At 39.9% G+C, this 72,089-nt stretch overlaps 1 protein-coding gene across 1 annotated transcript; it reads right to left on the bottom strand.

Moving 5' to 3' along the window:
• Positions 1-29,261: 29,261 nt before the first annotated feature.
• On the bottom strand, positions 29,262-69,480 carry tox3 (TOX high mobility group box family member 3). Its single transcript, XM_051380151.1, has 7 exons — positions 68,631-69,480; positions 47,001-47,069; positions 39,087-39,338; positions 32,538-32,801; positions 32,188-32,418; positions 31,899-31,979; positions 29,262-31,702 (listed from the first exon to the last, which is right to left on the bottom strand). Exons 1-7 carry the CDS (start codon positions 68,730-68,732, stop codon positions 30,836-30,838), a joined length of 1,866 nt encoding a protein of 621 aa, XP_051236111.1. The 5' UTR covers positions 68,733-69,480; the 3' UTR covers positions 29,262-30,835.
• Positions 69,481-72,089: the final 2,609 nt, after the last annotated feature.

Raw genomic sequence — 72,089 nt, 5'->3', positions numbered from 1 at the left:
GCCCCGTCCTGAGAGATTGGAGCTGCAGAATAAAGAAGGCATCTGTACTCTTCCAGGTCAGTCATGCCCTGTTTGAGAAGGTTGGAATTTGAGATCCAAGGATAAACATCAGCTCCCCAGAGAGAACGGTTACTCATGTTTGAATACTGCACAGGGAAAATGAATCTCTCCACAAGCAAAACAACCATGAAGAACACTTTCATAGGCTCTTCTGGGAAAGTTAATTCTTAACCTGAGGCTTCAGGCTACACAGGAACTGTGTTTGGCTCATCCTGAGCCAGTTGTTTAACACACATGAAAAATGGAGAAATGTGGAGAAAATTAAGAGAAACGACAATGCAAATGAAAAACAGAAAGTGTTACATTTTCCAATTTTACTTTTGTTAACAGAAATCACCGGAGTTAGACTAGAATAAGCAATTTCTGAACAAACGTCTAAAATACAATTTTGATGTGCTGCATGCAGAATTTTTTAATCCTGCACATTTTCTATTCATTTTGATCACCCATCTCTTTTTCCTGGGGAGAAAATAATGTCTCCATGGGCAGAAGCAAGAGTAAACAGCTGTGCCTTTGTATTGTGAGTGGTTACAGGTAATCAACAATGCATCCACTTACCCAATACTCCTCACAGAGGGGATTGTTTTCAGCTGCACTCAGTGATTGAAAGCATTAGTGACGAATGGCAAACTGCTTAGATGGTTCACAGACTTTCACTGTGGCCATGACCACAGTGTGATCAGTGAAAGAAATGTTTTAGTATTTCCTTATCTTTCTCATATTTGAGTAATGCGGATTTGAAATTGCATGCCCACAGAAGGATGTTGTTTACATTGTAAATTGCAGGGATACAATGTTTTGTGCTAATACAGTCACAGGCCTTGCAATGAGAAATATTTTTTTAGTGAACCCCAGGTGTGTGTTTATCTGTATCTGGAGAATAGAAACTCTTTTAGGCTCCTGATAAAAGACTAGGGTGGGGACTCATGCTGCTCAGATGCCGACCAAAGTTATTATAGTTTTGTATTTTATACTTTATATTTTAGTTTTTATTTTAATGTAATTTTTAGTTTCTGTTTTCAGTGTAGTTTATTTTGAGTTAGTTTAAAGAGTGGGTTTGCTCATTCTCATCTTTGATTTATTAAATTTTATTGATTCACATTGGTATTACAATACAATTACACTTTGGTAAGTCAACTGATTCACAATTTATAGTCATATAGACATTCCAGTCTGTTTTTTGATATGTTTTTGGGTCTTTTTTTGCCCTTATTTGGGACAGATGAAGATTAATAGGGAATAGGGCAGATATAGACCACATGCAGCAGAGGACCACAGGTTGGGGCACGCCCTGTACCAGTTGAGCTACTGGGGTGTCCCAGAGAGTAAATAAACATATGGACATATGCCTCCTCATGCTTATTGTGTTGACAAATTTGATCAAATTGGCAATAGTCAATTTAATATTAGTTGAAATTTCAGTTTGTTTTAAGACTATTTTCATTTTTATTTTTTTCAATTAAGTAAAATGTTTTTTTTCCACACCTAGTTTTAGTTTTTAGTTTAGTTTTAATTAAAGTTCCAGTGTGTAACATGTAGGAGGATCTATTGTCAGAAATGGAATATGATATTGATATGTATGTTTTCATTACCTGAATGTAGGAATCGTTTGTTTTTGTTACCTTAGAATGAGCTGTTTTTATCTACCGCAATGTTGAACTGCCATCTTTCTACAGTAGTCCAGAAGGGACAAACCAAACACTGGCTGTATATAGGGCATTTTATGTCTTTGTGAGTTTCACAGCCACCTCAACCATCCCCAACTCCATTCTCAGTCCCAGGTTATTAAATACAGACATGAGTGGGGTTCAGTTAGTTGCAATCTGAAACTTCACCACTAGATGCCACTAAATCCTACACACAGGACCTTTCACTGTAATAACCTTGATGCAGAGACCAGGAGGTAAAATGTGATGCAGTTACAGAAGGTACACCTTTCATTTGACTTAAGAGAAATCTCCGACTTTATCATCCCTCCCCCCGACATACAGTCACACCTGTTTTCAAAGTCAATGTTATCAGACCAGAGGCCATCCAACCAAATCACACAGACAAAGCTCAGCTGTTGTGACTTGGTAACATTTCTTGTTTGAAATAGATTCTTTCTGTTCAAGTAAATCACACACTGAAGGGCTGACATTAAATTGCCTGGCAGTGGCTTCAGGGCATCACTTCCAAGCTTCATCTCCATAAAAATATGCAGTTGCATACTTTTCTGGAGAAAATTAATGCACGAGGGAAAATAATCCTGCTTTTTATATATCACCAAATGATATTTTTACTGCTAATGAGCAATTTGGCATGGAGACAATGCTGTATTGTTACTGTTAGTCCGCTGAGATGCTGCACAGCGGTATGGCTGTGGCTCTGTGGTGAACAAGGTCAAACAGAAGTGCAGTACAAAAATGAGACTGCAAGTTTTAATGAGAGTTTCCTCGACCCCTTGAATACGTTTAAAAAAATCTTTTATATATTCAAAAGTCCAGGTTGTCAATGAGATGGTGAATAATAACAGATGAAGTTGTAGCAATGTTGCTGATAATCAGCTCTCACATTTTTTTAGCTGTGCAGATGGCGTGGTGTGAAAAAAAATGAATGCATTAATTGCTTGTAAAAGTCCAAACGCACCAAGAATTAAGCATTTCAAACTTGTGAAACTCCTTCTCAGCATTCATCTTGGACTGATGATGAAAATGTAGTTTCTAGTTTTTAATCTGTTTCTGCAAAAAGTAACATAGTGGAAAGCAGGTATTTCTTTTTACTTTATTATAAAGATTTCTTCTGATGCTCTTGTTCAGTTAATGCAGCTCTAGCATAGAGTTAGATTTTAGTTTTAATTGAGAGTTCTCCAACAGTTGTGTCCTCATTTTTGAAAAAGTCACATCATGACTCACATTCTCTGTGGACATTCAAAACAAAGGTCCTCGGTTCTTAAAAAAAAAAGTTATTGTAGTTGTTGTAGTCTTGTGCACTGACATGCACAGACACATGCGAAGTAAGAAAAAAAGAAAAGCAAAAGAGCTTTGAATCACCACTGCCTCTTTGTCTCCAGGGTACTGAGCTCAGTCATGTAAGCAACCTCGTCTTGTTTGGCTTCACTAACAGCTGCCATCAAGACAGCATAGAAAACTGATTGTGGCAGATAAACGTCTATTGAATTATGTACAATGTATGACGCCTGTTACATTGTTCCAGGGCAGGTGAAAAGATGGTCTGACGAAATGAAACTTATTTGAAAAAAAAACAGCCATTTTGTCTCTCTGTGTGTAAGTTTCGGACTAATTACTGCCTAATAGAAGCTGCAAGGAACAGGCATGTGCCAAAGGAACTAATTTGATTGTAAGCAAACCAATTATAACCTAATTACCCAGCTTACCTTGCCTAAATTAGAGCGCAGTGGGTTTGCGGTGGGTGAAATGATCATGCTTAGCTGGGTTTTACTCAAGGCATGTGTTTATTAACACAAATGAGCTGAGGGCTATTTTGATAAAAGTTAGAGATAAGGGCTCTTTTACAGCTTCCAGCTCATACAAATTGTTTTTCTCCTGGACACAGCACTTAATGAAATCTGCTCTTCTGATGTTTTAACCAGAGTGAATGTTTGGGTAACAAACTCTATCACACCTTAACCTGGCATTAATGATCCAGTGTGGAGGATTTAGTGACCTCTAGCGGTGTAGTTGCATCCTTCGCTTCACCCTCCCCTCTCAAGTACGAAGGAAAAACTATGGTGGCTGTGAAACACAGAGCCAGTGTTTGCTTTGTCCCTTCTGGGTTACTGTAGACACATGTCGGTTGGACATAGCAGACTCTATGGAAGGCCACCTCTGTAGATAAAAAAGGCTCATTGTAAGGTAATAAAAACAAAACTATTCTTATTTTCAGGTGATTATACAATAATGGAAACATAGTCCCATTATATAAAGGGATTGTAAATAATACAATAGGGCTTAACCGTGACAGAAACAAAATCAGGATACAAAATAAAAGCAATAACAATCATAAGCACAACAACTGGCATCACCATTCAGCTTCTGTAATTCTTATCTCTCTTAAGTAGTTTGTAGGTCTGACCAGTCAGCAGTGGACAGCCTGCAGCAGTGTGTCCCAGAGCTGGCTCCAGTTGTGTTGAGTTACGTTGGATTAGAATCAGAGATGACAGCCAGGACAAGTATGAGGCAGATGGTTCTTAACATGGCATCAGTTACAAGTCTTACAGGGAAAACCTTTCATCCTTTTGTTTGCCTTTCGCCCAACGCTTTCAGAGATCAAATCATTAGAATCCCATTCTTCACAGACGCCATCAGTCAACTGCATTGTCAAAGTGGCAATGGGTTTCTTGTCTTTTAATGGTTTGTTTTGTGGCATGCTGGTTAACAGACCTTATCCTTACATCAGGGTCAAATGGTTAACACTAATGCTTAATTATAACATACTGTTTTGTAAAACCACTCATCTCTTCTGTGTATCTACCTTTATCTGTAAAATCCAGATGTTTTAGTGTTCTGTTAAACAAGGACTGAAAAAAATCCAGGTGTAATTTTTGAGCTGTCAGTCATGTTCTCAGAACCATGGATTACTGTTCCAAAGGGAGACTCATAATGATTAACACTGAGTCCATAATGTTTGGTCTGTGAAAAGGTAAAAAATCACAGAGTGTCTTTTTAAAAGCAGAGAGACAACAGAGAGAGAAAACCTGTTTATCACACTGAACAGAGATCTGCTGGTTCACAAACAGCTGCCTAAATGATGTTGAAAATACCCCAAGAGTGCAGCTGCAGCCTCAAGCTCAGACTGTTCCTCATCAGGGTAGGAATGAATCTGCTACTTCTGTTCACTCTAAACATGCTGAGAAACACATGTCAATTCAATGTTGTCATTTAAAGGGGAAAGAACAGTTTCACTGCTCCTTAGCACAAGATGGTCATATTGTAATATGTTATCATACAAAATCTGAAGGTACAGTTAATGGTGTATTATTAGCTTAGTCACTGACAGGAAAATAAGCTTACACAGTTTATAAGATGTATCCTTTCCATAGACACATGTCAAGCCATACCTCTTTTGTGGGACAGTTTATATAGTTTATACTTAAATAAAATGACTTCCACCATTTCAGACTCCTGTTGTCTGTTTCCTCCAAGTTCACTGTCAAAATGCTATTGGTCAATGGTGTGATTTCACATGTAAAAGTTGAACTCAATGCAGTGAATTTCTCTCTCCCCTGATCCTAGCAATTAACTTGGAATGGAAAGATTTTGCTGCAAAATTTTGCAATTTTAATAACTGGTTTGACCAGGCCTCAAGACATGACAGGTATGACCTTTGTAACTTAATGCAAACATATGTGATCAAGACTGTCATGTGTGGAAACAAGAGACAACAACAACAACAGAAAAACATTATGGCTTAGACAAGTGAACAAACTACCAGTGTTGTTGTGTTTTCTGCTGAGGACGGTCTTGTCCATGCACAGCTGGCCATTAAATGTCCTAAGTGCAAGTAACATTGCTGTCATACTACTGCCGCATGACGCCAAAGTGAGGACTTTTTAAATTCTACATTATGTGGGTTTAGGATGGATTGTAAATGTTAAATGTATGTGTTCTTTTAGATGGATTGACACCAGCCATTTGCTTGATTTTTCCAACAAAAAAATGGCAAAAAAACAAGACCAAGAAACTAACTTAATTGCTTTTAATGTTTAGCTTAGTCCTATGTGTTTTTAGTGTTTTTACTATTTTATGTTGTTTTTATGTTAAGTGTCTTTGAGTATCCAGAAAAGCGCTTACAAATAAAATGTATTATTATTATTATTATTATTATTATTATTATTATTATTATAAACTCCTCACTAGTGGCCTCTAGAGGTTGTGCTGCTCTATGGGCGCTATGTACAGGCTAAAGTTGTTTCAAGTAACTGACCATCCTGACCTGCTGTCATTACCATTTTTAAAACAGTCTCTATAGAGCAAGAAAAGATTCTCAGGTGGCCAGTGTGCACAACCTGGGGGCCAGTTGGGGCATTGCATAAGTACATTCATTGTAGTGAATGGAAATCTACTAAATAGATTCAGTTAAAATAAAACAGACACTTTTAGGTCCTTCCTCTCCAGCCATGGGTGTCAGATGGTGCAAAAGCACTCTCCTCTGGCTTTAATCTCCAAATCTCATAAAAAGCTGCAGAAATGGAAAACATATTGTCTGGCATAACTCTAAAAACGAGGACTGGTAAAATGAGAACCACAGAAATGTTTTAGGCTCTTGGCCATATATACAGTAGTCCTCACACACATTTATTCTCCTAGATACCATTGGGCCATGTTTCTAAATAAAACTATAGTGATTTGACTCTTTGGACTCATCTAAATCAGACCCTACACATGAAGACAATATACTGTATTTACGTAGTTCTATCTTAACCCACATGTTAATAACTGAGCAGCGTTTCATATGAAATGAAACAATGGAACCTCTCTAACAAACTGTTTCCAATCCAGCTGAGCTGCTTTTTTAGTACCCTGCTTAGTTCAGAACATAATAGGCCCAAGCAAAAGATGGCTAGTATTGCTGTAGGTCTCGTTTACAGGTAAAAATGATTTCAAACACTCAAATGATAATGATCGAATATTAGTGCCTAAAACGTGTCGGTACTCACCAGTACTGAGTACCCCGAATACCCTTATTTGCGTACTGCCACCTACTGGTGAGTCTAGGTATGCAAGCTCTCACTGTCGATTGTTTGTGTTTTTGCCACTGGCATTCTCCCCTACTCTGCATCTGATTGGCTAGTGTTTGTTGCCTTTGTTGGTTTGGTTGGTTAGGTTTAGCCATGACGAGTGAAGTGGTGAGGGTTTGAAAACAATGTCAGGGTCAGAGCCAATCAGAGGCAGAGATGGGGTGGGTCTTCCCATAAACTGGTGGGGTAAAAAAACACCTAACTGCATCTGTAGTACACATAGATTCACTAAATGCTTCACTCAAGAGGACTTTCTGCTCGCTTTTGTTCCTAAAACTGTGTTGAAACAATTAGAGAGTAAAAAAAAAAAGCCTGCATTGCAGACCAAAGTCAGTGACACAGAAGTTGTGTGCTTGTAAACACTGTCGTATCATATAATGTCACCTGGGACATCAATTTTCAATGCTTTAAAAAGCTCTCTCTTTGTTCCAAAGCAATTTGCTGTATCTCCAGTTTGTTTCACTACCTGGGAGAACAGGAGGAAAGTCATTTTTGCCGCCTTTCAAGAACTACTTTGCATTTAGAAATTCCCAGATGATTGGAAGGTGCTGAGATCTCCCATCGTCTGGTATTGTAGGACTACTTTTAAATCCCCTCTGATGATCATTCAGTAGTGTTCTGCAAGCTCAAGGATGGCAAAGAAAAGACACAAAATCTGCACCTCTTCTGTGGCTAATGCTAATTTAATAATGATTCTTACTCGCTAAAGTCAAGCTGCAGACGTTAAGTGAGAATGTGCACATACTACTGGCCCATTTTTGGGTGAACTAAATATGCAACAGTTGTTTTATATGTCACTGTGTATAACACAGGGCGTTTATCCTTTCCTGGACAGGCTGCTTTAAAAAACAAATGGGGCATAAATTAAGAGTATACCCACTTCTCCAGGCACCACTCCACCACTGCTTAACGCTGAGAAAACAGTCCTGAAAATGTTAAAATGGATATAAAATTGCCAAAGAGTTATGATTATGTTGTGGTAAGGGTTAGAGTTGTGCTGAATTAGGCACCTTTTTTGGCTACTGAAAGTTCAGAACATAGCAAAGGCACATAAAAATGTCATATTATCACTGAACAGTTGATGATTAGTTTAAATAAGAGGCTTGACTTTAGCTGTAGCAACTACCCTGATCTGTGTTGATGTGGTTTGTTTGTAGCCAAAAAGCAAAAACAAAACAGCAAGTGACTCATCTTGATTCATATAAGACAGCATTGCTGGTAAGCTACTGTAAAAAACAAAACAAAAAAACATGTCCAACAGCATATTCAGAAAAATATACAGGCAAAGACATCAGAGGTAAAATATGAAAACAAATCGTGATGAAATCAGTGCTTCTTATTATTAATTCAAAAGTGAAATGCTTTATTTTATCTCAGACTGAATCATCCTCAACAGTAACACTTGGTTGGCCTTTACTTTTGCAAACTAATATATTATTTCACAAAATCCTACTGTGCACAGCTACAGCTCAGTTCAAACACAAAGATAGGTTCAAATGGTCTTAAACCCTCCCTTTCAGGACACTGGTGTCAAACAATGACAGACCATGCTCCCGATCTCCAAATCTTGTGTAAATAGCTTTGCACTGACAAAGATGTTTTTTGGCACCACCTTAAACAAGACACATGGCAATATCATGAATGGAGCAGAGCAGACATTTCTCTAATTGGCATGCTGTTGTATAAGAAATAATTGGCTCATTTTAGTCAGTTGAGTGATGACTGGAAAATTTGCCCTTAAAGAGTATCCATTCTGTTCTTTGGGGACTAATCTGAGAAGCATTCATATTTATTGTCTGTGCTCAGATAGACATGGATTTCCTTGTCTCACGCGTCAAGGGTATGAAAGGAAGGGATGATTAATGATGCAAGTTTCTCTTTTAAGTGCCATTATGGGGCGTCATTCACCACTGCTATAACCTCGAGCACTGCAGATCTTTATTCAGTCCAAGCTGCCTCTGTTAAAAAGACAAAATTCAATCACTTTCCCCTCACTAGTGAAAGAGACAGGCTAGAAACAACACGGCTGTGTTTTGAAAGCAGGTGAATTCTGGCATTTGAAAGGGTTTAAAGGCATTAAAAAAATGTGGAAACAGAATGCTCTTTGGGTAGCTTTGCATTCAGTAGAGTTATCAGTTCTCATTTTTGGTATTTGTAATGAGAATTTATAATGAGAAATGTTATTGTCTGTTTTGGATGTATCTGAAAGATGTCAAATGTGAAGCAGTGCTTGCTTTGTAAGATCCTAGTGCATTTTTGCGATAATAAATTATATAAAGCTTTCTCCCTTACTGTTCTCCCATAGCACACAGTTTCCTTTTGTCAACTTGCCCTACAGCACTTTCTCACACAATAAATAATGGTCTCCAATATAACAGCTCTGCTACTGTAAATCAGTAGAGTTACTAATTTTAAGAGTTGTATCTCCACACAAGCACATATGCTGCAAATTACTGTACATTCATTTGGTACTATTTTTCATTAGCGATCATGTTTTGAGAAAATGTCTCGGGGTAACATAATTACTAATGTAAAACAACCCTGAGTGTGCATGTTGAAACCTAGTTTTGTCTTGGGTAGGGTCACAGGTTCACTTTTGCCCAACACCCAATACGACATAGGGGATTTTGTTTCATGGCTCTGCCTTTAACATGTGCAAAAAATGGGCTGGTTGCCTAAAACCCTGCAACACACACATACAGTACAAATATAATACATCTCTGTACATGTACACTATCTCTGTGTAGAACAGAATTACCAGTGAGCAGAGGGTTCAGTGGCCTTCTGTTTATCTGCTCTAAAACTGGTATGTTGGAGCTTCGATCCCAGCTGAGATATACTGTATAGTTTCTGTGCTTGGCACTAAATGTCAAGAAATGGCTTTTGAGGTTATGCCTTTTGACAGGCTAAAGATAAAGTACAATTCTGCGCCACACAATTATTGTTCTGGCTGAAACAAAAGATAAAGTACAGATTGATAAACCTCTGTGGCAGTGCTGTTACCATAGAGGCTTATTAATCTGCCCTTTATCTTTTGCAGTGTTTGAACTTGGTTGTAGTGGTTGCTTGGTGTAGAACGATCTTATAACTAAAGCATTTCATTTTATTTACTCAACATATCTTCGGGACCGTGCACAGTTAAGATAGGCAGACAAGCAATCGGTTGATCCGATGGTCAAAGCAAGATGTCCTGGAATTGCTGGTCAGAATATTCACCAAATCAGTGTGGATATTTATGTCCTCCAGGGGATAATTTTGCATCTTTTCTGTAACCACTCTAACCACTAAGAACCACTTTCAGGTAAAACATCCTGTAAGAAATGTAAAGGCTGGCTTTCCATTTAAAAATTGTTGTGGATATCCATGGTCAAGGGACCAAATCCTAATGATTGTAGGGACTTTTTCTATAGTAAGACCATTGGGCCAAAGGTTTTACTTGACCAAATGTAATGGGCAGGTTGTTTTAATAATTTCTAAGGCCATTAATTCCCCAGAGGTTAAAACCTTTTAATTTTTCACTCACTGTAATGGTATAGCAGACTCTTTGTCTACCACTTAATAATGCCTCCAGACTTTTAATGCTTGCAGAACATATATTTGACTGTATCCTACATACAGTAAGGATGTAAACTATCTAATTATTTAGCAGTTACTGTATTATTACTATGCTATCTAATGGTGGGGTTGCTGCAGCTTTAAGCTGTTTCAAACTGTTAAAGAGCATCAACTCTGCTCCTAAAATCTTAACAAACATGGTCCGGTTGCCAGGCAACAGACAAATGTATCAATGGATTTAAGCATACCCAGACACACTATTATAAATGGAGGGACTTGTTTGGCATGACATCAGCTCAGTCACGACGGTTCCCAGTGCTATATCCTTAAGTTCTTTTCTTAAGCAGAGCAGGCAGAGCAAAATGTATTGCAAATAGGGTGTTATGTAGTGCGCTCATCTCTCTGTTTACACCTCAGGCAACACAACATTTGCTTTTAGTATGCTACTGCAGTAAACATGTTCACTCGCTCAGTCCTATACACATTAATAGACGTATAAGTTAACATAAGGTACTGGAATAATTTGAGCATGCAGGTACGGGTCTAGCAACTCAGTGACCTATGCGGAAGAATGGTCAGAACACTTTTGTCCTCTGAAGTTATGTACTATGCTTTCATTAAGTGCTTCTGTTCCTTTCTTCACTTGTCCCAGTAAATCTAATTTGACCAGCTGTGATTGTTACAGAGACTCATGAAAAAGTCAGAGACAGGGTCAGGACCCAATGAAAATGATTTGTACTGGCATTTCCCACTCCAGACACAATTTAACATCTAAATAACACACTGATACACTCTGTACAAAAAAGTACAAGATCGAGTTCATTCTGCCTTTCATGCAGCGGAACCTTTAGTTAGGGGTCCTCAGCGAATGTCTGGCCAAGTCTGGTTATATATATGAGATTTTAAACGTGAATATAGCAGCAATGAACTATTTCCTCTCTAAAGATATAGTCAAGCAATGGTCTCCTGAGCACAGAATGACATCACACTCCCTTTCTCGCCCAGACATGAGTCCATGAGGAGAGCAACTGAAACAGCATCTATGTCGATGAATTAAGCATTTATTTCAACCATACCAAAGTTGGTGATTGTTGGAACAGTGGAAAAACTAACAAAGACGGAGATTATTTTGTTTCTGTCCAATTTCAATAGCTGCAATGTTACGGTGTGTGCAAGGTGAATGTACCATTATTGTCAATATCGATATTGTGGCTGTTTCTGGTTAAACACAAGGTCTGTCTCTGTAGTAATCCTTTCTATAATGTTGTCAGACACAATCTGAGCCTGTTAGTGGCAAAAACAAGCTCTTCTAGTAGACGTATTTCGACGGGGACATTTGTCTGCAGCGATTAGCTAACGTTACATGGCAGCCATTGTAGCCTGTGTTACAGCTCTTTTCTTATCTAATCTGAATTATGGGTTTATTTCAACCAATCCAGAGTTGGTGAATGTTGGAAAGACTGTGGAAAGACTAACAAACACTGTTTTATTTTGTGTCTGTCCAGTGTGAAGTGTGTTTTCTGATGATTTCCTGGGTAAGATGACTGCCTTTATCAATGGCGCCCATTGTTTTGGTCTGAGATGTGGGTGCTGTAGTGCAAAAACCTAGGGGCAAGTACATTTTGTATATATAACCTTATAACGCCCTGTGCAGTGTAACTGTATTGCAGAAAGCCATTAAGGGAAGAGAGGCTGAATGAATGAATGAGTTACTTTCCAAAAAGGTATTTCTCATATAAACAGAAAGGCCCACACATTGTTTTTCTGTCAGATATGATGAGAATCTAATATTATGCTGCCTTATATTCCACAAAAATCTTATCTGGAATAATTGTAGTAATATACACACAGTCAATATATTATCGGCATAATAATACTGCTGTATTACTGCTATATTTTAGGCTTCTGTTGTCAGATTGGATCAAGTTATAATTCACCAGAATTTTACATAATTGCATAAGAACTACAGCCAAAAATAACCAAAGCCAGGAGAAACATCGCGTTTCAGAGTGTAATTTGTGCACATACCTCCATACAAGGGGAAAACTGGATAAAGTCATGAGTTATAATCTATTATACATCTATTGTGACCACCACATATGGCTGCCAAACATCAATTACATGGAGCTAAATAATTGCTATGTGGATGAATTCAAGTCAAGATTGGAAACCAAAAAGTTACCTGAAACAGGTGTGATATGCAATTCCAAAAGAATTCCTTGCCGTACAAGAAAATGTACAGTATATAACCATGTACACCATACTACAAGGCACTATCATTGTAAATGTCATTGTATATATTAAAGTCAAAGCAACATTCTTAAGGATTTTCATATGTAAGAGATAAGCAGGAGTGTGATGCTTTCCAAGTGATTCCACCCGAATGTGAGATGGAGGCTGCTGGTGGCGTGCACTTTAGGTTCAGTTGTTTAAGATGCACTTTGTTTAAGATTAGGGAAAGATTGTGATTTCACTTCAATATTGAAAAAGTAAACACGTGTCGTGTTTCAAGCCACTGTTGACTTTTTCAGTGTTTAACCAAGATCATGATCTTTACTTAACCGTAAGTGCTTAGACTGTCTAAACATAACCATATTAAATATTTTAACCACGATTTAGTCGCTAAAGGATTTATTTAAGAGGGGGGAAAATAAACACGTTGACGTTGATTGTGTGGCAGATATTTAGTACAAACATTTTGTGACTTGGCAGATATGTTCATTAAAAACATTTCCCTATTAGACTGATTAAAAAGTAATCCAGACAACATTACAATTGCTGTTTACAAATTAGTCATATAGAAACATAATCTTTGCAGACAGGGTGAGTGAAACCAAATTGCTTTTCAGAACAATTTATCTGTCACATTTAGACAGCAGTCTCCAGACTAAACATTTCATTTTAATAATAAGTTAATTTTAAGTTGTTAAGTTGTTCCTTGTTGACTAAGCTACAGCTATAGCTCTCCATTAAAAAAGAACACTGCAGTCATACAATCCTGCACAGTACATATTCATTCACTTTTCTTCAATTTCTATTTATTTACAGAAAAGTATATGTTTATCTACAGTACAGTGCAGAGGAAAAGCAGGGGCCAGTGAAACAATGAAAATAACCCTTTCTCTAAACTCTAATTACAGACAGCTATGTAAGTGGCTGAGGAGGAAGGTATGAGTATGGTGTTTAGAGGTGTACACTGTGAAATCCAAGTCCTACAAACACCATGTCATTTACCAGAGTTGTGCAGCTGTGAACTGAAACAACTAGCAATGTAATGACATGGTCACATCACGTTTTTACACGTTAGACACATCAATCAAATATCACAGATTTATCATCCTTATCTGGCAGCTACTACAGCTTCAACTGTTGAAAGCTGTTAAAAGTGCTACATTTGCTGTATAAAGTTATTTCATAAGTTTATCAATATCAAGAAATGATCAGCTAGCACTCTTCTGTTCCCTGAAATCAACAGTAACCTGTCTTTTCTCCTAAGTTCTGCCATTTCCCCACAGCAGATGGACAGTGAGACCACAGAGAGCCAGTGAAGCATGCAGGAGGCAGGCCTCATGATACAGCACAACATGCAGCAGTGAGAAAGAGGTGCAGAGAGCGAACAGAGAGGGCTCAGGTTCAGCACGTGTTCTGCTATTCTCTGCTCCAGATGTGTAGTCTTGCTCTTTCAGCATTTTACCTAAAGCCTCTGTGTTAGAACAACAAGGCTTCCATTTGTTCTCAACACAAAAAGAGTCTGTTAATCACCACAGTTCAGCTTATAATGGAAGCTCGTCAACTAGTCAACTATTCATGTAATTATTACTGCATTTTTGACTGTTTACATTTTCTTTTTTGTCCATTTTTCTCTTTTGGGATAAGCTTGCATTGCCTGTACTTCTGGAGTTTGTTCTTTTACTATGCAAAACTACCTTTGACACCCTTAGCTTTCCTCAAGTCTTGTGCAAACGTTTGCACGTTACAGCATGTTGTTCTGTAATTATAGAAAATTGTGAGCTTGTACATGCAGAATGTTACAGAGCATTGCTCTGCAAGATATGAAGGAAGATTAGATAGGATGAAATCATGTAAAATTCATTGAGATTAGAGTATATCTATATCTACCCTATGAGAAGGCTCTGGAAGACTTCAGTCTTGGTTGATCTGGTGACTTACGCAGTTACTGGCATAAAGGGACATTTGTTTGTTTGTGATGTCACTTGAGTCAGCATGAGTTGAAAATTAAGAAAATCTGGGGGAGTGGAGTTAGAAAGAAGTGAGGTTATAAGACCTCTGTAGCCTGCTCCTCATCTCTGCTTGAAGCTATCGCCTCAAGGCTACAATGGCCACTACTAGCATAAGACACCTGATTCTGTTGACAATTGAGTTGCATTGTGGGGGATGTCCTTGCCACTGCTCCACCACCAAAGATGCACCAGGGTTAGAGGGGCAAAACAACAATCAGAGGTGGTCCCATTGGAGGTGCTATAGGCAGAAATGTCCAGCAGGCAGTAACACCTGTCTGTACAGTCCAATAGGTGCAAGGTTTTGACAAGGAAGAAAAATGTTTGCAAAAGAAAAGGCAATCTCTGGTTCTGCTGAATCTGATATGGCGCAACAAGAGTGAAAAGTAAGCAGTGATTTAGTGATGATGATATAAATGAGATTACATTCAAAACAGTAATGATTACATAGATGCATTGTTCCTGTGAATCCCTTGTGCATAGGTAGACAATTTGAACCCAGAGTAGGAATGGCGGACCCTGCCACTAACAAAAAAAACCCTACTATATAGAGAGCTAATTACAGAAAGTAAATCATATGAATCTTAAGGGTTATAACTTTAAATTTGCCGTGAACAAGTTGAAGCAGTAATCAGCGTTGTCATGTGAGCATCTGCAGGTAACAAAACTAACCACCAGGGGTTATCTATTGTTGTCACAAAATCAACATGCCAGGAAGTCCTACAGTACTGTCTATGTGTAAGTTGGCATCTTGTTTGTCTTTGTTAATTGAACGACTCTGTACGGGCCTGTAGAGCCAAGCTCAGCCTTCATCAAACTAACCAGATCACAACATAAATTTCTTGCAAAGGATCAAATGAGTGATGTAACATGACAATAAAGACATTGCCCACCCTTTGTTTTTCTTGCTGCCCTACTTTTGTCAAATGGTACAGAGGGAGACTAGAAGAAGTGTTGCAGTAATTCAAGCTCTTATCCACATATAAGGAGGGGGAAAGGAAACACTTTGAACTCAGCAGGAACAGCAAACAGATGCTAATGAACATGATGTTCTAGTACAGGCCTCTGGCAACAGGATTAACACAATTTAAAGGGAAGTAAGGAAGAGAAGATATCCACATGAGCAAGGATGAACTGAAAATACTGTACTGATGATGATTCATACTTGGCCTGGTTAGTATTAACAAGAAAATGATTTTCCTTATTAACTGTTTTCATGAAGAGTGGAGCCATTTTAATATTACAATGATCCAATTCGAATGTTATTTTTAGAGGGTTTCTTTTTTTTCTTCCATAATTTGAATTTCAGTAAATACGGCCTGCAAGCAATTAGGTTTTCGAGGTCAAGCAAATACTGACTAAATTAAAATTAAGGTTTGGGTTTAAGGTCTCTCCAACTTTCAAGCAGTCTGTCAATTACCCCTTTTCCAGTGAATTTCCATCAAGGACATAATCTAATGGGTTTCAAATGATCACTGTGTGGTCTTTCATCTCTAGCCTTGAGAAATAAATAGAAAATATTTATCTGTAGATTTATCATGTAAATTGTGGATGAGTAAAAGGATGTCTTTTAATCAGTGAACAGCAAAAGGAAAGACTGTTTCTTATTTATCCACCATGATGTCAAGTGTCAGAGTTTTGTCCATCATTAAAGAGAATTCACTGTCTCTGCCTCCCACCTCAGTCCCTGTAACAGGAGAGCCAGGTGTAATTGGTTATTTGACCAGCGTAGTTTATCTGAGATGGACTGTGATGGATGCAGCAGTGGAAGATGAGGCATAAAATTACATATACTGAGACTGCCAGGCAGCTAGTTCTGGTACCAAAGGTTGGAAAATGTCATAAGCTGCGTCTTGGTGTAGCAATAACAAGCAGTAGCGTAGCACAAACAGAAGCATGAATAATGTATTTACATGTGCACACATATGCCCCCTCACACACACATAAAGTATAGTACGCACATGCATGCGCGTACACACAAAACAAATCACGTCAAATAAATGCTTGATTATAATGTATGAAATGTTTCTGATCAGTCAGCTGAAAAACTAATTTCATTTTCTCATTAGAAGTCTCTGCCTGAGGCTCATTCTCATGTCAGTGTTTATTACTCTGAAAACAGAAAATTAAAATCATCAGCTTGGTCAGAATCAGAGCTGTGAATCACTATTTACGACTGAGGAAGAGAAAGAGAGGGGGAGAGAGAGAGAGAGAGAGAGAGAGAGAGAGAGAGAGAGAGAGAGAAATTAAAGACTGGACAACAATTGAAGGAACCCATCTCATTTTACTGAGGCAGTGGATTTATTGCCCACATGACCTTTCCTTCTCCAGTGATTTGTTGCTATGCAGTCATTCATCATGTTTCTAATTTGGCATAAGGTACAGTAGGTTAGTGAATAGTTTCCATAAAGTTATTGAGTACATTTTGGCATCTTAATGAATGGGGTTTTAATGAAGAAATGATAACAGAGTATGGCCATTTTTGTGACCAGCTAAAATATTTGCATTTGTGTTCTTAAAGACTTTTAAATGCATGTGTTTTTACATCATCATAACTCATCATAACACACACTTTAGCTTCAGTCATTATAAACACAACCAAACCACTTCTGTGTCACTGTAATATACTGTTAGGGGATCAGACAGATTGCACAAAAAAAACACTAGTTTATAAATCCCAACAAATATCAAACTATGATCAATAACAGGAAGCAAATAAAATTTTTTAGCATATTAACAAAATTCAAATCAACATTTTTCAAGGAAGATACATCCTTGATGTAATCACTGAGTGTTTGATTTGTTTGTAATCAGAGATGTGCTTAAAGCTGCTCTAATTCATATTTTTATATTAACAATAGATCAATTAATGACATGTAATGTGTATGAATCTCTCAAAGTGACAAACCCACAGGGAATTATCATCTGGAAGCATTTCCCTTCAGTTCTATGTTTAGCCTCTTTCAGCTTATTGTTTTGTTTTGACAGCCACACTGCTCTAATCAGCGTGATTGCTAGCAACTGTTTTCAGTGAAAGTTTTCTGATAAACCCATTGTATGCTACCTGTCTCAGGAGTTGGTGGAGACCAAAACAGAGCTAAAAGAGAGAGAATATTGGACTTGCACTTATCAGATGGCCAGAAAAACAGCTTCAGTTGATACCAATGTTTCTTTGTGTTTACTAAAGTAAATTAGCAAGTGTTTGCTGACAAGTTATTCCTAGGTTATAATGTAATTGCTGTGTTTACAACTTACAACAAAAGAAAAAAACCCTGAGTGAAAGTAGGTGTCACCTTTTTAAAAATGGTACATGGTACAATGGTTTGTCATGCATTCACCAAATATGGCAAACCTTGGCTGGTGTTTTCATTCTCACTCCTTGGATATCATTATAGGCCAGGCTCCAATTTCAATTTGTGCCCCAGTGTCTTTACAACATAGACCCACATTCGACAGTCATGTGGTGTCTTCTTTTATGGAACTTGTATAGACACAGTAATGCTGATGTAAGGTTTTAATCTGGGCTTCCCAAATAATTTTGATATGATTAAATATAGATCAGACCATGTGTTCCTCCCATGGGGGTTAATTATACATAGTAATTAGGTTTACCTGACCTCATGCACCAAAACACACACACATATACATACATGTATACTTTTTAAAGCTGCCTTAACAATTTTACATTATCTACAGCTAAATAATTATTTTACAAGAAAAATCTGAAACTGATGTAGCTTATTCTGTTTTACTGTAATAGAAATATAACAAAACATTTGAACTACACCCTAGTTTGTCTTATTCGGTGGTGATACTGTTCATAGTGCAAGCTGTAGGCTGCAAAATTGACATTTATACAAAGATGAATCAAATAAACCAGTCCTGAATCAATTTAGTTCTGTCTGAGCTACAGTAGTTAAAAGAATTAGAGTTGTCTCCACTGAGGGACGTGTCTGCACTGTCCTCCCCTGAATACACTGTGGTCATTAGTCATAGTTCAGTTTCCTTATGCAAACCCAGGTCAGCCACATACTTGTCTATTACAATGGCTGCAGTTATCACATCTTAGGCCAATTTTCAACAAATCATTCCTGCTGTAAGTTGAACAGTGCTTGAAGTAGCCCAACCCTGATATCATTGCATAAATATAACCTTTAATGATGTTTTTGTATGTGTAATGTTAGCATTAGCATGATATACCCTGATTGTTGTGATGCATGTCCGGAATAGTCGCTTAATCAGTTCTTATTTGTCATGTTACTGCACACTGACTGTGTGGAATGTGTTTTGCAGACTGCAAAGACGTACGGGTCCGTCTGTATTGGCAGTTGCCTCATAATGTTTTCTCTATGCAGTGTTATAGCCTTACGGAAGCAAAGCACAAGTTCTGCTCACATTAGGCTAACATCTGGTCTTTGCTGGTCTGCTCTAATTGTTGTCTATGGGGATACTTCCATGCTTTTTTTTTCTCATCTCATCAACTTAACATACATTAGTAACTGAAATGTAAACCGTACAGGTATAAACAAATGCAGGATCAAAGTCTTTGTGCCAACTTTGATTATTATAAATAAACTGATGTTGGAGGAAAATATAAAATAAGGTCAAGTCAAGAGTCCATTCTTAAAATATTTCAGCTATGTAGGTAATTATTTTCAGCCTTAAATCGTTAACCACAGAATGTTTTACAAATTCCTAAGGCATGATCATACAGTGGATGCAGAAAGTATTTTGCTGAGACTGTTTAAGACTTGATTTGTTGAGGATTCTTTGTATTGAGGTGCAGTCAGCCAAACCTTTGCTATAAACAGACTTTATTCCACATCACAGAAACATGTGTCCTGACCTTTCCACTGAGACCTTTCATTTATTTTCTAATACAGTTCTCCTTGTGAGTTACTCTGTTCTCATAGTCATAGAAAAGGTCAAAGCAAGCACTCATGTCTGATGTCTGCCTGCTGAATTAGCTGTGTCACCTTTAATTTCTCCAGAATCAGACCTCACCACTCTGCCAGGTCTCATTTGATTGTAGTGTGTGTTCAGTATTCATGCTGTATTAAGCACAGTGATTGTGCTGTATATATGAATATGAAAGTATGATGGCAATAATAAACTAAACTATCTTAATTTAATGAGGGTATTCCTCCCAGCTTGAGCTGTGATGAATGAATAAAACCTCACAAATATTAAGACATTTGTATCCTTGCACTGAGCATCAAAAATACTCATTGTGTATCACTCTCCATTGTGAAAATAGACATAAAAGAACTGCAGAGAGGTGCATCTCTTGTACAAACTCCATTTATCCAAAACACAGATGTTCCTAATAGCCAAAAAAGAATGAGGGGCTGTGATTTTCCATTAATCAACAATGGCAGAGCAAGCTCATTTGTATTGTTACAGAGTGAAATTCTGAATTTAGGACATTGTGAAGAAATGACCCCTTTATGCATGAGAACAGCCTCTGTGAGAGGAGGAGGGGGTGGGGCCTGTCAAAGCCATGTTGATCGATGATGCTGCCTCAGATTATGAACACAGAATTAGCACATTAGGACTTGTATGATGAATAGACCAACCACCAGCCAGTCCCCAAATCACCTCAAAGAGCAATTTGACTCTATACCCAATTTCAACCAGCCAGCGTGTGTTTGCATAGAACCTCTAGCTTAGCTCTTCAGGGTAACCCATGTCCACAGTGTCAAGTTAGGCAACACTGAAGCCATTGAGCTGTAGATCAATAGCAAGCCAAACCATATAAAGCTGACCTTTGCTAAAAATGGAGGATGTTAGTTTACTAGCTTATTAGCAGTTAGTGGGCCACCTAGTGTGACCAGGCCTTCAGGTTAATGATCACTGTTGAGGTGATGGGAAAAATGTGTTACTTGTCTTACTAGTTGACTTACACCAAACTTTAACCAACTTGCTGTTTATTTAACTTATTCCCTACATAGCTATGGCAGGCACACAAGTGTTTTCTCTTATTTTCCTGATCCGACCTCTTCTCAGGGCTCTGTGGGTGTATACCTAATTGGTTTGATTGACATCTCCCTCACTAGTTTGTTACTTTTGTTGCACCTGTTAGGGCAGGACAGCTACACCTTTATCCCTCTAATTCCTGCACGGAGTTCAGCGACCTCATGCAATTCTCAGCACTGCTCTATTCAACATCAACCCCAATACATGTCCAATCAGCCAGGATAATTGAAAAAAACCTGTGTGACAGTAAAGGGTCTTTGACCTTGGCTCTTATTTAAAAAGTATATAAAAGTATTTGTTGGGTCTTTACTTTTAACAGATAGAGCTGAACCTGTGGCTCTTTCAAACATCTCTCAATCAACAATTCAACTTTTTTTTGTTCAGTGCAGTTCTTTGCTGCATCGTGATGTGACTTTTGTGTAGCTGAAACTACTATTAACTTCCTTGCGTTAATAAGCCACAACAACTGAAGTCTGTCTGACAAGATGGAATGAACCTCAGTAGGCTGTCGGGTCTGTTGTCGACAGTATTGCTGCAGTAAACTTGCCCAAGACTCACAGTGCCTTGAAGCTGAAAGGGTTTTATGAGAGGAGATAGTACTACTTCTGTGTGCAAAACGAGGATAATTGGCTGCAAACCCACATCAGACACTGGCTGAGATAAGTCTGGAAATGGGAAACTTTTTAAATTGCTGACTGGCATGAGCCATTTGTGACCCGTTTCTTTAATCGGGGATGAAGCTGTAGATGTGAATTGATTTTGACATTCAAAACTCTAAACTCTACCTACATTTTGCACAAATTTGAACCACATTTTTTGAAATCTCCAAATGAATGTGCGTGTCCATCCACTGTTATATTAGAAGTTACGTGTTGGGATATGATTTATTGGGATTAATGGCATTCATTCTGCTGTTGTGTTCCATTAAACCATTGCAGAAGAAGAGGGCACAATGATTTGATGCCAGTTAAACCTCAAACAAGCAAAAACAATGTAGAACAAATGATGGAAATATGACATATATTTTTATTTATGTATTTATTTGAGGAACTTTACAGTTTCCACTGCACTTTGTCATGTTTAGTTTCTATTGATGCACCAACTTTGCCATTTCAGCCAAGTGTTTTTTGTGAATTTCCAGTGTTACCACTGAGGGTTTAATTTTTTTCCATTTAATTTTATTTGATTGAAAGTACACTTAAAACCAGGTTAAAATCACAATGAAGCTGGATACTAGACTGGAGAGATACTAACTTACCCAATAAGGTATTTAAAGTGGTTTTATACTGTATGTGGGAACAAACCATGAACACCAGGAGACCATGCCACCTCCACTAAACCGTATGCCTCTCAGTGATTCATATTGTTTATGGACTACACAGTAGCCAGTACCTGATGAGCTGAAAACTCCCCAAAACCTGAACAAATCTCATCATTTTTGACTGCAAATATCACATTGCTAGCTGAGGAGTTCTTCTGATCTTTTGCATCCACATCAAAAGCTGCAAGGGGTCAAATTCCAATCAACCCTACAAGTGCAAACATGACATTAAAATACTAAATCACACTGGTCAGATCACTTTTACTCTCCAAGACCCTCTACCTTCCACTGCTCTTCCATATTAATATCATTGCAATTTGGCTGCAAGCGGATTTTTATAGTCGTAACTCTGTGTTACTTTCTGGCTGTTTATATGCAGCTTTTACATCAGTGAGACCAGTCTGCTCTTCAAAAACTTGTATACCATTTACAAAAGCAACACATAGCTGACCTGCTCTTTTCTATCTTGCCTGTCTGGTTGCTCAGAAAGTGTCAGTATTTTAAATATTTCAGCTGCATATAGAGAATTCTGACCTGTAGTGTAAGTCTGAAGTGCAGTGTCTTCAGAATATGTGTGTGTGTGTGTGTGTGTGTGTGTGTGTGTGTGTGTGTGTGTGTGTGTGTGTGTGTGTGTGTGCCAAAACACTGCTACACATAATAAACATTAGGTTGCATGGTCTTTTAGGACTAAAAGGACTGTAGGTGAAAATGTGTTGAGGGTAAGTGCAGACCCCTGGCACCCAGTAAGACCCCAGCTCTGCTCCATCCCTCCCCTTTAGCTGGCCCCTTCTCTCTCTCTGCAGGCACTGAACAAAGAGAGGACCCAAACAATGGATCACTCTGAGAGCTGAATGGCTTTGCGGGTCAAGCACTAACCCCCCTCCCTCTTTGACAGAAACACAACCCACACTTGTTCTGCTGAAGAGAGGCTGACCCTCCCGGCAAAAGAAATAATGAACGCTGCCTGGGCATTAAACTGATAAAACTACTGGGACTGGAATCAGTTTGGCAGACAAATCACCTCTAATGGCGTGAGGCTGGAGCCTGTCTTCTGTCCTGTCTTTCCCCTCTTCATTACAAGTCTACAGTACACTGTCCAGGCATCCACACAGCCATGTTAAGCTGCTCAGCAGAGTTCATAGCTCAGGACGTGACCTTAAAGAGCAGCTGTCTCTTCCTCCAAGCATCGCTCATTTTTACATTTACTGTATTTCATTTTTTTTGTTTCGGTTCAAGGTTGCTTGAATTGGTGTCGCAAACAAAGAGGCCACCGTGTGCAGCCAACTGAAAATGTGTTTGAGACTTATTTGTTAGGCAAATTGACTGATCAACTGCCACAGGCGCTTCTGTTTATAAATAAAAGCTCTGCCTATGAAATCTTGCACAGCATCAAGGTCCAACCCAGAGATTTGCATGTTTCATAGTCAAATTGGTTAAAAATACGTTTGCAAATCAACCCTAGCTATTATTATATGACTCCTTCCTGGTGTTTCATAGCATCTGGAAATGCAGGTAATGTCACTTAGGTTATATAAATCACATCACAGGGACATGAAGAATATATTTTCCGCTGCTTTCCTGTGATTTTCCGAGGCTTCTTGTACACATTTTGTTACTTTATAGTTGCAAAAACACACCATCTGGTATTGTGAGGTTAAGGAATTATTTTAACGTTATGAATTATGCCAAAATGCAATTAGATCCAGGTCTGTTCATAGTCAGCATAAGGTGCGATAAGATAAAACTTAATTATCCCCATGGGGACAATGGGTAAGATCATCATCATTTACTGATCCCTCCCACCTCTTCTTCTTCCTCCACTTTAACTTTGTTCCTTCTCAGGCCACTGTTTAATCGCCATATTGTATATTTCCTGCCGGCTTTGTATATGGCTGCCATGACATTTTCTATGTGGCTCAAACGGTGGTTTTACAGCTCGCCGTCTGCATGGGCAGCTGAGGTCTGGAGGCATGCAAGCTGTTCGGTCTTTCACCTTCGCTCGCGGCCCCTCCCCCAGGTCAGCGGCCATACATTAGATCAAGCTAGGCCTCACAGGGTCGAGGAACCAGTGCCAATCACACCACAATGCAGCATGGAGCATGGGTGGGCGGAAACTATACGCCTCGCTGAAGCAATGGAAAATTCTATCCTTTCTTCCAGTCCATGTTTGTTTTTATTACCGGCTGCTGTTAATTGTTAATATTTTTCCCTAATACCAAAATGATCCACTATTAGTGTCTTACAAGTCATATACATACATACAAGTCCTAGTTTTCCTGTTTTTGAATGATTTGAGAATTTCTGTGTAATCTGCTTTAATTTACTTATGTACAAGCACTTCAAAAGTTATAATTAGTAAGATAAAGAACATAATACTATTCTGTGCAGTTTTGGATGGGAAACCTGGTCTTACATTTGTAGTTTTGCTGGCAAAGGAAAAAAAGTATTATAGCTGAAGTAACAATAGTTACGACAACTGCTCAACAGTTCCATACTGAAGTATCACTCTGAGGTACTTCTCTTGAGTACTTCAGTTTTATGTTACTTTATTTCACAGCTGCTGATTAACATTTTCCATACAAATCATTATGATCAGTTCATAAAATATGATGCATTTTTATTCTTACAATTACAATAAAACACTGTTTATATGTAATGCATCAATAATAATAACCCAATTATATAATGTAATATGATCATCTGACAGGGGCCATTTTTCAGCATAATGACTACTTTTACTTTTGAAACTACGCTTTACGTCTGTGCTGTAAATCTTGATGCTCAAGTTTTTTCTTGTGGAGTATACATAGAGAGCACTTAAGCAAAGGGACTGAACTTCTTGTACCACTGTAGGAAACTGGATATAATTTGGACAACACAAGGAAGTTAAACTGGGCTCTGAGACCAAAGACCAAACTATTAATCACAATTATAGTCGGCAGATTAATTGATGATAAAAGTAATAGTTAGTTGCAGCCCTAAAATTATATAGTTACTTTTTAAGGCCAACAGGTATGTACTGTATACGGAATAGTACATTTGCACTGTGTGTATCTATACCTGGATCTACATGCAGGCAGCAGTCATATACTGTGAGGAGACTCTACGGCTCATTTGCCTCTGCTCCTGCACCCTGAGAATTGACTGTGTAAAAGAATCATCCTCAGCTTGAATCTATTATCACCCGATCCTGTACTGTTTCAAGTCTGCCAGGCCCACAGATTGAACACCTCTCATTTAACCCTTTCCCCGTCTCTCTGCTGGATGGCATCCCATTTCCCTGACTATTACCATGAGTAAATGTTTTCCTTCGCCCTCTCCAATGAGTAATTTTTGGTGTCTAACTTGTCTCTAACCTTTTCCTACCCCTTTTGTTTGGCTTTTGTTTGGCAACAGCTGTTATCATGGATTTCTTTTTTTTTTTTCTTTTTTTTTTCTGGTCAGCTGTGATTGCTCCGGGCAAAACAGGAGCAGATGGTGTTTTGCTATGCATGAATGGAGCGTTAGAGGAGTTGGACTGAATAGGCCAAGTTTTGAATGGTGTCTACACAGCACCTGCCTCTTGTAGCAGCAGGGACATCCTAGTGGCATGATCTGTCTTGGCTTTGCTGCCATCGTAAGGGATGAAAGAAAAGAAACAGAGGGGGAACCTTGTTGGGTACCGTCCATATTTATTGATTTTCCTGCAAGTCGTGGCATAATGTGGTGTACAGTCAGTTTGAGTTAATTGGATGTGACACAGCGTGCATGTGTAATCTATCACTCTAGTCTCCTGGTACACTTTATCAGTTTTGTTGCCATAGAAACATGTTGGCTCTGTAATAGCCTATATTAACAGGCTAAGTAAGTTGCAATAAAAGGCAATTTCAGAGTTGGGATCCTCTGCTGAACACAAAGCCTATAAAATACTGATGAAATAAATCGGAAAGTGGCAGTGGGGGGAGAGCAAGCTGGATTTTACATTCTTAAACCAAACAAGTCCAAATAAAAAGAGACTGCTATCGTTTCCATGCAATGCAGGGACATCTGTCAACCTCTGGGGCATGATGATCTGTCACAATAAAGAAAGCTTCCTCAAATCACTGACAGCTTGCTGGTTTTTTTTTTTTTTTTTTAGAGCGACTGTATAACTCAACAGAGAATAAATGCTCTGGATGCATTTGGTCCGCTTAATACTGACAATGCACAAGAACATACTGAGTGAACCATAATAATCTGAAGCAAACCAGCCTATCATATGTTCACTGCTGTTACTGTTATGGTGACAACTGCTTCCAATAAACAGTTTCTCTTTGGACTTAAGATGCTTATTCAGTGACCTTTATGACGTTGACAGCAGGATAATGGTGGTTAGCTTATCTGCACTCATGCTACCTTGTGCTCAACTGCACAATATATATATATACATTATAAAAGGCATTGGCATTGAGCATCTAATGACTTTTGAGGCATTTCCGAACAATCATTAGGCAGGTAGTTTTATCTCATCTTTACTAACATCAAAACTACAGTTTCTTTCCTTCATTGAGTATATTGCAAAATCCAGATGTGGTGTTTTAACATAACCTAACAGCAGATCTGTGTCAATCCTCTGATTATGATTGCATACTGTTTATCATTTACAGGAAATGGGGTTATTTATAGTAATTAACAGCCGCACCTCATCCTCTGGCAATATTAAACATGTAACTGGAGTGTGAATCCTTGCACTATATGGTTTTCTGTATGTCGGAGAGGTATCAGAGTTGTGTTAGCGTGGCGGTTCACAAGCTGACGGAGGTCAAAAGACAGGCAGATCAGACTTACCACAACAGAATTCAACAAAAGAGGGGGAGAGGCCTAATGGCTGAATCACTGCGTCACCACGGCAACATCATTACTCAGAAATCCAAGGATGGAAAATGGTGTGTATGTGTGAGTTTGCATGTTGCATGTGCATGCATGTGGCTGTGAAAGACAAAAAACGTGGAGAGGGAACAAGAGAGTGCGAATATGCTTATTGATGCTTAGGCGTGTATTTGTATTTGTTCTAGGTATTTTTTCCTGACAGTTGATACAAAATAGCACTCTTCATTTTTTTGTTCAATTAGATTTAATGTAGAATTGATGTACTAAATCACCCGACCCAATCAGTTATATATTGACTTAAATTCAAACATTTAGATTTAGAAAAGATTATCAGAAAGGTTGTTTAAGGGTATCATAATATTTATACTAGTCCCCCTGAATATACTATTAACTTTGCTCTGAGGCATCGTCTATGGCGCTCCGTTAGTCTGGCAGGTCAAAAGTTCTCTAAACAAACGTTACCATTGGTCAGGGATGTCAACAGTCCAGCCAGCCAACAGAGCAGCCAACAGCCCCCGAAACAAAGGTCACTATTCATCTCAGAGGTCAATAGTTCTCTCCACGAAGCTCCTCATCACAAGGTCAAGAATTCCTTTAACGTAGTCAGCCATTTGACTGGAGGCCTAGTTCCTCCCTGTAAACAAAGCTTGGCATTGGACTTGTAGGGTCAACTGTCTCTGCACTTCCCTGGACCAGGTCTTATCAGAAAAAAAGGCCTGTTTTATTTTAATTTAAGGAGACAAGTTTAGTGTCAGAGCAGAGAGGCAGGTCCTACATCTGTGACAGTCCAGACTGTGAGATTGGCTGCAGCGTGGGTCTGATGGTCAGATGGTCAGTGTCAGCAGGGCTTTTGTTATGCTCACATTGTATCTGTGCGATGAACGGGAAAACAACAAAAGGGCCAAATAAATAATTAAAATTACAGAAGCCCTTAGCTTTCACATCTGACTCCTTAGTCATCCTCGGCACAGTGCCGAGCAACTGACCTCAGTGGGGAGGAGGAGGACAATTAGGTCACCTCATGATTGCATTACTCAAATGACATATTAATGTCATAGTGCCTTTCATCAGCGTTAGTTAATGATGAGGACAGAAAGACAGAAGAGCATTGGTGATATTGATTGCTTCATGCTTCTATGATCGCATCATATTTCATTCTGGAAAAAAACGGATCCTTTAGATATAACAAAGTCTACAGCAAGAAGCAGGTGAACATTATTAATGTGCCTATTTAATTTAAACCAATCCCCATAATAGGAGGAGCAGTGTATTATCCTTTTAAATTATGTGTGTGTGTGTGTGTGTGTGTGTGTGTGTGTGTGTGTGTGTGTGTGTGTGTGTGTGTGTGTGTATATAGCAGTGTTTTGAAAATATCTGTAACCTTTTTATTGCGGAGTCCCATAACTCCAACCCTGGCTGTGAGATATTTGTACACACAGTGACCGCAGTACTGAGGGGTTATGGAATAACAAGGAGCTCCATGCATTATTAATGGGCTCTGCTGTGAATCTGTTCAGAATAATAACGGCGATTTCCCAGAGCCTCATTACTGTGTGTTTTTAAAGCATGTGTTTGGTATCCATGGACACCCGCTCTCACATTCTCCTCTTCTCCCCCTGTGTTAAGATTCAGGTCATGCACGGCACTTGCTGTTTTTAATTTTCATTTCATCATAAGCACTTTAAGACTGTTGCCAGCGCTTATTTGCAGTTTTGCTGCAGACCTCTTCACTCGGGCTTCTGACAGGACAGATGCTGCAATTAATCACAGCAGAGAAATGGGCATCGCTTCCATTGCGAGCCGAGGAACCGATCACCGCAGCAGCAGCAGCAGCAACGGTAGGGCCTCGGCCCAAATTAAAAATGCTTTCCTGAAACAAACTAATTGAAAACAAACCAAAATTTGAAAATTCTATCAAGCTGCTATCACAGAAGCACAGGAGCAGATTCTCTCTCCTAATTTGTAACAAACATTAACTCATGTTTAAAATGTCTCAGCTGCCTTTGGAATAAAAAAGGCCCTTCTCTGGGCCAGTGGATTCACCGGCTATTGTGCAGATATGATAATTATTGTTTGCCTGCCTTCCCTCCCCCGCTCACCATATTATTCAAGGGAGCTCAGCAAACCCCTGGGGATGTCTTGGAAATGAAGCGATTTTGAAGGGAGTAAGAAAGAGGCAGAATCCAATGCACTGGTGTGTGAGAAGGGGACTGTTATTGAGACAAGTACCAGTTACATGCTGACCTTGTCCAGTATCAACACTGTTTTTACACACAGTTACAATGGACTTCCATTCAAATCACTGAGAAACAGCACACACTATAATAATGCCAACATGAATGCTCATATACCCCTGCAAAGTGTTTTTCTCTTATAGAATTACTCCATAGAAAACATACAAATTTATTTTTCAATATCTCATAAAGAACCGAGTGCTATGGATATTAATCAGTGTATTTCATTTCAGTAGCTAACAAGGAGACGTGAATGTAACTTTTGAAATAAACCGATTGCTTCAAATAAATATTTGTGATTGATAGTTTAATTTTGAACAGAGACACAAAGAAATATATAATACTTCATACAAAATTATGGCTACTATCATATTAGTGATGGAATGTCTCTGGATTCGTCTTCATGGCCGAGCAAAAACTCAAACATTAAATTAGTTTTCCTATCGTGAGCTGAAAACAACGTTTCAAGAACTCCATACCGATATGCATTTATTCTATGGACAGTTTTCAAAAGCAGTTGATTTGTAAGCAAAATACAAACAAAATTAATTGCTGCTATTGTAACTCATAAAAAAGTATAAAAGAGCAGAAATGCACTATGTGATATAGCAATCCACAGGTCGTTTAACAATGTTTTAATTAAAGCCTCACATATTAAAACTTTACAACAGGTGATATGAAAAATGTACAACATTTTCTTTTTTTCAGGGACTTCTGTACAGCTGGCAAAAATACCTCCGGTGCCTTTTCAGTTGGCTTTGGCAGTGCAACAAACTGGCTCTGCTAGGTTTGTTTTTCCTTTTTTAAAACAATGACGGTATCAAGGAGCAGAGTAAAAATACATCAATCCCCAAACCACCTGCCTTGATCCGGAAATTTGTATTTACCATAAAATATCCCCTTTGTTACACAAAATAAAAACATAATTTAATTGTTAAACATCTGAAGTAAGAACAAATAGATTAAAGAAGAATTTTTGGGGGGGTGCCAGTTACACGCTTTTGGGCAAATCATCTGCGGGGTTGATTACTGGATAAAGGAGGTCTCATCTCTCCCCACTCTACAAAACATGTACAGCAGATTACAGCAACAGTTTGATGATGTGATGACATAAATGATTTATGGCAGTTTCTGTCTCAGTCTGTTCAGTCATTCATCCAGAGTGTCCAAAGACCTTTTATTTTCAGTTCCCCTTATTCCTCAAGACATTGTCTGCATTTGTGACATGGTTTTAATGTGTTCATATATCACTGGGCCTCCAACGTGTGATGATTTGATCAACCATTTCCTCCACGCCATTGTTGAACAGTTACATCTGTGCGAATGATGGGTGAAAGGTTGGAGTAAAGAAAGTCTCACTATATACTGGCCAGTGTGGGAACAAAGACTGATGTGTGGGTTACTGGTTTCCAGCAAGGATCCAGTGAGTCATTCAGTTCAGGCAAGAGCTGATAGAAATGCTTTTGTTGAAACGCTTTCAAAATGTCCTTTTGCTGAACTGACAACTCAGGTCTCATAAATAAAGCTTTATTGTTAAATAAAACAGTGAAAGACACACGTCCTTCAACATATTGTGTGCCCAGTCAGTTTAAATTGACGACTGAAAGACCTCACAAACAAACAAATAAACAATCACTGGGTGCTCGCTGTAACGGGCTTCTGTCATAGCTAAGCCAATGTCAGAAATAACCCAGTTAACATGTTTACCCCCTGTACACACGTGTGCATATCCGTCTATAACAATGGACAAGTTCTTTGTATAACATTCTAAATCTTACACACTTCTTAAGTGCAACTTAGAAAAGCAACATGGAACGATGCTTTTATTCTATTCCTGTTCTTTGAGATAAGATTTCCATTTGGCTCAGTAAATGCTGACCTGGGACAGGACCTGGGCGTGGGCCTGGATTTGGGACGGGTGTGGCTGCTGCTGTGGGGCCGGCTGGGGGCTGCCGAGTGATGCAGAGCCTCCCACTGAATGGGGTGTACCAGGAGAGTGCTGGGGTGGGGAACACTGGGACTGGTGCTGCTGCTGTTGTTGTTGTTGCTGCTGCTGGAGATGTTGAATCTGCTGCTGATGCAGCTGATGCTGCAGCTGCATGTGCTGCAGTTGCATGTGCTGTTGCTGCTGCTGTTGTTGCTGCTGCTGCTGTTGCTGCTGCTGCTGCTGCTGCTGCTGTTGCTGCTGCTGTTGCTGCTGCTGCTGCTGCTGCTGCTGCTGCATGTGGTGCTGCTGCAGCTGTTGCTGGAGGTGGTGTTGGAAATGCTGATGCTGCATCTGCTGCTGGATCTGCTGGTGATGCATCTGCTGCTGCTGCATCTGATGGTGCTGGAGGTGCTGTTGCATCTGCTGCTGCTGCTGGAGCTGCTGCATTGCATGCTGTTGCACCGGTTGCATGGGTGGGCTCATCTGAGACACCGTGGACTGGGCACCTGCCACCATGGCCCCTCCGCCACCCATCTGGCCGAGCATCTGTGGTGGCATCCCAGAAGACATGTTCTGGTGGGAGACTGTAACAGAGGTTACGATCTGACTGCCCCCTAGTCTCATCTGCAACGGTTTTGGGGCAATGGCCCTTGGTATAGCTTGTTGGAGGGCCTGGGCAGCTGATGACATGGAGGGGTGCTGGTTGAGGGGTGATGGCAGCACCAGGCCTGGGGACAGACTGGTGGAGGCCAGGGTCTGCTGTACTGAACGGATAGTCTGGGCCTCAGCTGATTCTGCTGCAGCCTGGATGGAGAAAATAATATCAAAGTTTTCACCTCTGGTGCCACTTCTATCTTTAGGTATACTGTTCAGTTGTTTCTGCCATTGTAAAAGAGAAAGCCTACAACTTCACAGTGCACAATGTAATACAAGGACATATTATTCACTTCTCAGTCAAATTCACACATTTTTCAGGTGAAAAGAAGAAAAAGTGTCTCACCTTAGAAACCAGGCTAGCACGGTATGCGGCGAGGGCTTTTAAATATTCTTTCTTGGCAGCTTCTGTTTTGCTTTTGTAAACCTGTGATGACACAAAGGTACGTGTGAATGGACAAATAAAGCTTCTTTTTAATTAAATATCATTCCTATTACCTAGGCAATACAGAGTGAATTACACAGATCACATATTGTATAAGCATTTGCCTCCTCTGATGATGATCTAGCTATACTTTATTCCTGTTCATTACTCCAGATGACATTTTTGACTGAATAATCAAACTTTGTCGTACCTGCTTCTGTTCCTCTCCCAGGCCGTCCCACATGGAGGCCACAATCTTGGACACCTCTCCAAAGGTGGCATTGGGATTCTGACCCTTAATAGCGGCCTGGGTGTCTCTGAAGAACAGGGCATAAGCTGACACTGGCTTCTGAGGCTCATTGGGATCCTTCTTCTTCTTCTTCTTTGGAGTCTTGGGCTTCTTTGTGGGATCTATGGGGGCTGGTCGCTTTTCCCCAATTACCTGCAATTATCACAATGATTGAGATAAAGTCATTTACAAATTGTCTTTCACATCCACAGGTAAATGTCCTACAATTAACATTTAATGCAGTCATCCAAATGATGTCTAACTTTGCTCACCCTGTTGCCTTCGTCCTGGTCGTCTTCGTTGATGGAGCTGGAGGGAGACGGTGTGGCGGACTTGCTGGCAGGCGGTGATGGGGAAGTATGGGTGATGTTGGGTCCTCCCATGTTTAGGCTCAGCTGTGCGTTGAGTTGGGATTGGTTGATGGTGGTCAGCTGATTTCGTGAGATCATCCCATTGGGGCTGTTCATGCTGATGATGGACTTCATCACCATGGCTGGGTTAGGTGGGTACTGGCGAAGATGGCCTGGTCCAACATTCTGTAAAGAAATTAATACAAAAGAAAAGGGGGCTTGTTAAGAAAACAATAATCATGTGTAGTATTTCATTGATCCTCTGCTTTCACACAACCCTTGAGGTTCTGGCTGCATAGACTTATACTTCATTTCTGCAGCTCAAAGATATCTCTGTACTTACTTTGACACCCTGCTGCCCAGTGTACAAAGCTCAAGAGGCTGTATCTCTTTAGAAGAAATCGGGTCATGGGATTCTGTGGATTGTTATGTGGCAGATCGCATGTCACAATGTCCTGAGTCTTAAATGTCTCTATTACAGGCCGTGATAAATTATCTTGACACCAGAGGAGCCAACTGTATAAGCCAGTAATAGATGGCTACACAGCTCAGTTGATTCATTTCAAAACTCTATTGTATGGAAATCTGTGACACAGCTTTTGACTGCCCAGTCCCTAGAGGGGAGCAGTGGACTCAGTTCCCTGTGCAGTGGTACATAACTTCAAATACCACAATAAAAAGACTGTTTGAGTAGCAGTTTGTATGCATGCACCTACATGTCAGTTTAGTTTGAGGGGGCCACAAGCCTATATGCTTTGGAGTAACGTTACTTTAAGGTTATAACTCTGTGAAAGAGGCACCTTTCATAGATCATGTTTGACTGCCAAATAGTGGAAAAAACCTTCTATATAATCAACTCCATAAATCAACTAGCTGAAGGTATGAAGCTTAAGAGCTTTGGACAGGTCCCCTCCCGTCTACCATCCAGGGTATAATGTAATAACATTTTGAAAATCTCCTTCACATTTTCCTGGTATAACATTTGGTTCTTGAAAGAGTCTCAGAGAAGGTGTAGGCAACATGTTTGCATTGATTGTGGTGAGGATGAAATTACAAAGACTGCCAGCTTCCCAGAGGGAAGACTGATCAGAGAGCCAGCAGAGCTGACATGGAACAGAGGAGGGGACGTGAACACAACAGAAAAGGTGATTTGTTCTCCCTGGGTACATCCATCTGGTATTCAGCAGCACAAACCCAATCTCTCCCAACATCAACACATCATAAACCCACACACCTGGCTTTATTGAAAAAACCTTATGAATGCCTGTCTTCAAAAACAATATTGTAACACCATTTCAGACAGAAACATATTGGATCTACAATCCATTTCTTTCTCATATGCCATGTCTACTGCTTATCATAAATACAATCTATGAAGTGAGAGCAGATTTATATTTACATGTGAGAGGAAGATTCTGCAAAGGTGGGGAAGAAATTGAAGACATATTGTTGTGATTCTTCAAATATGGTAGCTTTCAGTTTTCTCGCAAATAAAAGCTGCAATAAACAAGCCTGTGACCAAATGACTGTGATTTACATATCTGCAACCCGCCATGTTCCAAGAGCTATTGTCATCTTCATTACTGAGAACACGATGGCTCGCAGTTTGCTCTCTGCTCGCTGCGAACATCAAAGACGCACACACTGAGCTCATTAGTCGTGGCCATCTGTATAATAACACTTTTGCCCAATCCCAACGATGCAGTTTTGACTTAGAGCAATGGCCCATTCTGCCATTTGTTTGGAATATGGTGATTTCTTCTAAATGGCCTTTGGATGTTGTGCATTAAAAAAGATGCACTGATGACCACAGTTAAACACTTGATCATATCACATTCAACAGCCTGCTAAATGTCTTATTTTATCACATATTATAGCAATAACTGGAGCAGCAGCAATTATGCTTTTCACTCCATATAACAAAAGAGCAATGACAGTTACATCAGTGAAACGCCAGCATTATGTCTGATTTGAATGAAAATGTAACAGCTAATAATACACTAGTGAAAGAAATCATCTTAAGTAACAGTTGCCTTGATTATGAATATGAATCTGGTGCTAGGATGTTTATTTATGTCCCTCTGCCTTCGCATTTGCATTTTGATTGCAGTATTGTCAGCAGTCACACCAGACATCTAACTAGATATTTTGATAGTCATCGCAAATCAGCAAATAAGTCCTTATCTTGAGCAAACAGTGGCCAGATGTGCTAGGTGTGCTGTCTGTCAGTGTGTGTGTGCACCTCAAACACTAACAAGCTGAAATCTACTTCCAAATCAATAAAGTTTTTTTTCTAAATGTAAATTTATTTTGTAATATTCTCCATTGTGTTGTTTTTTAATGTGAAAGATGAAAAAGCTGGCAACAACATAAGTCTGTCAACAATATGCTGCAGAAAAGGAAAAAATAGCTTGTTTTGTGCATTATTGTTGGCCTTATCCACACTTAACACAGCAAACACTCCACATAGAGTCACGTAACGCCTTCTGAAAACTAACAGATGAGAAAAAAACACTATTGACAATGTTGTGAAACCCTTTCCACAATAAATGCGGGCCAATAAACACAGCAGCCAGACTCAAAATGCAACATTATGCATCCACCAAGTGATAAAAATCTCAACACTGATGTCAATGAAAGCAGGCTCCAGTCTGTTCTTAAAGATATTGAAAATCAGAATTTGGGGAGAATGTATGAACAGTGGCACCATGTACTGAGCTGTAACAGGCTGAAAAGAATGTTAACAAGTTCAATTTCCATTCAATCAATGCCAGAGCTCTTGGAAATGTTCCATGGCAGGAGAGGGGTAAAATCATCTATATGGTAATTATAAGGATGAATCCCCCAGTAACTTTCGCCAGCATGAAAGGTCAGTCCTATTAAAGATAGTTTATCAGTGCTCTGCACATATTCCTTTACTCGCCTTCTAAACGGGTACATCATTTTATTTTTTTCCTCCATTTTCAGCAACCTGCTGAAGTCTGTGCTTAAGCCAAATGAGAAAAATGGAATTTTGAATGCCAGTAAAGGCTATAATAGCATGAAGATAAATTGTTTTTCTTTCCCCTGCCCTGTCTCAGTCAAACACACTTCTCTGTCTTTTTCTCTCTGTGGTGTGCAAACTCAGTCTATCTATCTCCCCAACCTCTAACCCCCACTTAAAAACAAATCTCTCCCCCTCTGCCCCGTTCTCCCCTGGTCTCCCCCGGTCTCCTCCCGCCCCCCTCAGACTGTAAGGCCAGTAGGTTCCCTCCCCTTGGTCCAGTACAGCCACTGACCCATACCTCTTTCCACCATTTCTCCTGATGCATTATGGGTATTTAAAACCTGTCCAACATGACATCATTTCATTTTGAGAGCTGCCTGAGAAAAGTAAATTACAGAATCAATCATGCAGAAGGTCAAGCTGAGACTTCATTACAAGTATTGCATGCCTGCATGAATATCTTTCATTTCTGACTGACCCAATATGTCACAATAGCTGTCTGTCGAGGGAGAAAAGAAAAAAGAAACAGAGCGAAAAAAAAATCCACTCTCTTAAATTGATGTACAACTCATGTCAGTGCTTCGTGGCTTGGAAGGGAGATAAGAGGGAAGTGTAGAAAAACATGCTTTCTGCAACAGTGCTCACATTTTCCATTTAATTCAGGATATAGTGGTTTTTGACCAGTCAAAACTGAGGGTATTATACTCCCTGGCAATCTACACAATATCAAGGCATATCAAATCATGTGAACAAAAAACTACAAATGGCTTTTTCAGCCTCACTTTCATCTTGCATGATGCATGTGCTCCATACAAACTATTTTGTATGAGATATTAGCATGTCTTTGCGGCTGTAGAGCTAATGGCACATGAAACAGCTAGTTGGTAATGAAAAATATATAATGCATCACCACATAGTGGTAAATGTAATAGGACAGCAGGGCTCATATCTCCTAAATATTGATTTTAACATCTAATACAACTAGTTGAGTACTGTAGGTTTCGAGTCCAATCATCGAGGACATTTCAGTACATGCTTACATGTGTCAAGAAAAACCTAAAATGTGGTGAAGGCACCAGGTGTTTTTTGAAATAGAACCCAGAGACCCTTGCTGTGCAGCAGGGAGAAAATCGAGAAGAAATTGTGAATAAAGCAATACTGGCAGCTCTAACTCCAGTACTATTTGGCACTATTGAGATTCAATCACAAATCAGGAGGACACATGCTGGGAGACAAAAATGAGAGTCAGAAGCTTGTTAGGAGAGCAGATTAAATAAATAATGACTTCAGATTCAGGGCTTGCCAGGCACATTGCAGCTGAGAAAATGTATTTCTCTTTGTAGAAGCCCGGCATCTGTGGCCAATTTGCAAGACATACGCTGAACATTATGGGGAGAGGAATTAGCAGAACACTTGGCAATGCAATGACATGGAAGAAGCTTTTGAAAAAAGCCCAGGTATATTCACTGGTTGGGTTTCTCATTAAGTTCTGATAAGAGACAGGCTTTCACACACACTAAATATTCTCCACCAGTAAGCTTGTATACAGAAAAGAAAACCAAGACAAGTGTTTGGGAAATATGAGCATGGTGGCTTGATGAAAAATGTAATTGCAATAGTGCACGGTTTATTTGTTTGCCCCTGCAGCCATAACAAATAACACAGAATGTAATCATGTATATAAGGTTGTCATTCCTTTATCAGTGTGCTGAGAAAATGACAAAACACCCCTCTTAGGGCCTTCGTAAATCATTGTCTCTGTATATAGAAAGCACTGCGAACAACACTGTTACTTATCTCATTTAAAAGTTGTGTTCATCTAAAACAACAGATGAATAGAATTTCTATAGGCACAAGACTTTTGGGGATCAATCCCATTTACAGGAGAAATGAAGGGCCACCACGAGCCTTCCTGCGGTACAATGTGCGATGACTGATAACGAGTGAGTAGTGTGCAGACGACAATGCCACGAGGCAAGGAGCAGAAACCCACATTCTCCCCTCAGTTTTTAATAGAGTCTCCGCACAATCAGAGACATGAGCCATGCAAATGGTGTTAAAGAGGAATAATGTTTGAGAATCAAATCTAATCCTCCAGCAAGTCGTGAGAACAGTCAGGAAAGTAATTGTGTCAAGGTTCCGTTTCTTCCAGATGTAGAAAGCTTAACTGACCATGAAATGAAAATTCTTTAGGCAAAAGCCTTCTGGGGCTCACTTACTGTATGCGGAGAAGATATTTTAAAAGCCGCAATTATTTTACATGCCAGGAGCATGGAAGCAGGAAAAAGAGCTGTAAAATTTTATAGCCTCCTCCCCATATGGAATGTAAATAAATATCTTAATATCAGTGTGATTCAACAAATGTGTTAGAGAGATGTGTCTAAAACACATTTCATTTATTCACACAGTTATAATGATCATGGCACCTCTTCCCAATACAATGTGCTTTGTGGTTCACAAAGCAAATTCAGCATCAACATCATCATCTCTCCGCTCATGCCTTTGTCCTTTCATTTCTTTTCTCCTAAATGAATCTTCCATTTCTGTAATAGGTCTGTAAGACAACTAGTCAGCCAGTGACATTTCCATTTTTCCTCCTCAATGCTTCTATGATTGTGGCATTTGAAAATGCCTTTCCACCCCAAGACAACAATCTTACAATCTATAGAACATAACAGTATCAACATAAAGAAAGTGATAACTTTGTGTGCTGTTTTGTGTTTGACCATCGTATCAGAGGAAAGGAGGATTAAGCTAAAAATATATCCATCCAGTTCTTTCTTTGACGGTAATTCTCTACAACACAAAGACAAAGCTGATCCTATACTCTAAACAATGGATGTGTCTTTTCTGAGGACCTCGTGTGACATTGGACAGAAGCATGCCTCAGCATTTACAACACAAAAAAGGCTTCTGGAGGCTACATGAATAAAATATAAGCATGTGAAACTGTGGCACTTTTGGGTCCCATTTTCACTGTCCTTCTGGGGCTGAATATGCTTTGTACTCTAACACCTGTGATCTATTCACATCTGCTCACCTTACAGAGGGGGATCATCCATGTTCTGTGTGCTTTTAAAAAAAATCCTCACAGTAAGTAACATAATATCATGACATTTACTCAATGTGATCATATACCTCCTGTGTTGTAAACAAGGCCAGATGCTGTGCCAGATGCACTGACAACAGGAGGCGTACGGAAACTGTGAAGGTGACATTACGGTTCACTAAAAGGGCTCATTTATGGACTGTGTTTCTGATATCAGTGGTCTCCAGTTGTATATACTTATAAATCATGTTTTTTTTTAGTTTGGATACACCGTCAAAAAACACATCTGGAGTGGCTACTACAAGTAGGACACATACTGGAGCAGTGCTAGTGCAGGATTTCTGTGTGTTGACAAATGAGGATAACATTTCTCTAGTCACAGAAAATAAATAAACCTCTTTATTTACTAGCAGTGTATATGCATAGCAGTGCTCACCATAGGTTGACCGTTGTTGACAGACATCCCTTCCTGGTCCATCATGTTGCGTGAGATGGTAATAGAGGGCAGATCCAGGCTCTGAGGGGGGAACTGAGGGATTAAGGGACCCCTGTGCGGAACTGGAGGCTCTGGCATTGCTGGGTAAGGTGAGTCCACTTCTGATAGACCCAGACCAGACTCCGTCTCAGGTGGAGGTGTAATGGGAGGAATCTCAAACTCCTCGTCTCCCAAGCTGGGTGTATGAAAAGTCTGAAAGGAGGAGGAAGGAAGAAGAAAATCATGAAATCCTGCAACACAAAAAAAACAGCCAGCAAGCATTCGCTGAGGAGGGCCTTATCTAACATGCCGTAAGGAAACCTTCAGGGATTAAATCAGACAACTTTGTTTAAGAGAGGGAGTGTTTTAGTAGAGTGGTAATACACTTGTCTGTAAGTGCACTAAGATGTAACATTTCCTAAACCTATTAAAGTCCACTTTGAGGAAAAAGAAGGAAAAAAGGGAGTGTGGAAGAAGACGTCAAAAGCAAAAATATCAAGCAGCAATCACAGCAGAGAGAGGATACATGATAAAAGCCCTTAATCTTGAGGATGGAAGATGTTGGGTTGAAGTGCAGTGAAAATACACGTCACAGGGAGATGGGTTTAAAGAACATTTTCAAAGATTATTACGCTTGGCCAGAAGTGTTTCTTTTTGTTCCCCTTGCCTGCACCCTTAAATCTGCTCATCAAACAGCCTAATCCTTCTGCCTTTCGAATTAAAGCTTTTGGTCACACTTAATTTGCTTATGCGCCTTCTTGGAGATGGGACTGTTCACCTACTTGGGTCTTGTTTTCATCTGCACATTGCATTAAGCTACTCTCTGGAGAGCCAATATATTCATATCCTCACAATGACCACACTGCAGGTCCACATACATGCAGCTTGAACACAGGGCCAAACAGCATGCTATCGGAGCTGCTAAGCTACTGAAAACCCCTTCAAAGCATGGGTATCTTACTACTTGGCATACTGTTTGAAATCATAGTGGCGTGATGCTAACATCAGGTTAAACTCCCAGTATGATTGGATGTGTTGAACAGCATGTGAAATGAAACAAAAAAGAAGCCGGCTCTGCATCAAGAAACTACTGGGAAACACAAAAAACTAAGTGCTTCATGTTGATCTCAAACACTACCTTCTTTGGCCTTGGGTCACTGTTTAAAACTGCCTCTGGTGACCTCATCAACTATTTGAAATTTCAGACAATCCTGGCATGAAAATAATTGGCTTAGGGGCCAAAAACAGGAATAAACAGGCATTTATACCAATTCAAACAGGCACAGATGAGTCTCCTGCAGGCCAATTTCACCTTTCACACACCTGCATTTCATTTTCAACAGGATTTTGAGTCCTGGAGATGATCATGCCTCACTTTTTGAGATAAACCTGTTTCCTTTGAAAGGGGAGCTGGCTGTTCTCACACCCACTGCTGGCTCACACTTAACAAAATGTGACAACATTACAGCATTTAGTCACATGTAAAGCATCATCACATGGCTTCCACGATATGAATTAAACGCCTACCTCAACAGAGGTGAAGTTCTGCTAACCTCAAACCTATAAACCTGATAGTAAGAGTTGCATGACCTGCCAGGAGAGCTAACTAGTCAACAACAAAGCTTTTTCTTTCTGTCTCTGGTAGGGGATAAAATAACAGAAGGGAGACAACGGAGGGAATATGCCAACACAGCCCTTGATTAGGGAGTATTAATGTTCCTCTTGCTTGCTTTAGCACACAGACACTTGAAGCTAATTCATTGCCTACTCAGGGCAGCTGTCTTGACAAGCACTGATGAATTCCAGCGGCAGAGGCAGCTAATAGAGTTTTCATTCCACCCTTTTCTTTCTCTCTTCCTGCTCCTTACCACTGTTTCACTTTTCAGCGCTTGTTTCACAGCTAGAGAATCAGTTCTCCTTTCAGAGGGAGCTAAGGTCATATTCATCACAGCCCTGGCCTATGGCTCGCAGAGTGCAGAATAAATCACAAGCACCTTCAGAAGGAACCATTTACTCTGAGTCCTCTGCTGTCATATTATGCTTCAGTCCACTCAAAAACCACTGGAACTTAGCTCACAATAATGCCTGTTCAGCAACATGGGAAGTGAGTATTTATAAAAAAAAAATATTACAGTAAACTGTCATGAGGCATGAACAAAAAGTTCCAGTAGCACACAGAAAAGATTGGATATTGTTCATCATCACGGTCTTCATTAATCTTCTTCAACGTATCTTGGAGCTGGGTCAACCTCCACACCAGCCTTGAGATCTATGGTACCTGTCTCATCTGTATCATATCATGTAGCAATCTGAAAGCACTGGCACACTATTATAATCGCTCTGACAGAAAAGTATCAGCCCTGTCTTGGTCTAGCCTTGTCCAGTACAGTCAGATACACTGAACAGGCTGTGATACTTTGGCCACATTTATCTACTGAAGCCCTCGCTGGAATGTTTTTGAGGATAGAAACATATCACTTACACTTTTCTCTTGCTGTTGCTCTACTATGGATACACTATGCTGATGTAAGTAGGTTTCCCGTGGCGTTACACTGTGTAAGGCAAATCAGGGCAGAACTATATAGGCCAGTGGATCCTATAGGCTGCTGCATTCTGGCCTGAATTACAGAGCCAACCTAGAGATTTGAGATGTCAAAGAAGAAGGTTGGCTGAGGTGAGCTCCACTTTTGTAGGAGAGTAGCACAAGCATGACTATGACCTTTAAGCAAAACACAGACTTGGAGAGGAGGAATGTTAGTGTTTAATGTCTGCTAAACAGAATGGAAGTAGAGGATAGAAAAAGAAAAAAATTCTGTGGGGGAGGGAAGATAGGGCAAGATCAGTATCAAAGACTGTGCTTGTGTACATTGCCTCTCTTTGTTAATGATGATCCAAATTAACATCTGCACCAGGGGCACTTATAATGGAGACATGGCGTTTGTGTCTCATTTGGGGGGGTATGGAAGATGTCAGCTGTCTGCGAAGAAAAGGCCCTCTCCCCGGGGAGGAGGTGCCAGATTCTACTGGAACCCACGGAGTGTTACAGTGTTGCACACTGTCTAGTGTCATTTCACATAAAGCCATTCTAATTCTGCACCAGGAGCAGCTTAAGGGGCTCTGATCGGAGATTAAGAGATGCACAATCCACTTTCTTTGCATCACCAGCCTGATTATCCATTTAAATTGTTCTGAAAGGCTCAGCAGAGCCAAGTGCCAAGCCAGATGCTGGCTTGGGATGTGCAGGCATGTACATGTTAAAGGGTGGGCAAGATAGAGAGAGCAAGAAAGGGTGTGTGTGTGTGTGTGTGTGTGTGTGTGTGTGTCTTTCCATTGGCAGCCACAGGGTCCAGTGGTATGAGGGCAGAGCAGGGCTTGTAACAGAGAGGCCTGATGTACCCAGCATGAGCATCCTGGGCAGGTGTGTGGGAAATCTCCAGTTCTCAGTGCCTATAGGAGGTGGTAAACCTGGACCAAACTATACTGTACTGCAAATTATTCCTAACAGTTATTATTTTCTGCCTGAGAAAACCAAAGAATGAGGTTTATCTGGCATGTAGTAATAAACAATTAGTACCTAATAATTCATAATAATCAGTGTTGACTATGCACAGTAGTACATTAAATACAGTAAATGCACCATAAATTGTTTTGTTATGTTGTGCTTTGTTATTGGTGCTGACAAGACAAAATGACAAAATTAGACAAAACTAAAACTAACAAGGACTAAAGACTAAGTCTACAGCCACACTAGAGATTCTGAGACACTGTACCTAGGCACAGCAGTGCTTCGAGCCAAATGTTAAAGTCAGAATGCTAACATGGTCAAGAGTAGACAATGCTAACATGCTGGTGTTTAGCAGGTATAATCCTTACCTTGTTTACCATTTTAGTTAGCATTTTAGAATTTGATAATGCACTGCACTAAAATCAGTGTATCCATTAAGACATGTGTATTCATCTTGGGCGCCAGGAATATCTGTACCAAAGTTTCGCGCAACCCATCCTTAATTCCTCCATAATTGTCAAGACATGTCACTAAACACCAAAAATGTCAACCTCATTGTGGCGCTAGAGGAATAGTCAGAAGATCACCAAAGTCAGTAGGCTTCATACTCTGAGGAACAAGAATGCCTGTAAAACATTTGCATCCAGTAGTTGAGATATTTCAGGTGGACCAATCCAGCCAACCAACACTGCCATCCCTTGAGTGATGCCACTAGAATGGCTAAGTGACTTTAATGCAGTAAGCTTTACGTATTTGCACATTGTTTATAACAAATATAAACCTATATAACAAATGAAACAATGTACAATGATAGAAACATACAGGAGATGTGTATCAGTGAATTTTGTATCCCTGTGGTGCCATGGTGCTCTTTCGATATCAGGACAAAGAGCAAGAAAAAGCTTTTCAGGCAGTATTCCCAGTCCTTCAATAAATGTAGTAATGCAATTCACAGACGCAATAACCAAGACTTGTTAAAGGCAGCAGCATGCAATTACTGAATATAATAGGCCTCAGAATCAATAGAGGCGGGATTGAGGATTCAGTTTCAAATATCTAGACAGGCAGAGTGCAGCTACTCAAATGACAACATCAACCATGGCACCCCTAATCAACATTATTTCAAATTTGGATCATTTGTAGTCCATTTCTACATATTTATAGTTCATTACACATCTCTAATTTGATTGGGAAAGTAAAGTGATACATCTGAGTGCAACACAATCTCAGTGTACAGTATCCTTTTCCCTGAGGGAAGCAGTCAAGCTTTTCCTGCTAGGATGTATGCTTTACCAGGCACACCAAGGTCATCTTATCTCATCCCCTAAGTGCAATAGGTAAATGATACATTGGCCATCTAAAAAGCAAACACGGGTCTGCTGTTCGGATGTAGAAGCAATCTGCCTCACGCACAATACATACTGTATGCAATTTTGAATATACAGTACTTTATGTGTTGTGCTGACAAATAGTAGCTGAGTGTAAACAGGTTTATATTTAGCTTTAAGGCACTTGCGGTAATTCTCATGGCACTAAAAATGTGAACAACCAGCTATCGGTACTTTGTTTTAAGAGTGAGACAACAGCCGTGACAACAAGTGGTATGAAAAAAAAAAAAAACGTTGTGTTCTGTTTTAGCATTTACCATTATCCCAAAATGTGTGGCCAAAGTTGCAGCTGTTAACAACAGTTACATAGTCTCACTTTAAATAATTGCAGTTTCTTCACGTAAGACAACAGGTCAATTGTTTTCATTGTTCAAGCAGTAAAATTTCACCAGGCTGAAGCTAAGCACTGATGCTAACCTACATACTGTCTTATGCCGAGTTCGTTTTGTTTTTGTTCGCGACTTGCAGCTCGAGAGCGACGTCACATCCGTATTGGAAAACGAATAACCGCGGGTTTTTGCTTTCTGTTTGGCACACAACACGACGAGCTTGGTTGCAATAGGCAGTTTGGATGTTTCATAACGTTTATAGTGTATGTTCATTACATATTACACAATCATATTTCACAGTTTGATATCTGAATATTCCGTTTTGATTAACGTTAACGTTAGGCTACTGCTCTGCTTTCTTCTCAAGATTCGGCACTGTTGTCATAGCAACATGGAGCGTCTCTAGCCAATTTCAGCTGCACAAGCTACAAAATAACTAATTAGGCGGTATTTAACACATAATAAGACTGTAGCGACATGCTTATAGGTAACAGTATACAGTGCTTTGTGTACGACTTCTTCATTTGGTTACAACAAAGACAAAAGTGCTTAAAATAGTAGAAAACCACATTGTTTACTACGTGTGATGCTCGGAGTAGCCATCTTGGTAACTGAACTCGGGGTCCTCTGAGTTCAGACGACTTCAGGAGTCGTTTATACGTCCTCGGGAGCGTTCTATTTGCAACTTCCGGTTCGTAACTCAGGAAACCAACTCGGAGATCGAGTTCGATGGACAAAACGAACGTGGCATTAGGAACAACATGAAAGTTACAATGCTAGTGCGGGGTAACAAGAAAACTTGATACAGTAAGTGATGTGTTTCTAAGAGATACACTTTGGAGAATACCTACCGTTACAACTGAATTCTAATCCTAGATCAAATTTGAAAAAGAGGCGTAGCTACACAAAAAGTAGTAGGGGATCTTCTTAGAATACATAAAGGGTGTATCTTTTTATACAATAACCCTATGGTTTGATTTGAAAACAATAGCTAACCAAATGTGGTGGCATAAATTTTGCCTTGCTGTCAACGTTAGCTGTTCATCATGGTGGAGACTTCCTTCCCACTGTACCCTCAGCCCAAGCCAGACACATTAAGTAGATTAATATAGCATTAGAGTGGAGAAAGTGTGAAACCTCACAGCTCAAAGTGGAAGTCACATTAATCTTACTTTAGCTCAGGTTGCAACAAACAATACTTTCCATCGCTTGAAAAGAAAAATCTATGCTCAAGATTTCTTCTTCTCTGTCTCCTAAGCACAATACCATCTGTGCCCTAACACTGGAAACAGTTGTTCCTTTTGATAAAATGTAAATGAGCTGGGCTGGTTTTTTTTTCAAGGAGCACCCCCTCTCCAGCCCATCCCCCGTTTCCCTGACTGCCACAGTGGGCCCTCACAGCTGGGGGCTGAACGCTCTCCAAGCAGCTTGTGTCGGCGTGGTCCCCGCTGCAGTGGGCCTCAGCAGCCAGTGGATACAGAGGATGCGCCCACTCAGCATAAATGTAGGGGAAAATTAAACTTCTTCCATAACACTCTGTGAAGCCGCCACTTTATGAACATGAGGTCACACGCTTCAAAACACTTCTGTGTAGCCGCCTGAGCTTGAATGTTACAGTTACATCCTGACTGCCCAAGTGACGTGAATGAAAACAACAAGGTTAACAATGACATCTATGGGAGTATTTTATAGTTGTGTAATGTTGCTTTGCTGTGGGTTCTGAATCCAGATCAGTCTCCCCTGCAAAACTGAATTGGCCCGTTTGAACTACAGAGGATGATGGGTATTTTTGGTGCACTTGTCTCTAATGACAGGGCAGCAGAGTGGGTGGAGGGGGAATAGAACGGGTAAATTTAGCACACTGTTAGGACAACTATGGCTCAGAGTGGCGGTTATATACCTCCAGAGAAACAACTATTCCCTTCTTTCTTTTAATGCAACAGTACAGTACACAGAGTTATTCCAGCAGCTCCACAGACTCAGATTGTTGGTGACATTTCACTTTTTGTAAGTACCAGCAGATAGAGTGGCTCTGAGAGTGACAGAGCAGTACAATCTTTCAGGGCTCCTTCATTATATCTTTGAAAAGAGGAAGAAAACAGGTGTTTATATCCTTAGCTTTCTGGGATATCACTTTATCTTACAGAGTGCAGTCAAGACAGTCAGATCACATCAGCATCAGCTCCCAGAAGTTACTATATGGCAATATAGAGTGAGCCTGGTTCATCTTTCTGTAAGCTTATTGTCTTGTGTGGATCTCAGACAGACAGGCAGCATTTGAGCAGGCAATAAAATAATGTTGCCTATGACAAACAGGAATGACTCATTATGGATGTTTTAGAGGGCTTGACTGTGTGAAATATAGGACTCACGCTTTATGATATTGGCCTTTAGTGTTGCCAACTTTGCACATCTACATTTCTTTAAATAGCTAATCATGAGCCACAGAGATATATCACCAGTATCATTTATATACATGACACTTTATATATATATATACATACACATACACACACACACACACACATACACACACACACACACACACACACACAGGTACTAGACACATTTAATCCACTGTACTTGGCTGTATTTGTATTAGCTTGAATTTATGTTCAAAGGGGAATTTTAATATGGAAAAAAGGATACTCACATCACCAGCAGCGAGCAGGGCACCATTCGCCTCCGCCATGTTCATGTAGTTGTTGTTGTTGTTCTGGAACTGCAAATGAAACAAAACACACAATGAGCTTACTAGTGTCCAGATAACATCCAGTGCTACTCGAGCTCTCCCCTTTCATAATGGACACCTGTCACTCAAACAGATTGTCACACTTGGCTCTCAATGTTTACACACTGAGTTAACCCCTTTCACTACGAGCACGAGCACATTCTGCCACTCTGCCATTTACTGTGACATGACGAGAGGCATGTGAGAGGCCCAGGCCAATTCAAACCAGGGTAATGAGAATCTGGTCTGGCTATTCAGCTCTTATGGGATGGCAATTAAGGATATGTTTGCATCACAAAGCCAAGTATCAAGATGCATTGGCAGGTTATTAACTTCAAATAAACTAAAGGGAGAGGAGAGATACTGAGGGGAAATAAGGAGGTGGAGAGTGTTTTTAATATGGGTGGAGTATATTTTTGGTTAATGGGAGCTGGGTTTTACAGTCTATTTTACCAACATGATTTTGATGTATTCTCATAAAGAATCTAAATGCAACATAAAAGGTATTTTGGACCCATTCTATTTTAGTTCAACAAATAAAAGTGTATTCCATTCAAGCATTTAGCTGTTAATATCAGAGCTGACATCAGAGGTAGTAACTAGCTGTGATAAACTTGTGAGTGCCACACTGTATAGACACATTAGTGTATAAGACAGTTGATGAGCTATTAAAACCCTGTACTTTGGTAAGAAATAACATGTTTTCACAACATACCCCGCCTCCCCCAACCCACACACAGCCTGCTGGCAAAATGGCAGCCACTTCCTTTCTTTGGAGACACAACCATGCTGACAGGTAGGAACAATGGGACACAGAATGAAGAATTATGGGCTAGCAGCTGGGCCCAGGAGCACAATGCACCTCTCTGTGAGTGAGGAGTGCAAAACCCAGCCTACACTGCACGGAGCAGAAGGAATCACAGTGCGTTTGCGTCTTCATGAGGTTCCACTGAGAACACATTTTCAACAAAGCTCTGCAGTAATCTCTTTTGTGTGTTTATTACAAAGTCACTCTCTTAAAACATTATGAGAGACGAAGAACTCCAATAGATGGAGAGAGAAAGAGGAAAAAATGGCTTATCTAAGCAGAAGCCAAACAATAGTGGAAACAAATTAAGATCAGAGTGAACTGAGAAGTGCATTAATATATTTTCTAGGCCTTTGTGTTTTTCTCCCTTCTCCCTTTCTTCTGAGTGGTTAGTATGCGAATGTAATTACCGAAAGAACTGCTGCTAATCAACTGCGAATGGTATCCATTAATTAGTCTATGCCCTGGAGAGAGAGTGGGGAATCAGCAGCAATGTTAACAGTGTTACGCACCAATGAGAAAGGGAGCCACAAGCTCTGCTAGCAGTTGCCGAAGCAGGTGGTTTGCTCTGTCTAGGCCTCTGGTGCCGTCTTACCTGGAGCTGCCCCACTAAACTATATCTGACTCAAGCACTGGGGGTTTACATGTTTGCACAATTGTGCACACAAATGTGTAAAGACACACGCACACCTCAAGTGCGAAACATCTGTCAATAGCTAGCACCCCTTCATTTCCCGGCTGTGTGTAACTTTGAGACATGACATGGCTGGGTTACGTCAGCCACTCGGCTGGTAATTAACCTTATGCTGGGCTTATCTCGGAAGTGTTACTCTGTCCCCCTTCTTCTTTTAGATAACAAATTGAAGTCTCAGAGATATCCTTCTCTATTCAAGCACTAGGAACATTGTTCTGATTGTGGGGGGAGATAGGGTTACGCGCAGTGCTGTCTCTGTTTCTTCTATCCCTGTGTCTCTCTGGATGTGAATAAGGTTTTAAAAAGTGAGTAGACAATAAATAGTTCACTGAGGATCCCAGGGGAATACAGACAGCTCTCAAATCTTTATTATAGACGTGTGTATACTTTCCTGCCTGTTGCGTGGAAGAAAACAACCTGAGAAGTGCTTCTGTAAGCGGAGTAGCTTTGTCTCACGTTCGTGCAAACTTCGTGGTGGCACTAATAGTCACACAGTTTCAACTCAATTACTTGCCATGTTACATGCCACTGGTTAATGGATGGATGGATGACAACTTCATGAGCATGAAAGTGCTTATAAACCAGGAAGTGTGTCATTAAAACAAACACCACACGGAGAGGTATGGTTGAATTACATACTGTAAGCACAGACATTAGCTTCATTAGTGAAAACACAATCAAGTTAAGTCCAAGTGCTAATTAGTGGTGTTGAAACTCCCTGGGCTCTGTCTCTGTGTGTCATGTTTTATTGGGTTTCCAGGGCCCTTTAAGAGCAGTTCCACATCTCCTCCGAGAACTGTGACTAACATCCCAAGAAATGTCCCCAGCCACCGGTATCAATCTTCACCATTAAAAGCTGTACCATGCCGCGGTGCAGCCTGGGCCGGAGGCCTCGGAGGATGAACAGAGCAGGGAGTGGAGATTATTATTGTTATTCCCAATTCATTTTTTTTTTTTTTTTGGGGGAGGGGGCCATTTGGCGCTCATGTTCGCGGCAGTGCCGATTGAGTCAAATGCCAGATGAAATTAAGTGTGATTGGAGAGGCCACGCAGCTGACGGTAAGGGATCGCGCTAAAATGGGTCAGCGCAGACAATGAAGGCTCTGTAATTAAAATGATGTGACGAGCTAGTTGAGAGCTGCGGCGGCCATGTGAGGGGCCAAATGATCATGTGATGATCATGCACGGAAAAGCATTTAGAATTCAGAGACGTAACGTGAAGGAAAAGTTGCCCTAAATGTCTAATAAAGTACTATGGCAGCAGCTCAGGCAGTGATGTTACATGCATTTAAGAAACCAGCATCTCACTTCTTCACATTTCCAAAAAAACAGTCCTGTACTTCTAGAAGGGACCCAATGGGAAGCCATAGAAAAGAGTGATTTAAAATAGCTGTGGGTAGGAGGCTTTTATTAACAGAGTGGATTCACGGTTAAAGGTGCTCTGTAATATGAGTCGCTCTGAGAGCCAGACATGGCTACATGGCAGAGCAAACACTGGGCACTCAGTGTTTTTATTTCTCCTTCTGCACCAGCAGCACATTTCTTCAATAACTGTTTAACAGGAGAGAATTAAGAGCTTACATGGACCCTGATTCTAACGTGAAAAGACTCCACTGTCTGCATGATCGGAGGCAGACGGAAAACCAAGCACCCTCGCAATGAATGGGATGAATAAGAATTTCTAGGCTTTTCTGTAAATGCACATTGAGCCTTTCTTTTTATTCTAAGTCAAGGATATTCTCTGAATTATTGTGAACGTTTCAGTTCTTCATTATCAGACAAAACGGTTATAATCAGATTTTAAACAACAAACATCAGCATGCATACTTCTGCATATTTTTATGACTGAAGCCAGTGTAATTTTGATGCTTGATTTTTTCCCCCCCTCCACCTTTTAAATCCCAGTGCAGGAATATTTGTATGAAAGAATGTCCAGTGGGAAATAAGGTGTTTTACAGCTATTATAGCAAACAAAATTATTTCAACCTGAGGGCGGACACAATATTGCACCAACATGACCCCATCTCACCCCCTATAGGATGGAGTAACCACACAGATCCTATCAGTAAACATGAACTGGACAACCAAGATCCACAGAATACACGCCCGAAGAGCCTCTGATAGCACAGCTGCCCTCTCTGCATGCATATAAATGGAAAATAAACAAACTATACCTTCTCATCTGAGCATTGAATACTGCTTTGTCAATGGTTATTAAAGGATAAAGAATGACTGGGAAAGATGCAAGGCGACATTGCCTTTTACCATAAAAAAGAATGAAAATAAGATCTGCATTTTTAAATCACCTTCAGCAGGCTGTTCCTTGGTTTTACAGTGCTATCAAAAAGTCACAATATCGGTGCTGTCTGTCAGCAGGTAACCAAATTGGACACATTCTTCCTCCCCACTGAAAACCACCAAACTAATTCAATCAAGAGGCCGGGCTTTTTCCAGAAACATATCAACTGCTGACAAGCGATTTTACAGTTCAGCTTCAGCTCAGTAATCACAGCCTAGCATGTGTTCTCTGGAACATGACACTTGTGCTAATATGTTCTCCAGTGGTCTCCACAAAAGACAGCAAAAACACCACAGCTAAAACTCAACCTCCAATCCAGAGAAACCAGTGGTAATTTGCTCTGATTATTTTATGCAGTTTTCTTTAAAGCTCGGCCTACCACCAGGTTTGAGTCCTTATTCAGTGAAGGGGACTGGAGACTCCGATTGGAGCAGCACTGTTTCCTTTCCTGCAATCCTGGTCAGGCCCTGTTGTAGCCTCTGGAAAAGTTATCTTTTGATTTTCCAGGTCCTCCTCACCAAATGCATGCTCATTTACAACCCAATTCAGCATAAACACTCTGCAGCTGCCTCCCTGGTTATCACAAGGCCTATTCACGCCCAGCAGGCCTCCACGCAAGCAGCGCCGAGCTGACATATATAGATATATTTCCTCCTATGTGTGCAGCAGTCAATTTGTAAAGCGACTCCACAACACAGCATGTCTGCACAGTCGGCTCGCAACCTGTGTTCTGATCTGCAGGCCGAATCGATTGGTAATTCAGTTTAAAGCTAAAATCATTACTCCCCCAGCCCAGCACTGTCTTCCACCATTAGGACTGCTAGTCCTCACCTACATATGGTAGAATTGAGGGGAAGTTCATTGTAAGCATCTCACTCTTCCTCTGCCTCTCAGTGTAGAGTACCACCACAGTAGTATAGGGGATCTGCTGTGAGAAAAAGTCTAGGTCTTTCCGGGATCTGAATCAAGCTGATGACAGTTTTGTTCAGGCTGTGTGCTGATTATCTACTCTCTCACACCACACTGACCACTCTGGCCTGAACTAGTGTGATCACAGCTTGCTTTGCTTTAGGAAACAAAGACCTGGAGGAACAGTTAAAACCTTTGCGGAGATATCACACCTGCCACAAAAAAAACATGTTTCCTGGTACGTGTTACAAGAATGATGGGGAATCAGCTCTGACAGAACGCTACCACGCTTTAGTGTTTGATCTTAAAATCTTAAAACATGTACTGTATGAGATTCAGAGTGAAATTTGGACCTTTGTCTTTTGGAAGATGTAATGTCTAAACTCTCGAAAATATGTGAACAAGACATTACAGATCGAGGTTGTCATAAGCAAACCCAAAAGCAGAGCCTCTGTTGTTCAAATTCTTTCACGGGGCATGAAACTAGGTTTGCATATCCAACCAAAATGACAAGCTTAACTATCAAAATAAAGGAAAAAACTTTAAGCGATTTCACAGCTCAGCAAATATGTATTATGTTTTTTCAAGCTTCCCAGTCATTATGGCAGTGTTGAAAGACAGTAAAAGGCGAACTATAGCTGGTGCGTTCAGCATATTCCTTGGGGCTAAATTTATATTCAGCACAGACGCGGTGTACAAGAGCGATAACATGGAGACACAAACAGACCAGGGTGAAAAAGCATTTGCAATATCTTTATTTTTAAGTATTGGAGAAGGAGATTATTTGAGTATACTGCATCAGTACATTAGTTCAACTGACAGACAGTCAGTCACAAAAAGTAAAGTTCTGGCACACTGTAATCTTTTTAAGTTAAAACACATATAATACATTTTTAAAAACACTCTTTCACCCATGTTTGATCACAGTGGTATTATGCAGCTTTGGGTATTTGAAGAAGAATACCAAAGTCATTTTGGGATCTTATCTATCTATATGTTGTAATTTAATAATGGGTCTCCCAATTTAAAAGCACAATTACAGCCATGCTACCAGTTCTGACAGTGCTGTGAGCTTAATGATGAAATCAGCATGCCAACATGCTCATCATAAACACTTGCTGTTTACCAAGTAATGTTTACCATGTTCATGAAATTAGCAATGTGAACAACATTTGCTAATTAGCACTAAACACAAAGCACAGCTGAGGTTGATGGCAATGTCGTTTTGGTATTAAACCCAAGTATTAGACAAATAAAACATTTGGACCTGATGATGATGCTAAATTAAAGGTAAAGGGATTAGTAAAGTTATTATAGTTTAACTGGAGGGGACCACGAATGTCTGTATGAAATGTGAAATCTATCCATTAGTTGTAGAGACATTTCACTCAAAACCACAAATGTCAACCTCATTGTGGAGCTAGATAAAAAAGTCAGTGGATAACCAAACAAGATTCATCCTCTGGACGCCATGAATGTCACGGCCATCCCTAGAGCCACACCGCGAGTGTGGCTAAAAATAGTCCAATTTTAAATTGTGTCTTCCCTAGTTTTTAGTTATCTGTATATTTTTATAACTTCTCAGTCATCAGGTTTTATGTGTAAATGTGATTTTAAGAGAACTATAGACAATACAGTAAGACTTTAACATATCATCATTTTGCAGCATGGCCACAGCCAACACTACGTTACACAATGGAACTGAAATACACTGAGGCTCACCATGGTTATGTTTTCTCCAAGGCCTAAGACTTGCAAATGCTGCCAAAACAAAGATGGTCTCAGCATTCGTCATAATGGACCTACAGCCTGAGTCGTGGAGTCTCAATTCTTTGTAGGTCAACATCCAACAACCCGTTTTTTTTCCCTAGCTGTTGAGTCTGCTCTGTACTCTCAAGAGCAAATCCTAAAAGAAAGCGCAAGCTAAATGGGGTTCCATCTTTGATCTGGCGGGGTGCAAAGCCATTGGCCCACAGCCACAAAGGAGCTTAGGCGATGGAGAGGGCCTCAGAAACATGGTGTAGCTTTCTCACAATGGCTGCTGTTGCATGGACACACAGCTCTTGAGGAAGCAACATGAGAAAGGCCTGGCTTGGTGGTGTTGTATTGCTTTTACTGCTAAGCCATGTCTCAAGGCTGTTTACTCTCAGCAGCTTTGAAGCAACTCCAACTCAAGATGGTATCAGAGGTGTGGATTTTAACCAAGCTTATTCTGCTCTGCTAGCCATTTTTCCACCACAGAGCAAGAGGTTGCAGTGGAGTTAAGGAAGCTAATAACTAAAAATGACATGGTTAAATGTCATACAGGAAAATAAAAGCTTTCTGCCACTGGCAATGGGTTTGTTTTTGGTGGTGTTAATGGTGATGCTTGTGCTACTTTTCTTGGTTTGTCAGATGGCTATGAGCCCTGGTACTTGAATTCACATAAAGCTCCATTGAAAGCTGCTGGGAGTAGAGTCCTCTCTTATTGCTCTAGCAGCACAGATGCATTTTTCTATTCCCTGTGTGGCGTTACTGGCTAATACACTCATTATAACCGGCTTTGGGAATGTGCACAGTCAAGAGCTTTTAGTGATGGACTCAACACAATTCTCTGTTCTTTATCTGGTAATGGCAGAAATGGGAATATGTTGGTTTTATACCTGGACTATTTAAATCAAAGTACTGAAAGCGACAACATCAAGATATTCAGATCAGGAAAGGCATTAATTCATAGTTTTTGACAACTTAGCCTAGTGGCTACTTAACTTGGTTAATAATAACTTATTTTCAAGTTCAATGATATCTGATGCTAATAAAAGTAAAAGGATGGACAGATACTCTTTTTAGGGGATGTAACATTGAAAAAAAACACAAAACTATCCTCAAGAAACCCTTGGAAAAATGTTAAATTAACTTGGTTTCTTTGTCTCTTCCAGTTACTTGCTGATCAAATTTCTTGACTCCAGTTATAGATTGTAAAACCTTCCTGTGTGTACTGTGCTATACTTTCCAAGTTGCTGTGCAACCTGTGTCTTTTCTGTTATTCTTACTATAAGCCCACAGTAAGCACAAACGGACCAGTTGTTCAATCTCTATAAATCTGAAAAACACAAACTGCTGAGCGGTGACTCATATATCAGTCTATTATATACTACAGGGCTGACTGTATTAAACAAATGGCTAGGCCTGCAGCTGGAAAAGAGAGGCAATATAGAGAGAGCAGAGGTTATTGTCTAATTTAAATCTTGGCTGCTTTCCCAGAGCTGTACCACATTCCAATTTGTGGCTGTGTTGCTTGGCGCTACTGACAGAGGTCCGGCTGCAAATACTCTCGGGCTCCTCTCCAGAAATGTGTCTTCAAACTGACAATCAACAAGTTGGCAGAGATTAACGGAATGACTGGGGCATATTAGGTGAAATAATGAAAATGCACACATGTAGATGTTGTGCTTTGTGCTGTTCCTGCACGTGCCATTCTCCCAACCCCCTCCCCCTGTGGTTGCAATAATGTATCTATAATCATTACGACTTGATGTGCAACAACAAAGGCTCATAAAGAAAGCCAGTGCATTGGGTCCGTAATGTCTTTGAGTTCCATAATGAAATAGCAGCTGGAAAAGACATCTGTGAACACATAGTAGTTAAAGAATGGTTGAACGGGCTCTTGGAAGCAATTAGCTATTTCAAGCATTTTCTCCTTGGCGTACTATTGTCCGTTCATCTTGTAGATTGACAGCACACCAGGACATCATTAGCAAACCTGACGGCTGTTGAGTCGCAGACATTGTTTTTCTTTTGACAGCAACCATCAGGCTAAGTGCTTCACTAATGTTTTTAACAGTATTTAAACTCAAAATGTCACTTTAACATTTCCTACTTCAAAAGCATTGCGAGATTAAGATACCGGCTTTGAATAATTACAAACACTGAGCTTCAACTTTGATTCCATATCATTGCACTGACATTTCAAGAGATTTGGAACAAAGACTCGCTACACATCTTTTAGTCGTAATGAAAAAATGATTCCTTTCCTCTGTGTAAAATGACAGGTCGGGGATCAAAGGCACACGGAAACCTGGAGGTCTGCTGTGTATTGAAGCAGCACTTTTTAAAGAGAACAAGGTAAGTTAGCAAAGTGTTTACAAATGGAAAAAAAAGGAAAAAGCTCTATGCAAAAATCCTTCCTGTTGATGACATTTGTCAGTGTGTGGCCATTCAAATGCAACCATTTTCTCTAGACTGAATTTTACCTACTTACCTACTTGTATCATTAAGCAAACTATTGTAAATTCAGTTGTCATACATATTACACTTGCATGTACATTATATACACACTACAATGTAGTTCTGATATGTTCCTCCAAAATTACTGCACATTAAAGTGTACAAGTAAATAACCCTGAATCTGTCTCTTTTTACAAATGAAAAATAATTGTATATATTGTATGTCGTACAACCCCTTTACAGCTCTATTGATTTCCTCCTTTGACAGCAGCTCCCTCCAAGCACTTTTATCCCATTTCTCCAGTGCAGGCAGCTAAAAAAAAAGGGGTCACTGACATTTTCTGTATTTGAGCCTTGACCTCTATTTTAGGACCATGCTGTGAGTTTCTCCACTAAATAAATGAGAGCAGGGCACAGTCTGCTCTGCACTCACACCTTCCTGTGCACATGTTCTCCCATCAGTCTTCATTTGTCTTCATTAGGCTCATGTTTAACCCGGTTCTCCAATTCTCTGCCAGTATATATAGTTTGCAGAGAACAGCAGAACCTGATGATACTGTAGAACTGTTGTTTATATTCAGACATGAGGAACAAGTAAATGTACATCATTTGTAACTAACAACAACCAAACCTTTTATAAAGATACATGTAAAAGGGTTTCCCATGTCACTCAGGTGCATTTAGTTAACAAACCCCGAAAGACAAATGTCACTAATCCGATGAATCAATAATAAACAAACCCTGTAATGGAAAAATCTGAAATTTCAACAGGGGAAATACTGACTGCAAGTTTAAGTCAGAGTGAGAAACAGAATTCCCACAGTCAACTTGTCATCAGCTAATTTACCTGGAGCCAGAGGGGGTGATTCACTGGACACATAGGGAGAGTTAATCTCTTCATTCATCTTCGCTAAAGAGATCGACCCAATTAGCTTGCCACATTGACTGACAGCGCCTGTGTTTGCTTTTCTCCCTCGACTTTTTCCCCTTCTTAAATCAGGAGTTATGCAGTCTATGCTGGCTCCGGCTGAAGGCCTCTAAAATTATTCGAGGGTACTGTACAACAGTGAAATAATCATGATGTCTTTATTCAAATCTGTCGAGTCTGAAATATTCACCACTGCAATTTGCTGTGACTGATTAGCCAATGGAAGGGTTGCTTGGGGATAGCTCTCCAGAGCTCCGTAATTGAGCGGATTTGACTTGGGAGAGGTTTTTTTCTGCTGATAACTACACACATTCCCCTTTTTAATGTACTTGTCTTTTTTTAGCCTCTCATAAGAGCCACTGCACATCAGAATTATGACGCTTGCAGAAACAGCAGTATGTAGGACAGTTTATATTCCTATTGCTGTCCCTAGAAAATGTGATTCCACGCTGTGGTTCGTCTGATGATTTACCAAAGTATCTCTGGCTGTCCTGAGACCAGTCAGCATTAGTTGGCCTGGTCATTGCAGAACTGTCAGATCTGGAAACTCAAAGATCAGTGAGACTATGCCATGAGTCAAATAAGAAGGAACACAATCTCCTCTAATTAATCAAAAGTTAAACAACACAGTTGCACAGTTTAATACACTCTGTCAGCCTGGTCTGGTATGACTCTATATAGGGCCACTATAATTAGCTGAAGTAACATTTCAATGGAAATCTCTCATGAATGATAATATTCACTGCCTTCCTTTCACAAGTCCCATCCTGTCGGACCTGTGAGATTTATCAAATATGTACTGATAATTGATGACTTATGACATTTTGACAGAAGTATGGTTATATTCTATAGCTGGCACATACATGTGAGGGATTGTGTGGCTTAAAAAGGATGATAAACAGAGCACTAAGCCATCAAACAATGTTTAATAATGAGCTGTTTTATTATAATCCTGTATGGGTAATTAAGAGATTAATATGTCAATGCTGCTTTTGGCAGGTTCTGCAGCCATGAAGGGCTATATTTACCACAGTCTTTGTCCCACAATGCACTGAAAACCACTTTCTTTCACATTAAATCTCATTTATATTGTACAGAAAAAAGAGAGATGCTGTTATTCTTTTTCCAAAACACACCACTAATGCTCTGGGGCATGATTTGTCATTGTTATTCAGCACTCGCTCACCTACACTTAAAACATGATCCTTCTGGATTTTAATTAAGCACCAAGGTACCTCCCAGGGGGTTCTGGCTTGGCAAAGGAAACTACTTTGATTTATGTACTACTTTGTTGTTCCTGCTTGAAGCTTGCCTGTTATGAGAGGTTGTGGTGATGAATGAAAGAACCGGGCAATTATTCTTATTTGTTAATTAGTTCCTGTTAGGAATTTATTCTTCTGAAAATATCGATACCAGCTAATAGAGAGGCTGAGCATAGAGCTGTCTCTTAACATGTCATCTTCCCACCTCACAATAATCAAACATGAACCAGTGACTATGTGAATTTTGCCTTTGTGTGTAACACATCTATTTATGCATATACATACCCGTCTCCAATACAGCAGCAAATAGCAAAAATTACTTAAAATACAGTACTCATTTGCAGAATGTGATTGTGTTGTGCGATTGCATACGCAACTGTATTCAAAGATAATTTACTGGCTGTTAAATGAGTAATTATCAGCAAACATTGTGGCAGTTTAACACAATTCCGAAAGCAGAAGTGTACATATTAGTTTATTATCAATATGCCTCTCAGTCTTTTGGGAATTCTATGGTTCGACATGACAATGAAGTGATTGGTGAGAAAACACTGAACATTACAGCCCCAATAAAATAAGATAATAAGAGAACACATTTCAGACAGATAAACATACAGCATATTCCACAGTGTTCACATGAACTATAAAATCCAAAAAGTATTATACTTGCCAGTGAAATAATAATAAGAATAATTTTGTTGTTTATCTTTTTAGACTGGTATTATTTATTCAGTAATCGTATAGTGAGGACAGCAGCCAGTTTTCAATATGAAACGTAAAGTGCTGGCAAGAGTATAATGCAGACTACCCAGGTGTACAATATGCAGCTGTTTCTAATAACAGGCCACATGCTCGGCAATAACAGATGACAAATAGTCACAAGTGATGTAATATAGTTCAGACAATAATCCTTTATGTTTCAGCTTTTGATTGTGTTACGGTGTCAATCCCAGAACAGAAGTTTATTTCACTTTTAATTCAGTTAAGTCTTTGGATGTAAAATCGCTCTTTTCTGACAACTTCATCTTCGCCTGCTGCGCCACATATCCACACTGACAAATCAAAGGAGTAGCTGAAAACATATCTCATGATGAGAGTTGAAAGTGAAGATGGTCAGCCACCTCAGTGACACAAGAGTTACGGAGACAGACTTTGTATGGGGTCTGCTCTACTAGATGCATATCAAAAGCTAATGGAGTCTCAAAACCACAGGGGTGCTGCGGGATCGCAACGGTTAGCTCGTGGAACCGGTGAAGGTCACCACTGCTGAGCTGAGCAGCCACAAGCCCTCATAAAACCATGCAGCGTATCATTATTTTCAAAGTGTTTCATTATGGACGGTTAACCTTGGCTAACTCCGACCTAACACTTTAATCAGCTGCCTGTAATGCCTTTGAAACAGTGTAATCATTCAGTTTCTCTTCTTGTTTATCAGCAGGAGAGACACAAATGTAGTGGAGCCTATTTAAAAAAAAAGGGAGATATCCATTTACCAAGGCTGCGCAGGTATTTGAAAAGTTACACCGTGAGTCAGAACCTCCAAAGATGAGGAACTAGATCAGTTTCTTTGGAAGGAATGTAATTTGAAAGAATCGTCAGTCAGTGGCAGTCCAGGGAGGGAAACCCTGCCAAATGCTGAGGCCTCACAGACCTTGATCTTGTTTCTACTTCTGCCATACCATACTATGACCGCATGTGAGAGTCCACGAGCCAGCAGAAACACACACATCACAATAAACAAGAACATGCTGTGAATGAGCCTCAACTTCAACTCCCGAAAATATCAGAAGTCGGCTCAAGAATTTCACGGACCCCATTCATGATCCCAGTCGAGGTTTCAGGGACTGGACCTTTATTATGTGGCTGGAGCTTTTACTGAGGCCATGTCCATTGTTCCTTTTGATCATGTAACTGAATAAACTAGACAGATTCATGAATACTGCATGATTTTCATCTAAGTGGAATAAAGAATCCTCAAAGCAGTGATATTTCAGTAACATGTTGAGAGCTTTGCTCATTCAAATGAAGACACTGCTGGGCAATTATAGTCAAAAGAATGATGTAACAGTGATGTAATGAGTCAACAGCCTTTTCCAAAAAAAAATTGTTCTCTGCAGAACATGTTTGATTTGCCTTCCCTACAGTACTGTCAGACAGTCCTGGCAACTAAAGCACAAATAACATTTTGATGGTTATATTTAGGCAACTTATAGCTCTTGGTTCAGGGTTAGGGAAAGATTATGATCTTAGATCAATACTGAAAAAGGTCAGTGTGTCCTGTCTCATTCTTCAAGTCAGGTTTGTGAAGTCCACATAAATATAAAAGGTTCTTTATGGTGAGAAATTGTCAAATTGTAAAAGTTGTAAATAAGAGGGCAGAAATATAAAGAAAAACATAAATTAATAGAGTGATTGTTGTTTAATTGCTGTGCCGAAGGGCCTTTTTACATGAACTGTTACTCTAAAATGGATACAAAGACATCACTGGCAAACCAAGTATAGGGAACACATAAATGGCGAACATATTCTTCTAAGAACAGCTGCTTCATTCATTATTATTACAGCGAGACAAACCTCCATCAGTGCACTGTATTGAGATTTTGATATCATTCAAACTGAACATGAATTATGGCAAAAACAAAGTATTCATGCCAGAGAATATTCTTATCAGTCTAATGCATGTATATAAAAGATCCAATCAGACTGCGGGAGGGTGATATGGCAGTTTTCCAATTCTATGAGGCTATTAAAGCTCATTTGGGGGGTGAAGTAGGTTTATAGTCTGCGATATTATTGCTATGGCAGTAACCGCTCAGATAAGACATTAATATTATCCAAATGCCACAAACAGCCTTTATGTTTGAGTAGTGTTTGACAATCACATTTATTTGGAATATATAGTCACCAAGTATCTACCAGCATGGACAAAATCATGCAAAAAAGGGGACAAAACAGTGACTGATATGACGTGACGTAATATTCTTTGTTGTACGACAAACAGGTTATAATTAAAGTTAGTTCTTCTTGAACTTTGCGTCAGTTTGCTCCAACATACCATCTATATTAGACCACTCAAATAAAACTTTTATTTACCCACATTGTTTAAGCTCTTTGCCCAACGGGTCTGAGGGATATTTGCACACCTGCTACTATTGTCAAGCCTTTTAGTGCAACCTGGTAACATGCTGCATTATGGGAATGTGTGATGTAGGAAGGGGGGGCGTTGAAAAGGGGTGGATTAATAACACTGCGTAACATGTAATACTACACACACCTGCAGCCCATGGACCTCTAATGAGAAATAAATCCACATTCAACCTGATACATGAACAATGTGGAACAGTGACTAATATTTCTATGAGTAAGCTACTTTACTTAGAATGGTCACAGCTAAATTGTAGTATAGAAAGAAATCCTATGCCCAGACAATAATTCTTGTTTGGTTGACAGGGCCAATTCATGCGTTACAGGAATAATATATATATATATTTTTTTTTAAATGTGATAATCTGCATATACCCAATTGGAAGCTGACTTAAAAGTAAATACCAGGGACAGCTGGAGGAATAAAGTCTAATATAGAGATAGCAGCAATGACTAGTCCAGCCTAGAAAATATTACCCATAACTCTGTGAGACGGAGAAAATTCGTCAGTGGCCTATACTCCTTGAAAAGAGCTTAGGAGAAGGGTTTAAGTCAAGCAAGTCAAGTTAAAAGGAAAACAGCTGAATGTTTTGATACAGTCTGTGAGCCCATTAAGAGAATTGGACATTAGATCTATGAAACATGGAATGGCTGCCTCTCTGGAAAGCTTTAAAAATGAATGTGTCTTAACAGCGAGGCTAACCACTAAAGGGACACAACACTTATTGAATCAGCCAACCAGAAGTGATTGACTGGTCCTTTTGAAAACTGCTTAATTCATGGTAAAAGCAGTTTTCTGGGGCACAGGGAGTTTTTCCCCTTCCTTTTAATAAGTCAGCAAGGTTGAGGCTGTCAAAGATGTAGTGAGCCAAAACCAGATTAAAACAGTTTATCATGGTGGAAAAATATCTCTTGTGGGGGCCCTGCTTGGGGCACAAAAATACTCTTTCAAACATCCACAGGAGGTTAATTTTACCTTTGACCATACAAGATAAACTAACCCAAACTGTAGATTTACTATTGTTTGTGTCAGTGATATATATACACAACTTAGCAAGACTCTAGTAACTGAAGTGTTTTTGGTACTTGACTCAAGTTGTATCTCAGTCTTATCTTAAGATCATCAAATCCTAAAACTAAAACTCGACCCCCTCACTGACCTTGACAGTGTCATCTACTCCTCCTTTACAGGCCGCCACAGATAAGGTTAACAACTTTCTCAAAGAGGAGTTCAGACTATGACTTATGGATGTTTTTAGAGTGGGCTTAGCTTTTGTAGCTTTGTGCATCTACTCACAAATAAACACTTCAGTTTGAAAAGGTTTGTGTTGTGTCACACACTTTTGCAACTGAAGGTAGTGTGGATTTCTCTTTTACGCTATATGGTTTAATCACCATCAAGATAAATTAAACATTGGAATTATAACTGCGTCATGTTCCATTTGCACTGCAATGATGCATCAAATAATTACATATTTTGGAGAAAAGTAATGACAAGGCGAGGAGCAATTTTCATTTCAGTAACAGAGTGCACTGTATCCGATGATCATAAATTGATATTAAAGCAATCAAAAAGAGAACTCAAGTTCATTTACATAACATTTGACTAAAACGTTTAGCACTATAATAGGAAAAACAGCCACTCTGTCAAGACTCTGGATGTCAAAAAAATATTTTTTCCTCAGGCACAACCGTGGTTGATGGTGTAGTGATGTGTACACGATCAAAATCCAATAACAAAAGTGACACTCTTGCGGATTCATCCTTTTTGTATCACTAAAAGATGTTTCTGAAAGAGCCATGTTGAGACAGTTGTTTTAGTTCAGTGGGGACTAACATTGCCTACTGCGTAAAGACTTTCAACATGCAAGCATGGACTCTAGACAGGTTTTACATTGGAGTTACAATCTGTCCCTGGTTATGAGATCTCAACCTAAGGCCAACTCAGAACAGCGACAGTTCTTTGTCTATAGCCGTGTCAGAAGGACCCCTGATGCCGGGTGGGTCCACACCCCACTAGAAACTTTAGATTGTAAGGTCTGCCTAAATGAACCATGCTGAGTAATGTATGCCGAGATGTAATGAAGTGGATTTATGAGCAGTGATGGCAGCATTACAGAAGGTCTTTACGAGTGCTGATCTGGGTAATGGTCTATGTCTGTCTACGATTTCAGAGCCTTTGTCATACCCGCCTCATAAACAAAGCACACATCCTGGTCTTATGTTTCTCACAGGGTCAGACTGTTGGTTCAGATCATAAGATTATACTGCTAAAACAAGTTGAAAGTGAACAGAAACAAATTCAACAGGACTTAGTGTGTGTGCGCATGCATACATGCCATATGTCAAAATCTCAACGTGATCAACAAAATCAAGAGAGTGACAGCTGTGATAATTTGGTGCCACAGAAATCAAGACCTATCAGGCTCATAGTTTAATGCAAGGCTGTTACAGCTCTAGTTTCTTCAGAGGCAATCACTGAACCCATTAAAAGTCAGTTTTCATAAACATTTACAGTTTCCACCAATATGTCTCTATTGCTACAGCATCGCTCTAGAATCATAGCAACTGTCATCAGTTTTGTTCGGCAAAAATAAGGGCTAAGACATCATGCAGGAAGTGGAGAGATGTGCATTTACAAAATGTTAACATCTGCCCTGTGCAGACATTATGTGTAGTGCGTCCTGTCAGACAGAGCACTCATTCTTAGAGGCAGGAACTCCAAGTACAGGGTGTCTTCAAGCAGGCGGACTAAAAATAACACTCTCTAATCTCAGTGGGAAAATTAGGTGTTTAATAAATCTGTTGAACTACATCTCCTGACAAGCTACAATTAAAAGACTCAGCAAAACACATCAGCTATTCACTTCTTGGACATTTAAACATTTAACATGCACCTTGAAGTCATATCCATCAACTGCCGAGTTTGACAAAGCAGACAACCTCTGCGGTCTCCCGCCCCAACACACACACACACACACACACACACACACACACACACACACACACAGCATAAGCGCACACACACATTTAAAGCTGTGTTTGGATATGTTTAGAATGTGTGTGATGAAATGGCACCAGCTGTGTACACTGGAGAGATGCACAAGGCCCCCTGGTTGAGCAGAGTGTTAACCCCTTCCCTCCTGATGAAGCAGAAAGGACAGCAAAGACAAAAGAGGTCTGGCCCACTATCGTTTGGACACAGTAAGAGGTTATTGCCCAGGGGTTTGTTGCTGTAGAAGTACAGTGTTTCACTAAGATCCTTCCCTCTGTTCTTTAAATCTTTGTTGTTTTTAGTTACATATGCATGGCTAAGTAGGGCCCAGATGAGCCATGAGCAGGCTTCTGTTTCACCTATGCTACATTTTACAGGATCAATAAAATCCTCTGATAATTGCAGCCCAACATCATCATGTCAAGTCTTACAGTCTGAATAACTTCCCAATTATTGTTAGTCTTTCATATCATGGATGATAAAATACAAAGCAAATGGTTAATAAGTTTCTTCATCTACATTCAGTTCACTTAGAATACTTAGATCTGGTTGATTTGGTTGCCACTGTGGTTAATGTGATAACAGCAACTGCGGTTTAATACTACACCAAACACACTTTGAGCAGACACCTTATCAGAAATACAACAGTAACGCAACTGGTGTATGTATGTATGTGTGTATGTATGTATGTATGTGTGTGTGTATGTATGTATGCAACACAACCAATCAAACTATTAAATGTTGTTTTAATACAGAAGTCAGTCAATAATAATTACAACTGCAATCTGATTTCATGCTGAGAATGGTGGAAGTACAGCAGAGCACAGCAATGTTGGTTACCTCGCTGAGGAGTTGGTGGTGTGCAGCCTGTCGCCTGCAGCTTGCTCACTGTTTGCTTTCTGGATTTTCTTGTAGATGCATTTTTGTTATACAAATTTTGAATCCAGTTCAGAAATGGCGGACTCCACCACTACATTACTACTACAAAAAAATGCTGACTACAAATAGTAACAAAAAAATGGGGTTTGATTTAATGTAAATCAGAGGGATTATAACTTAGAAGCTTTCAGTTATTATTATTAGATTAAGAATGTGATGATATCTCATTCTTGCCTGTTGAAATGTTTTACTAAGCACGAAGGATGTATCTCCCTTGACAGCAATCAACACCAACAACAATACAACATGTCACACAGGGTGATTTTAGTTCGCACATTTCCATCTACAATGTGCTAGGATTGCAATTTGTCATATGTTTGTCTATGCTTCTGCAACACTGCCGTTAAAATACTCTGATGTATGGTTAATTCCCAACTACAAAGAATTATGATGTCTCAGTGGTGCTGGTATTAGTCTTGCAAGTAAACCTCAAGTGTTAGCACCAGTGCAGGTGAAGAGTTTGTATGAACATCTGTTGGTAATTTCAGTCTCTGCGCCTGGAGGTAATGAAAGCCCACACTAAATGGATACTGTATCTGAAACATTATTAAACCTTAAGAAAAAATAGACCAGATGGCCATAAATATGGGAATAACACTGGGTCCCTTTCATGAAACCATTTAAGTCAATCACATTTGACTTTTACAAATACCAAAACCAGTCAAATCCAAACTGCTCCTCGTCTTTGGTTGATGCTGTGCATGACTGAAGAGCTTGCCCAGAAAAACCACATAACTTTAACTGTCTTGCATCACTGGCATCACCAAAATAAGAAACTGGACAAATGAGAACTAGATGCATAAATATATATAAACCCAATTCATTTAAAGTTTCCAAACTTTAAAAGAGAGCTCTTTTTACTGACTACAACCAGGTGTTCTTAACATAAGCCAAAGACCTAGTAAAACTAAGCCATTATCAAAGATAAATTGAAAACAATGCAACTTGAAGTAACAACCAATCAGTAAAAGTAGGGCCTTGGCGGGTAGGCCCTTGAGCATAGCTGATCCGTGTTCAACCCTAAGTCAAGGTAGTTTAAGAGAAATGGACCCTGCTGTGACAGCTCCGTTAACCACCTGAACACTCTGCATTTAATGTTTAAAACTCAGAGATAAACCACATTTGCTTTAAGGACAGTTTTGATAAAGGATCTGTGTTTAATTCTCACAGATTACAGCAAGTGATCTTTCTTGCTAAATGTATTTTATGTGCATTATTCAGCTGTTTGAAGTTGTGACAAGTTTCTCCTCAGCACCGCTGTTTCGCCTTCATCTCAGTGCCAAAAAACAGGCAGCTTCATTAGTCATGACTGCAGCACCTAATTAAGTTTGTGCGATTCGTTTGGATTTTTCTGTAAATTTAAAAGAATCTCTGATGTGTCAAAGTGCCTCTGGGCCATTCTGTCTCTGTTGTCATTAAAATTGAACATTTCCTGTGCCGGCGAGAGCATTTGAGAGGGTATTGCCTGTTTTCAAATCAAAACTGTGAATCTAGTGAAAGTTTTGCTGTTTGCAAAAGGTGCTGTGACAGCTTATAAATAGATTAAAGAAGTGATGCTTCAGTTCCGTGTGACTTGTGAGCATGCCACATCTTTTGGATGACAAACCACTCCGCATTGTGCTACCTTTCAGCGAGCTGATTCAAATAAATTGGAGGATTATTTGAAAGAAGCATGCAAAAGAGCCTATTTGTTCACCATGGAAAGGCATTGTAATTAGCATGAAACGCATGCTTTGTACTCTCCCGTTCTCTCACTCTCTCTCTCTCCAATGTAACTGGTGGAGATACTGGATAAGCACCTTCTCACCACCCTCCCTCTTGCTCTCTGCCTCCTTTTGCATTGTGGCCAATTACTGTTACAGATGGAAAATTTCACTTGACCTGGGGAATTTATGAGCAGGAATAAAATCGCACTCAAACTCTTACACCAATTCAAAGCAATGCAGTTAAAATTTCTCAAGGCTGATGAAGACATGATGAAACTGGGCACATATGACAACTTGGCCACATGACAAAGAGCTGATGAAACAGTGAGACAAACCTGGTAACTGTTTTGAGCAGCATCAGATTGCAAGGGCAAACAGAGCTGCACTATAGGGCTGAATTATGTGGGAGGGGGTGGTGGGTGTGTGTGTGTCTGTCTGTGTGTGAGGAGGGGTGGGGGATGTGAGGGGCACCATTGTTTAAACTTTATAAAAACAGCACGCTGCAGTTGTGTCATTAGTCTGTCACAGTGATGTTCCCTCTTGCTGGGGTACAAGCGAGTCGAGCTCCTGATGGATAACGGGCTGAATAGTTCAAGTGTTACATCACTGACAAAATATCATAAACTATCATCTGTGTTTTACATAACCTCTGCCTCTTGTTTGAGAGTTAATAAACTTGTCATACCTTAGCAATGTTCTTATTCACAACTCAGAAACAGTATACAGATGTAGGGAAGTGAACAAAACAACTTGTAAACAATGCAGAAAATAGACTATCTATCCCGGGAGAGAGCAGATAAAACTGTTGTGCATCATGCGGCCACTTCTATTAGTGTGACAGTGTGAGGGTTTGCTGATGCCATGTTTATGATAAATGCACAACACAGTGCAATGCTGACAATGAATGCATTGATACTGAACACATAAAAAGTGTGCTCTTTCTGTGTACGTGTGAAGTTGAAATTTGACAATCAGAAAAGTCATTTCCAGCCCATCAACAGCAACCCCAATGTGCTGAACCTAGTTAAATACTCTAAATGAAGTTATAATGAGTGATACAATTTAGATTAAAGCAACAATATTAAACATAATGTTTAACTGCATCATGTGGAGGGTCATGAAACAGGATCATAGTCCAGCAGAGCAGTTTATTAGACACTTGATATGCTGTATCTAACCATCATCAAATTCTAATGCATATACTGTAATGTACGGTGCTGATGCAATGATCCATCCCTGATGTTTAGGAATATGTAACTGTATACCCAACAGCGCCCATGACTGTGGATCACATCTCTCTGGTGAGAGTTTAGCAGTGCAGTGTGGCTGGGCTGAGCTGGACAAAAGTAACTGTGCCACTACACCTGTCTTGTGCTCTAATTCCCATTACTAATACACAACAACAAAGTTTGTGACAGGAGAAGGAAGTATTAATTAAGCAACTCTAGAAAGACAGTAATGAGTATTGGCTTAAGCCAGGGACAAACAAGTGGAGGCAACTAAGAACATGGGCATGTAATTAGACTGAACTCAAATTCATTTTGGGCAGATTTTAAAAGCTGGATCAGCACGGAGTTACGGCGCACTCATGGTTTCAGCACCAGCGTGGTCACACAACACAAAAACTAGGCTACAACACAAAACAGAGGGGTTTCTCTTTACCTTATTGAAGTTGTAGTAGCCCAAACAGTGGGCAAAATCCAGGTTTGGTGGATCTCCTGGAATAGAATTCCCACCAGCAGACGGATAAAACCTTACATCCATGGTGCGTGAGGGAGCCGCGCAGCTGTAGCTGTAGCCTACTCTGCACGGAGATCAATTTGTTTCTGCCGTTTACAATCCAAGCAGCGCACACAGAGAGAGACGGAGACACAGAGGCGGTGAAAGTGACCCAAGCTTTGTTGGGCTGAATGAGATACTGCGGTGGGGAGGGGGGGGGGGGGGTGGGAAAGGTTCGGATAAACTTTAGATATTCCTCTTCTACACCTGGTGGAGCCGCTTCATTTCTGAGGAAGCCCACATGAAGGTTGGACTGAGCCGAGTCCCTCAAGGAGCGGTAGACGCTGTGTGCCCATGCATTTACACACAGCTGCTGCTGTATACAAAGAAGCCACGAGACCGGCGACTGAGCGTGGGTCCACCTCCTTTTCCTCCCCCTTCAGACGCAGGAAAACGACCAGCGAAACTGTAATAAAGTGCTACTGATAACCGCGAAGTAAGTCCGCACGCCAGAACAGCAAGCGTACTTAGAAATGTGTCCGTATCCTCCGCTGCTGCTCTCGGAAGTTTTAATTTCTCCCAACTTTTTGTTTGTAGGAAACTAGTTGGTGGAGCAGTTTGAGTAAGCAGTAAGCTAGCTGGCCGCACGCGCCAGTGTGCTCTAAATGCAGCGATTGGAGGGTTTGTAAAACGAGCGGAACTACACTCTCCACAGATGGTGCAATTAGTGAATGTGATGTAGTACACTGGGTATACGAGTCCAGCCTTCGGCTCTGCCTGTCGTAGTGATGAACAAGGCAAAATGTGTGAACAAGCCAGCCACTCCCCAAACACGCTAAGCCACTCCCATGAAAACACTGCATTTAAGGCCATGTGACATGTTGGCATATGATAATTAATTACAATTACAGGAGGAGCCCCCCCCCTTGTTTATTGCCACATCCTTCTTTTCTGTTTTGTCTGAGCATCAAGAGTGTTTGTCTGTGTCAATGGGGAATGGCAGCCTGCCTTTAAAAAGCTCATGCAGTGGATACTCTTCTGTCCTTTGCCTTATTATATATTCAGTGACAGATTATGGCCAAGTTACTTTACATTTCATCCCATTTTCACTTGCATCGTCACATGCTAACTGGGAGAATGCCTTTTCACATTCGATATATTTCACCTATATATCCAAACTACTGACTAGATGTTAGCTGTAACTAACCAGCAGTGTACAGTCCAGTTGTGTTTAAGGGACAGACTGACAGACTCCAGTTATTTCTATAGTTTTCCTCCAGTCTTCTGTTGCCGTACATTCATGAATTGGAGTCATAAATCCCTGGATAAGGGCAAATATTTTCGCTCAAGTTGAAACATTTTTCAAACATCTTTGTCTTGACTTTTGCGCCGTGTCTAAAATTCATTTCATGTTCTGTCTGAACTCACCTTTAGTTTCACACCACCACCATAGATGAGGTTCTCAAAGTCAAGGCATCTGTAACTTCAACAGCCACTATTATCACTATATTTCTTTATGTCCAGGTCTACATAGCCTAGCAATTTCATGGCAACCAACTCCAAAAATGCTATCAATTTGTAAACTGTGAGGGGAAACAAACTGGGTTTGGATCTACAAGATCAAACAATGACTGCTTTCTGCTGCCTCTGGCTTCATATATCTCTGTTGCCAAGTAACACTAGTAATCATTACTTTGAATTGTCTGTGTTTTTTATCATTTGGCTTGCTAATATTGTTAAATAATTGCTTCTACAGAACGCAATGTAATCATTCAGATTCACATTATTAATCTCTTCAAGTTATGGAGAGCTAGTACAGATTGTAGAGACTCCTCACTGACTGCAAACCAGAAATTTGCCCTTGCTACAGCCCTGTTCCAGACCCCATATAAAAATAATGGTCAGATGCAATAAAAACAGCCCATTTAGTAATTATGAAAAAATGAAGAAACAAGAAAAATATGAGAAAGTCCCTCGGCTAATGAGAATGGGTGGAGGTTGTGGTGGCTACTGAGAAAACAATACACCCTGTTGTTATCCTAACTGTAGTATTTAAAACTTTTTGAGCGTTCATGAGATGAATACGTGTTTTCCACATAACAAAATGACAGATTGTCAAGTTGAGTGTCTTTCAAAATAACCTAATATATTTCCAAAATGGACTTGTATACGTTTTCTGATATGATAGCCATATTATTAATGTATTATGAAGTTTAGGTTAACAAATTTACTTGAACATATGTGCAACATGCAGAGACATCATGTATCGGTGGAGGCTTTTGACTAGAGCTTTGGTTAAAAACCTGATATATACAGTATATACTATAGCTTAACTTAACTGCCATCTACAACAGAGGCAGTTCCAATAGGATTAAATAAGGGATGTCATCCTTACAATGTCATCTTCTTGAACAAAAATAAACTAGTCATTGATTACTATAAATGCTTACTGTGTGCATGCAGTCTGTGTACAATGTTCCCAACACTCGTCTCAGTGGTCTTCTCAGTTTCTGAGTCAGAAACAAGAAAAGATTGTGTTACCTTTAGGTGGCTGCTGGAAACTGTTATTTCCAGACAACCAGATCAGATATATTATTTTTTGAGTAGTAGTATTTCACCACATTGGGAGAAAATTGTTGTACACCAGGGATCCATAGAAGCCCACCTGTAAGACTGTCTGATCAGGTTTATACATAGCTGCACTGTATGTGTGGAAAGAAAAAGAAAAATAGTTTATTGTTTACTGCTGAAACCGATGAAAGGTTTGCGTAAAAAGAAGTAGAAAGCAAAGCCCTGTAAGTAAAACCGGGTTCAGTAAAACATAGTGATATGTTGCGATATGTGGTATGTTTGCATTGTAATGTAACAAAGACATTTGCTATATTATTAGACAAGATGAATAGTTCATTAGTGGAATATTAAAGTGATAATCCACTCAAACTCTATATATAGCACAGCCCTTTTCACTGCAGACATTTTGACTTGGCATAGCAGGAAAAGCACAGGTATAATTAATAACATTAATGATGGTTGTGTTACATTAAAGTGTCCCAGTAAGCCATGTCAGTGAGACAGCAGCACAGTACCAGTATCTTGGAACATGCACACCTGAATGGAACACAGCCATAATTAATGCTATTAATTACACATGTGCTTTTCTTGCTACGACATGTCAAAATGGGTGTAATGAAAAAGACCTATTATTATTACCATGTACACTATGAATTTCTAACACAAACTGTCACATCAATTCAAAATGGTCAGAAATCAGACCTTGACAAATAAAGAGCTGAATAAATAATGCTAACTGTACTCATGGTTGGGTGGTAAGCACACAAAAAAAGTCTGTCACACTCAGCCCTCCAGAGTGAAAAGATCGGGTCAGAATAAACATGAAAATCG

This window comes from Dicentrarchus labrax, unplaced genomic scaffold, assembly GCF_905237075.1.
Source record: "Dicentrarchus labrax unplaced genomic scaffold, dlabrax2021, whole genome shotgun sequence".
Classification (NCBI taxonomy): Eukaryota; Metazoa; Chordata; class Actinopteri; family Moronidae; genus Dicentrarchus; species Dicentrarchus labrax.
This window is presented reverse-complemented; position numbering and strand designations above follow the sequence as displayed.

Excerpts from the sequence above, each read along its gene's own strand:
- tox3 (XM_051380151.1), bottom strand. The coding sequence starts at position 68,732 with ATGGATGTAAGGTTTTATCCGTCTGCTGGTGGGAATTCTATTCCAGGA. Across the intron at positions 39,339-47,000 it reads CCCTGCTCGCTGCTGGTGAT|ACTTTTCATACACCCAGCTT; the intron begins GTGAGTATCCTT and ends TCCTCCTTTCAG. Across the intron at positions 31,980-32,187 it reads TGGGAGAGGAACAGAAGCAG|GTTTACAAAAGCAAAACAGA; the intron begins GTACGACAAAGT and ends GTGTCATCACAG.